This window comes from Lactuca saligna, chromosome 4, assembly GCF_052625555.1.
Source record: "Lactuca saligna cultivar CGN05327 chromosome 4, ASM5262555v1, whole genome shotgun sequence".
Lineage (NCBI taxonomy): Eukaryota > Viridiplantae > Streptophyta > Magnoliopsida > Asterales > Asteraceae > Lactuca > Lactuca saligna.
The window spans coordinates 73,620,018-73,675,141 of record NC_136420.1 but is presented as its reverse complement, the minus strand read 5'-3'; the positions used below and the strand labels follow the sequence as shown (position 1 = coordinate 73,675,141).

Here is a 55,124-nt window from a genome sequence, read left to right as displayed (position 1 = left end):
AAGAGAAATCAAATGACGAGGGACCAAAATACTCGGGGGATAAAAAGAGAAAAACTCTTTAATCAATAGAATGGTGCAAGAAATATGGGAGTTTAGAGGCTCTTATTTATAGTAATTTAATTTTCAAAAACGATTTAATGACCTCATAGTTATTTAAACGACTAAACACTCCATTATAATACTATTTTAAATAGATTTAACGATATTTGTACTAAACTAATGTCGAAAGTACTCAACACTAGTCTTATAACGACCGTATCATCGATACCTTTCTAATGATATATATATATATATATATATATATATATATATATATATATATATATATATATATATATATATATAAAATTTATATTTTATTTTAATACGTAAATATGTTATTATAAATTATAACTCATTTATATAAACTCCGTTTTTGACGTTCTTTATATCCACGGGTAGCTATCGACGTGATCTACAATTTTCGTTTAGACTTTGTTGGCTAATTTTGACTTTATTTTTTGTCTATATTTTATAAAATTAAATGATTTTGCTAAAATTATAACTCTCTCGTACGGACTCTGTTTTTGACATTCGTTTTTTCAAAATTATAATTTTAAAGAGTACTACAATTTTTTTTTTGGTGACTTTAGCTAAAAGTCAACCATTTCTTCGTAGCTTTTTACGTCATACATTCGTTGTACGAAGCTGACTTTTATATATATTATAAAAATTATATCTAATTTATACGGTTTCAGATTTCTACGAAATTTATATTTTTTGGATCGTGAAAGTATGCACTTTCTCTCTCTCTCTCTCTCTCTCTATATATATATATATATATATATATATATATATGTTGGCGCACTTGTTTTTACGATTTAAGGACGATACGGTTGATTTTTCCTATTTTATTATATTTTAATAATCATGAAACACATATTATTCATGTAATCCTTCTTTATTAAGTCAAATATGTTACAACTGTTGACCCTTACTATTAATTTGGTTAAAATTATTTATCCTAGATAATCTTCTATAAAAAAAAAATTACCGTTTGTTATATCTTAATTGACCAGTCTGAATTTGCTGGTGTTACAATGTATTCCCGATCCTAGAAATATAAATTTCATAAAAATCGGACTTCGTATGAATTAATTATGATTTTTATAAAATATAAAAATCTACCGTGCAAAAAAAGTTACAATATCAAAAGTTACGATGAGAACGGTTGATTTTAGGCTAAAGTCATCGAAAGGAGAATCAAAGTACTCCTCGATACAAAACTAATGAAACAAAGAATGCAAAAAACGGACTCCATATGAAAGAGATATGTTTTTCGCAAAATCATTTAAACGTATAAAAATTAGGGATACAAAGAAATTCAAAATTAGCCAATGCAACTTTAGTACTCGTCAATAGCTATGAGTGGGTATAAATAACGTTAAAAACGAAGCTCGTGTGAAGCAGTTACATAATTTATAAAAATCAGTATTTCGGTGCGTACATCCACACGTTAGGCACGACAAGCAGACTTCTAGAAAGTGGGTTTATGTGGACCACTAAATTTCTGCTACCAGTCATGTAACATAAGGAGCCACCCAGCCATGGCATGGCACGCCTCTGACAGGGCGTGACATGCCTCCTGCATTTTGGCCTATGTATAGCCTGTGAATCGCAATCACTTCACACACCAAAAATCTACCTCTTTCTCACATTTTTCCTTCGAAAATTCTTTCAAAAATCTTAACAAATTTTCTTCATTGTATATTTTAGCAATTAGTAAGCTTTACCCTTGATCTTGAGCCCCCGACGCCACCAACCGCAATACTAGAGTACAGTAAAAGCATGCATCAATGTTGAGTTCACAACCCCACTTTTATAATTTTCAAATGTTTTACGAGGGGAATACATGTTATAATACTATGCTATTTTATAATTATAGCTAATTATATAGTATTAGTGAAATATTTATTCCTAGAATGTTAGGATGATATTATGTCCGGTAGATACCCTGGCCAACTTTTAAATATAATATTATGTCTAGTCATCATGCTAGCCAACTATCTAGGAAAACTTTATCCCTAATTGTTTACCTGACCAACTTTTAAACAACAATATTGCACCTAGTCAATACCCTTGCCAACTTTCTAGGAAAGTATTATACCTAGTTGTTATCATGATCAACCTTCAAATACAACATCTTACATAGTCGTCACGCTGACCAAGTTTTAAGGATAACATTGTACCTAGTCATTATGCTAGGAAAACCTTATACCTAGTTATTTCCCTGGCCAACCTTTGGGATAGCATTGTACTTAGTAGTTATTATGCATAAATATCATATTGTAATAAATTATACTAACTATATGTAAACAACTATATATATATATATATATGTATGTATATATATATAGTAAGTACAACTAAAGACAACAAACAATAACTGCCCGGATACGACTACTCGATAACAGCCCCGATACAGCTACACGATAATGGCCTCGACACAACTATACGATAACAACCCCAATATGAATATAACATTATACCTAGTGGTTACCCTGCCGAATATCCAAGTAGAATTATATATATATATATATATATATATATATATATATATATATATATATATATATATATATATATATATAACTTTATACACAAAACGAGAGAAAACAAAGTACATTATAAGGCTAAACTAAACAAGTGTTAAATAAGACGTTTCACTCTTCTTAAAGCTAATTAGGTTTTAGCTATACCCGACCTATAATCGTGGATCTTAATGATGGAGCATAGGATGGGGCACTAATTAGATTTGAAAATCGATTACGAGGAACTCATTGTAACATTGCCCATCAACCTTAAATTGATTAATAGTGCATACATTTATATGTAATAATACTACGAACATTCAAAAAGAGGAATGCCTTAGGTAAATGGTTATAGGATAGGATGGTATCTTGTTAACCGACATTCTGAAGTATAAGAAATAATATAAATTACACCGTAAACATACGATAGAGAATGCCTAACAAGATTAGTACACACCCCATTCGATAAGGGGATGCCCAAAGATTATGGTGATATACAATAAACATCAGATGGAGTAAGAAAGCAGTATTACCTACAAATATTATAATCTTACTCTAAAACCTTAGAGACCAAAATACTTTCATAACTTAGTATAATTATGTATAAAAAGTACTTTCAAACTATAAACCTGTGAACTCATCAACATTATATTGACCCTTTCAAAACCACATGTATTTTTAGGACACTATGAGATAGAAGATTGCACTCCCTGAAAAATAGTTGATCAACGTGCTATTGGAAGCGTAGTATCAATTATTGTTATGCCTAACTATAGAGGTACCTATTGTATTAGAGATTTTAGTAAACCATATTCTAATTTAACATTTTATATGTAATGGAAGTGACATTTATGTTACATATTGTTTTGTATTGTTCAACAAATTTCAATATTTGTGACCCAACATTCTAACGTCGCACAACTCGGTGATTCCGCCATCGGTCGGGGGTGTGACAGATTGGTATCAAAACTATTGGTTATAGTGAACTAGTATTTCCTTAAGAACTACAACTATAGCCTAGGGACCAATATTCTAATTTAAGTTGTCCTCAAACCTACAAATAAAAGTATTATTATTAATTACAATACTGATAGACTACTTACATGAGAGGTATAAATAATATAAATTGCCACATGGGTAACTGGATTTCATTACGGCTATATGCGAAAATGGTCAAGCCCTCCAACTTTTCCTACATGGTTGATCCTTACTTGATAGTCTTCAAGTACAAAACAAGAATTAATAAAACACACTTCATATATAGACTTCTATATATAAACTCAATCCATCGATGAGAAAATACCTGTATCATACAAAGAAATCTATAAAAAACTAAACTCAAGAGTTCAGGTCAAATACGATTTCTAAGATTAGCACAATATGTGGGCCGAAAAACAACTAAGCATAGACTCTACATCTATGTTTAGTTATGGTTAGACTGACACACAACTAATCTTGGATATGGTAGTTGATAGACTAAAGTCGCGAGAATCCCGTAGAACTTAGAACTCGACCATCCAAACCGTTACTATTTAGGAAAGATAGCATGGTGTGTGTGTGTGTGTGTATATATATATATATATATATATATATATATATATATATATTGTAACGCTTGATTTCCAGTATGAATTTATTTCCAAAATGTTTATTCTTTCCCTTTGGGATACGACGTGTTGGAGCCTCAACATGGGGTGTTGAGATGTCCTTGGCTGCAGATTTTAATGAGCCCACACGGTGTGTTGAGGTGCCTCAACATGGTGTGTTGGTAGCTGCGAAGAAATCCCTAATTTTTAGGGTGTTACACTTATTTAAAGTCCTTAAGTCCCTTTGACCGGCCTCCTTACTAGCCTCCTTTGTTATATGTGATGGCTTTTGAGCACTCTAACAACCTTAAGGTGCACATACAACCCTAAATGCTTTGGATCTATGTTTTCTCTAATTATACATGCAATTCTTTTTTCCAAAGCATTGTCCTAATTAGCATACAAAACTATGGGTACTTGTATAACAAAACTAGTTAGTTGACATACCTTTTCTTGTAGCTTGTTTCCTTGGACCTTTAAGAGCCTAGAACCCCAAATGTAATGCCTCAAATGCTTCACACAACACCACCAACAATGGAGGACTTGAGAGAGGATTACTTGCACACAAAATTGGCTATGCTCTTCCAAAGATCACTAGGTCCCGATTTTAGTAGCCTAGGGTTTTATTATATAGTGTGGCCAGGATTAGGGTTAAATCCATGTAAACCCTAATGTGCATGATTTTTCATGCTACTTAGGATCCATGGCTTAAACCTCCATGGACTACCATATTAGTTTAGCCCATCGTAAATAACCATAAGCCCACACCATAAGAATGATTGATTTACCAAATCAACCCCTTATATTTAATTAGTCTCTTTTGATCACTAAATTAATTCCAAATTAATTCTTGATCAATACTAATTAAATAATAATATGATTTCATATTAATATATTAGAACTTATAATATATTAATAAGTCATAAACATCCTCTTCTCAAAAGTCCATCCTTACAAATTGTTCTGGTTAGATGTAACCCAAATGGACCATGCTACTCTCGGGTCAAGTACATACCAAATATAATTATGGGCTTAGACACTAAATCCAACAGTCTCCCACTTGGATAAGTCTAATAACTATAACTTTATGTACGACTTAAAACACCGACTAGCAATCATAGCTCTTAAAAGGCTCTGTCGAACTGTGACACACCATTTTAGATAAATGATCCTATAATCCTCTATTCTCAAGATATCAACCAGACAAATACATGGAACAACGTCATACTTATTGTACAACATTTTGTTTCCTGATTTCCGATTTGTTTGAAATAGAACTTAATTGAACACATCAATTTAGTTATGATTGGGACCGATAGATAAGTCAAAACAAAATCATCGAGGGGCCCAAGATATCGCTTTTAATCCTCCAAGGACTAAAAGGAATAGATAAACTTTAACTCATATTCTTGTACTAACTACTCGTTAAATTGTTCATAACAACACGTTTTATAGCATCAAGTTACTAATGCGGTTTCGTACTATCAATGTGCAACCAACTCATATCTCTTGGTTTGAAGACTTATATGATATTATCGTCTCACGATCACTCGAGATAAATTCCATGAAGTGATACAAGTGAGCATGGGTTTAATCTTATACTCAGACCTTATGAGCACTCATGAATGTTGTAGCAATCCTTTGCTATGTCTAATACACTTCGGACAATCTACAAGCCAAATTCATGCCAGTCTTTCCTCAATACCTACTTCCAAAGTATGATCGATTGTGGATATTTTGAATAATATAATTATTTTGGAAGTCAAACCGTGCAAAGTGAAACAATAGTAAATGAATGACACAAGATAGTAACATTACTTATAAATAAGAAACACCTTCTATTTAATCATCAAATGTCAATTACATTTCAATTATTACAAGTTTCAAAATGATCTAATCATTAAAACTAATATTGTCCTTCAGCCCAATGTGTCTTGCATGCTGTAAGTACTTAACCCCACTCAGTCCCTTCGTGAGGGGATCTGATGGGTTTTCCTCTGACGATACCCTATTTGCTATGGGGAGTCCTTCTTCTAACCGATGTCTTATGAAGTGATATTTTCTAATGATGTGTCGGGATCTACCATGATCCCTTGGTTCATTGGGTAAGGTAACTGCACTCTCGCTGTCACATAAAATCTTCGTAGGCTCCTTTATAGCTGGTACAACTCCAAGGTCTCCGATGAAGTTCTTCAACCATATTGCCTCCCTAGCTGCCTCGTTTTCTACATTGTACTCTAATTCACAAGTTAAATCAGCTACTATCTCATGCTTGGAACTTTTCCAAGTTATTACTCCTTCATTCAGGGTAAATACCCAACCTGAATGAGAGCGGAAATTATATATGTCGGTCTGAAAGTTGACGTCACTATACCCCACCACTCTCAAGTCATCACTCTCACCGAGCGTAAGGACCCAATCCATAGTCCTTAGCAGGTACTTGAGAATGTTCTTTACTTCATTTTAGTGAGACTTTCCAGTATTCCCTTGATATCTGCTGAACATGCTCAAAGCAAAGGCCACATTAGGGCGAGTACAAGTCATAGCATACATGATCGAGCCAATAGCGAAAGCATATGGTATTCGACTCATCTCAGCTATCTCATCCTCTATACTCGGACTCTAAGTCTTACTCAGTTTGGAATTGCTCTGGATCAGTAAGTCACATTTCTTGGAATCCATCATGTTGAATCTTTTCAATACCTTTTCCAAGTAGGTACTTTGACTAAGTCCAATTAGTCTCTTAATCCCGTCTCTCAATATCCTTATCCCAAGAATATAGGCAGCTTATCCGAGGTCCTTCATAGCGAAACACTTCCCAAGCCAGGACTTAATCTCCTGCAAGGTTGGGATGTCATTTCCTATGAGAAGTATGTCATCCACATACAACACCAGAAAGCTAACTATGCTCCCACTAGCCTTGACATATACACAGGATTCATCATCGCTTCTCGAAAATCCAAACTCTATGACTTTCTCATCAAAACAAAGATTCCATCTGCAAGATGTTTGATTCAATCCATAAATGGATTTCTCAAGCTTACACGCTCTATGATCTCTCTCTCTCTCTCTCTCACGTGCGTACGAAAGACTCATCTCCTTGCAAAGAAGATAAAATTGTCACTCAGCCTGTAAAAGAGAAAACCAAAGGATTTCTGTAGGTAGCCGATGAAAATACATTGCTCACTACGAGGTTCAAGCTTGTCGTGAGTCTCGCATCTCACGAAAGCATCGCAATCCCAAACCTTGATGTGTGCTAACGAGGAAACCTTCCCTATCCACATCTCGTGAGGTGTTTTGTAACCTTCTTAGTTGGGACCAGATTAAGGATATGGATGGTAGTCTCAAAGGCATATCCCCAGAATGAGATAGGTAACGAAGCTTGACACATCATGGAACGAACCATGTCCAACAAGGTTCGAATGTGCCTCTCAGCCATACCATTAATATGTGGTGTCCTAGGTGGCATCAATTATGAAACAATTCTACATTCCTTAAGATAGTCAAGGAACTCGATACTAAGATACTCCCCACCTTGATCAGATCGAAGCATCTTTATCTTCCTGCCCAGCTGATTCTCCACTTCTTGTTTAAACTCTTTGAATTTTTCAAAGGTTTCTTACTTATGTTTGATTAACTAGACATATCCATATCTACTGTAATCATCAGTAAAAGTCACATAGAAGCGGTTAGCATCCCTTGTGGCAGTTCTGAAAGGCCCACACACATCGGTGTGTATGAGATCCAATAAACCTTCACCCCATTCACAAGTACCAATGAAGGGTGACTTGGTCATCTTTCTAAGTAAGCAAGATTAGCAAGTGTCATCCGACCTTATGTCGAATGACTCCAAAGCTCCAGCCTTTTGGAGTTGGCCTATACGCTTCTTGCTGACATGTCCAAGACGATAATGCCATAAGCATGTCTTATCTAATTCATTGGAAGAATCAATGTCCAACATATTATTTACTAAGTTGTCTACAACCATCACAGTTTCGAATACACCATTACAAGGTAATGCTTTAAAATAAAAAACATCATTATAAAAAGCATTAATAGCACCAATTTCATTATCAAATGAAAAACTAAAACCTTGATTGTACAAACAATGAAAAGAAATAATATTTCTCGCCATTTCAGACGAGTAGCAATAATTATTTAAATCGAACTCTAACCCACTGCTAAGCAATAAAGAGTAAACTCCAATATTGGTGACAGGTGAAACCTTCCTATTCCCCATGATCAAGTTTATCTTCCCGTGCTCCATTTCCTTACTTCTTTTTAGGCCGTGCACATCAGAACAAATATGAAATCCAAAACCTGTATCAAGGACCCAAAAACAAGAATGTGATGAGTTATTAGATATAATAGTATAAATACATGTGTGGGTGGCCTTAACCTTCCCATCTTTAACTTCCTACAAGTATTTGGGGTAGCTTCGCTTCCAGTGCCCTTTCTCATGACAATAGAAACACTGTGCTTCCTTAGGAATGGTAGAGGGAGCAGTAAAACCAACATTGGTCCCACTTGAAGAGGATCCATCAAGAGACTTTCCCTTGCATCTCTTACAGGGAGCCTTCCTCTTCTTCCCCTTCCATTATCTAATTTCCAGAACAGGGGTGGTGGTAGGAGTACTAACAACCAATTTACCTTTGAGACTACTTTCAGTAGTCCTTAAAATCCCTTGAAGTTTACTAAGTGTGACCTCCTCCTTGTTAATATGATAGGTCATGTGAAACTGATTATAACATGGAGGTAAAGAGTGTAGAATGATATTTATAGCCAACTCCTCATCAAATTTCACATTTAATTTTAGAAAACGGTCCACAAACCTTTTCTTTTTCTGCAAGTGGGCCATGATGGGTTCACCATTCTTCATCTTAGTTGTTATCATGGAAGAGATGATTTCATATCTCTCTTGACGAGCGCTCTGGTGGTATCTTTCCATCAGGTCTTGATGCATCTCAAAAGGGTAGAAGTCCTCATAGGATTTTTGGAGTTTAGCTGTCATGGTGGCCAACATGATACAAGACACCTTGGTGGCATCCTTCTCATGAGTCCTAAACTCAGAGATCCCCTCAGGAGTAGCAGAAGACTCCTCGATATCCTTAAGCTCCTTGTCTAGAACATATTCCTTATCCTCATAGCGAGTGACCATCCTGAAGTTCGTAATCCAATCATTGAATTTAGTGTCATTAAAGATGACTCTCCCACACAAGTTCATGACAGAGAAGGAGCTAGTAGGGTTTGAGCCAGAAGCAGTGTTGGATGACATTTGAAAAGAAATAAAGATAAAGTTTAGATTAGATAAGAGTCCTTAATATAACACCCTAATGAAATATTAAGGCTAGGACCCAAAACAATAATTTACAATTTGGAAGAGGGATTCCGTAATCCAAGTTGCAAAATATTTGAAGGTAGGTAAATGACAATTTACCAATTTCCACCATGAAAAACGAAATAGATTATTGAGTTTAAATTAGATTGAAATTCCTAGATTTCTTTGAGATTGATTGAACTTTTCAATGACATGTTTAAATCTCAATTATGCCCTTCAGGTTTGTGACTGGGATACCGACGATCACAAACAAGGTGTGAATAACCATGCAAATTAACTTGGTACACTCGATGTCATTTATCACCTAATCCATGTGCCGGTTAAACACACACGCTCCATCGAGCTATGATAAACACCAAGCTACCCTTCACCACCCTTTCTAGTACAAGTTAATGTGTCGGTTAACCAAAAACGCTCTATTAACGACTCAGCAAGGTGCAAAGTGCAATTTCATGCATTAGTATCAATTTCACGTTTTCCTAAAGTAACTAAGATTGGAAATTTAATAAAACATTTAGTTACTTTATAATTATCATTATACTTTTAATGAGAATTAATGTCCTATCCTACCCATTCGGTTAACGACCCTCTACCAGTTAAGGAAGCGGTGGGTGAGAGTGGACGCCCATTAAACCACCATTTTATAGGCAGTAACCTTATACCCCCTTATAGACTGGCTTCGTGAATGAGGCCTACTAACGGTAAGACTGACTTGTCTTATACATACATATACACACACACACCCACACACACACACATATATATATATATATATATATAATTATTAATGTTATAATATTATAATAGTATAAGGGTTGAATTTTAAACTTTTAAAGTTCTAGGGTTTGGAATTAAAGTATTCATAAGTGTGACTTTACAAATTCCAAAACTTGAGGAAAAGTTTTGACACTATTCAAAACTTTTCATTTTCTCAACTTATGACTTTAATGACTTTTGAAGAAAAGACTTTTGGTTTTTCATAACTTGAGGACAAGTTATGGAGTCCATTAAAACCATTTAGATCATTAATTTAATCAACACAATAATCAAATAATACATACATGATCTAGTTAAACTTATAAGCATAAGATAATTCATATCATCAATCTTCAAGAAATTAGCCTCATCATATAAACTAATAAAAATCTTGAAATTATGACAATTATCTTTTAATTGGACAAGCATGATCATTACCTTATGAAAAAACAGATTTCATGGTTCAAAAAATAGTTTAGGGTAATGATCCTAATCTAATTTCTGGCCAAAACTCGAAAATTTTGCACACTGGACCACCAACTCGGCGAGTAAATGAATTGGACTCGTCGAGTTGGTCAATTTCTGAGTGGACTTGTCAAGTCACCCAGTGGACTCGTCGAGTTCACTGAACAGAAAGCTGAAATTCAATTTTTTCTAACTTTGAAAAACAATAAACATCAAGTACAACTGAAAACAATCCTAGGCTCTGATACCACTGATGAGTTTTGAGCACTCTAACAACCTGAAATGCTTTGGATCTATGTTTTCTCTAATTATACATGCAATTTGATTTTCCAAAGCAATGTCCTAATTAGCATATAAAACTATGGGCACTTGTATAACAAAACTAGTTAGTTGACATACATTTTCTTGTAACTTGTTTCCTTGGACCTTTAAGAGCCTAGCACCCCAAATGTGATGCCTCAAATGCTTCACACAACACCACCAACAATGGGGGACTTGAGAGAGGATTACTTGCACATAAAATCGACTATGCTCTTCCAAAGATCACTAGGTCCCGATTTAAGTAGCCTAGGGTCTTCTTATATAGTGTGGCTAGGATTAGGGTTACATCCGTGTAAACCATAATGTGCATGACTTTTCATGCTACTTAAGATCCATGGGTTAAACCTCCATGGACTATCCATGGACCACCATATTGGTTTAGCACATCATAAATAACCATATGCCCACACCATAAGAATGATTGATTTACCAAATCAACCCCGTATATTTAATTAGTCTCTTTTGATCATTAAATTAATTCCAAATTAATTATTGATCAATACTAACTAAATAATAATATAATTTCATATTAATTTATTAGAACTTATAATATATTAATAAATCATAAATATCCTCTTCTCAAAAGTCCATCCTTACAAATTGTTCTGGTGACATGCAACCCAAATGGACCATGCTACTCTCGGTTGAAGTACATACCAATTATAGTTATGGGCTTAGACACTAAATCCAACAATATGAAACCCTGAATCGAGTTTTGAGATTTCTTGGTGGTGTTTTTGAAGTTTTGAGTGGATTCTTGTGCTCATTAAAGGAGTTATGGAGTTTGAAGGTGTCCAGCTTGGAAGGAAGATTTTAGATCCAGAATCTCACCACTTGTGGCAGTCTCCTTGAGGTATCAAGTTTGAACCTTGATCTTTAGATGTTTAGATATCTGTAGTCCATGTTTTGGTCCATTTTGGGTGGTTGGAGGAGTTTGGTCGTTTTGAGGACTTGTCATTTCAGATCTGAGTTTGTCTTGGCCATCTTATACTTAAAGTTGCAAGCCTTATTTGAGGAATTGGTCTCATGCATGCAATAAGCTCCCTTTTAAGCTTAAGAGCTTCTTTTAGGCATGCACAAACGTAAAGTTAGAAACTTTACATGATTTTCTAGCTCAATTAGGTCAGATATGTGTTTTGGGGCTTGGACTCATGAGATAAATTCTTATTGGATTAAGCCTAGTGATTTTAGGCTTTAGGGTTGGGTTTTAGACCCTTTTTGGTGATCCCTATGGGTAAAGTTGGAAACTTTACCCTTCTAAGTTTACATTTGAGTCCAGATTTGAGGTTAGGAACACTTGATGTTGAAGGAATGCTTAATATATTAAGTTGTTGGAGCTCGAGGAAACTAAACGTGTTTTTGAGGAAACACGGTGTATTGGATGGGATTTTCTCGCCTGTATCGATAAAGAGGAAACAGACGTGGTCAAAGGGAACCACGACATCTCGGGTCAATATGGGCCGTCGAACTTGACTTTTGACTTTCGTCTCTGGCGAAGTTTGACCTATAAAGGGGTGTTGAGGCATTTGGAGTTGTATCTAAGGAATTGTTTCTATTTAAGGGTTGGGTAGAGCTGATATTTGGAGTCGGGACCTATTCAACTATTGTTTAACATTCGAGGTAAGTTTCCTCACTATTATAGCGGTTCTAAGGCCCCAAGTCTGACCCTCATTTGGTTATGTTATTACACTTGTTGTTTGTGTGGTACTTGTAAGTATTTGTATATGTATGTTTATTGGGCGGTCCCCGTTATGTGAGTGTGGGTGGGGGGCCCACATATCATTATTATCCGAGTGTGTGCAGGGCCCGTATCTCACTATTATTCGAGTGTGGGCGGGGCCCGTATTTTATTTAGGCAGGGCCCATTATATGATATGTTTAGTATATGGTATTTTGGGGAACTCACTAAGCTTTGTGCTTACAGTTTTAGTTTATGTTTTTGGTATTCTGGTTCCAAGGGGAAGAGCTCGGGTTGAATGCATCACACACACCATATGGATTCTACTTGTGGGACATACTTTGAATTTCATGATGTTTGACATATTGTTCTATTGGATTTTATGAACCATGTTTTGGAATACTTTTTTTACTTAAATTAAAAATGAAATTTTTGGGTCAAGATTTTTGGATGTTACAAGTTGGTATCAGAGCCTTGGTTTGAGGGATTTGGGCACGCTCTTGGGTGTGGTTGAACTCAAACTGAGGATTTGTATAATTTTTCAAAAGAAACATATTTTAAAGAAAATGTTTTTCTAAAAAAAGAAAGGGTGTGGTGCATGTAATCAGCCGAGCTCAAGTAAGTTTTCCCAAAATACCCGTACATCTTTATGATATGTTTTGAATTGTGAATCTGTGAATCGCATGCTAGATTAGGGCTAAGGATCTAGGAGAGATGCCTTTGTATGCCTACTATATGAGCTTGTAGACTTGTATCCTAGTACGAATCAGTTAGCAATAGGATGGCCTGATTAAGTTATGCTTGGTTCTGGTTACTTAATGCTCGAATGTTGCTTGCTTTGTGCTTTTAGGAGTTCTAACTAGATTTAGGTAACTGGTAAACGAATATGCTAAGTTACATATTATGGGAACTAAATAATTTTAGAGGGTTAGGTTTTAAACCTATTGTGCAGCTATTGTTTAAGTCCAACTGTTATAGTGTGAGACCTCTCATTCGAAGAATCATCTAGCTTTGTAATATGCAATTGTGTTCGTGGGCTAGTTAGAGGAAGTTAGCAGGAGTTCCTTCTGTGGCTGATGGCAGAGAGTGGTGTGGAGTTTGCCCTAGGAAAACCTAGGATGGGATTTAGTGCTGGGAGCCTTATCCGTGATGGAATTGTTGGATATAAAGTAACTTGGATGAGTAAAGGCACTTCTTGAGGAAAATACGGATATATATGGAATGTAGTATAGGCCTGTACCACTGGAAGTAGAGGATCCATACTTGATTCAAGGAGGATTGTGATAAAGCCAGGGAGCTTGTGGATTTGTGTTTCCCTAATGTTTATATTTTGATGCGTAATCTGATAGTTTGCATTGGTCTATTTTCAGTATGGTGGTATTGTGAGGTAGACCAGTTAGCAGTTCCGGCATTGGTGAGGGCTCGGGCTCGGGTTCTAGAGCCGGGCAGCTTGATGATCAGACGAAGGAGTTCATCTCGTTTGAGATTGTGTTCAACATCTTTGAGCATACTCCTGTGATCTTTGGCACGATCAATGAGGGTATTCTGGAGATTCTTGATGAGCGGGTGAGCGCCTTTCGCGCTGAGTTTGTGGCTTTGGTCGGGACGCGCTCTTTGACCTTTAGGGAGTTTCGGGCATGTGGAGCACCATATTATTATGTGGGGTAAGGGACCCCATTACGAGAAGTAGGTGGTTAGCAAATTTTGCTAATTCCTTCCATACTAGCCATTGTCCTGAGGGGGACAAGTTCAAACTAGCTTCCTGCCTCTTGAAGGATAGGGAGCGTGATTAGTGGAAGAGGTGGGCGTGCTATTGGAAATGCTTCTGCTATTGATTCGATGACCTTGAGTGATTTCTCAACCAGGTTCTGAGCCGAGTTTCCACCGGTAATTGAGGTGCAATAGCTGGCATGAGAGTTCAATGATCTCCGCTAGACTATTGATATGGTGGCTAAGATTGCAGCTATGTTCAAGGAGAGGGAACTTCTGGTTCTATAGTATGTGGCAGACATGGAGATGAAGAAGGCGCAATACCATGAGATGTTGAGGAGTGATATTCAACAGTTTGTTAGCCGATCCAGCTGCATGACGTTGGAAGACATGATAGTGAGGGCTAGAGAGAATGAGATTGATTGGGAGATGGAGAAGAAGAGGAAGCCAAATTCTGAGTCCAGTGTTGAGGGTTCGGGCAAGAGGCCCAAGGTGGTGGATTCAAGAGGGAAGGGCTATCAGGGCCGAGGCTGATGTGGCAAGTACGACAAGTCGCACGAGGAGATGTGCAGGGTGGGTGGTTCTGGCTGCTTCAAGTGTAGCCGGACTAGTCATGTCAGCAGAGATTGTAATGATACCACCACCATCACCCTGGTATCTGATCTGATGTGCTTTCAGTGCAATTAGAGGGGCCACAAGATGCCTACTGTCAGAGTTCGGCTACAACAAGACCGGTGTTAGCACCCGCTCCTACGAATCTTCGGATTACTGACGGCCGCCATGGCCGGGCAAATGCGCCTGTGGCGAAGAGCAGGGTTTTCAGCTGACGGTAGAGGAGACACGTGCAACTCCCGATGTTGTGATGGGTATGTATCTTCTCCTTATCTCTTTATTTATATTGAATTATTTGCTTATGTTTATGTGTTTTATTTTAGGATTGTTCCATGTGAACGATATATTTTCTTTGTATTATTTGATTCGGAGGCTACCCGATCGTTTGTATCTCTTGCACTTAGCAAAAGATTTGCTGGAGATTTGGGGGAGCTGGATTCTCTAGATGTTGAGATTGATGATGATAGGTCCATTCGGGTTGCGAGGGTTCATCAAGGTTGTACTCTCCAGTTATTCAGTGAGCAGTATCCGGTTGATTTGGTTCCCATTCCTCGATGTGGGAGCATTGTTATCGTGGGCATGGATTGGTTGAGCCCTAATGGGGTAGTGATCGACTGTGAGCAACAGTTGGTTCAAGTTCGGACCCCAAGTGGAGGAGAGCTGGTGATTCAGGGTAAGAGACTACAACATGGGCCGATTATGTGTTCTGCAACAAGGGCCATATGCTATCTTCATTAGGGTTGGTCAATTTTTGTCACCTATGTCATGGATATCCGGGATAAGGGTAAAGTGACCGTGGATGATGTGCCAATTATGTGGGATTATCTAGATGTGTTCCTAGAGGATTTTCTAGGGATACCTACAGAGAGGCAGGTGGAGTTCAAGATTGATTTGGTTCCAGGTGCGGCTCTGATAGCCAAAGCACCGTATAAGTTGGCTCCTCCCGAGATAAAGGAGTTGTCTACACAGCTGCAGGAGCGTTTAGACAAGGGATTTATTAGGCTGAGCAGTTCGCCTTGGGGAGCATCAATTTTGTTTGTGTAAAAGAAGGATGGGTCTCATCGTATGTGTATCAACTACTGGGAGTTGAATAAGGTAACGATGAAGAACAGTTATCCCCTCCCAAGGGTTGATGATCTCTTCAACCAATTCAAGATGCATCTTGGTTTTTCAAGATTGATTTGCGATCGAATTATCATCAGACGTGAGTCTAGGATAAGGATGTGTAGAAGACAACTTTGTGGACTCGATATGGTCATTATGAGTTCGTGGTGATGCCATTTGGGATCACCAATGGCCCAACCACGTTCATGGATCTCATGAACCGCGTGTGCAGACTAATGCTAGATCGGGTTGTGATAGTATTTATTGATGATATATTGGTTTATTCCAAGACCCAGGAGCACAACATGATGAGCAATTTAGGGAAGTTCCTAAGCCATTAAAGAAGGAGAGACTTTTTATTAAGTTCTCCAAGTGCGAGTTCTGGTTGCGTGAGGTGCAGTTTCTAGGGGCACCTTGTCAACCAGAAGGATATTCTGGTTGATCCAGCCAAGGTTGAGGCCATGATGCAGCGGGAGGTTCTAAGGCCTCCATATGAGATTTGGAAATTTCTTGGTTTATCTGATTATTATCGTAGATTCATCCATGATTTCTCTAGGATCGATGTTCCATTGACCTGACTGACCAAGAAGTCGGTGACATTTCGTTGGGGGCCTGAGCAGCAGGCAATTTTTGAGACTCTAAGACAGTGGTTGTGTGAGGCACCGATCCTAACCCTGCTAGAGGGTGCTGATGACTTCGTGGTTTACTGTGATGCATCGATTACAAGTTTGGAGGCAGTGTTGATGCAGCAGTGTCGCTTGATCGCTTACGCTTCAAGGCAGCTGAAGCCTCATAAGGCGAATTATCCGATGCAAGATTTGGAGCTAGGGGCTGTGGTTTTTGACCTCAAGATTTGGCAGCATTACCTCTATGGGGTCTGGTGTACCATTTACACGGATCACAAGAGCCTGAGGTACTTGATGGATTAGCCAAATCTAAACATGAGGCAGCGTCGATGGTTAGATGTGGTGAAGGATTATGAATGTGAGATCATGTACCACCCGGGGAAGGCCAATGTAGTGGCCGATGCTCTCAACCTCAAGGCGATTGCGAATTCGATTGTAACACCATAAATATCCAAAACAATTTTTCGCATTTATAAAAGCATAATTCATTTGTAAATCATAAAAAACATCATTGTTTGAAACTCAATTTATAACATATAATAATCCTAAGATCTCATAGCATAAAAATCCCGTGTGTGTACTGATCAAGCCGACGCCTTCCCGCGATCCTCACTAGTACCTGAAACACATAGCACAAAACACTGTAAGCACAAAGCTTAGTGAGTTGCCCAAAATACCACATATAACACATATTAGCCACTCGAGGCTATAACTCTGTGGGTCTGTGCACCCAAACTCTGTGAACCCTCAGGTTCTAACTCTGCAAGCATGCACAACATAAATCACATAGAAGAATGCAATGCAACAACAATATATATAAAACACTGTATCACATAACTCTATTTACCTACTCGAGGTAAAGTATAGTGAGAAGACTCACCTCGCGTATCTCGGTAATATCTATCTCGGAATAAATGTGATCTAGCCTCCGCCTAAACACACAAAGTAATACACTCATAAATACAACTGAACTCAACCCTACAGGTCAACAAGGTCAACGGTCAACTTTGACCGGACTTGGCGAGTGCACTAGGGTGACTCGGAGAGTTTATACGTGTCCACTGACTCCCTTGGATCCTCTCTTGACACGCCAAGTACTTCTCTAACTCGACGAGTTTCACCTGGCATAAATCACGGGCCACAACGACTCAACTCACCGAGTCTCAAGAACAACTCGGCGAGTTCCGGCTTGACTCAGTCCCCCCTGACTCTCCCTGACTCACTGAGTCGACCCTCAACTTGACAAGACCACTCGCTGAGTGGTTACGGGCAAACTTCATGCTACTCGCCGAGTCTATTCTTCAGACTCAGCGAGTCCATGCCATGTATAAACTCAAACTCACTTCTGAGGTCAGATCTGTTCCATACAATCATAGATATGGCCTCCCTAAGCATGATAATCACGTAAAGTCCAAACCTTGGTGCTCAAACAACAACTATTTTCTCCTAAATGATGTTTTAGCCCCATATCTCATAACTCTAGGTCAAAACTCCCATGAATCCTCATAAATCTTAAGGAATAAAGCTTCTCTGGACCTCTATGGATCCCATCTCAAGCCTCATCACAAATAGGGACGAAATGGAAATCAAATCTAACCAAAAAAGGGGTCAAGAAACCCTAAACCCCCATGTTCATCATAACAACAGAAAAGGGAGCCAAAATATACCTCCAAAATGATGCTCTGAGCTCCAAAATCGAAGAATGTCCACCTCCCTTGCATCCTCTTAGCTAGAATCTCCTTTGCCTTGCCAAACCAAGCTTCAAAAGTTAACAATGGCCTCTTCTCTCTGCCAAAACGCTCAAAAGCTCTTTAGGGTTTCTCTCTGGGGTTGGTGGCAGAAAATGACGGCCATAAACCCCTTTAAATAGGCCTCAAACCCTGGAAATTAGGGTTTCATCAAACAGCGTGGACTCGCCGAGTCCAGATGCGAACCCGCGCACAAAACCGCGATCCTACTCGGCGAGTTTACACTCCAACTCGCCGAGTCTCCTCACAATCACCCAAAATAAAAGAATAAAAATAATACCTGGGAATCCGGGGTTTTACATCGATCAAGACCTATGTTTGAGGATGACCGTTATTATCCCGTTTTTGGAGCCGATTCGTGAGGCACAGGTTGAGGCTATGAAAGAAGAGCACTGGAAGAGCGAGCGTGTTATGGGTAAGGTGGCTTCCTTCGTTTATGATAGTCGTGGTTTGTTGACTCTGCATCAGAGAGTCTAGGTTCCGTATTGGGGCGATGTGCACCAGGTTCTGATGGAGGAGGCTCATAAGTCGAGGTTTTCCATTCATCATGGGGTGATGAAGATGTATAAGGATATTTTTACGGATTATTGTTGGCCTTGCATGAAGTAGGATGTAACATGGTACATGGAGAGGTGCTTGACTTGCTGGAATGTCAAGGCCGAGCATTAACGACCTCACATCAAGATGCAACCGTTGGAGATTCCCGTATGGAAATGGGAAGACATTACTATGGATTTTATCACGAAGCTTCTCAGGACTGCACGCAGAGTGGATTTTATTTGGATCATCTTTGATCGAATGACATGGAGCGTGCATTTCATTCTGACCCAAGAGAGCATATATGTGGAGAAGTTAGCCGAGATTTATGTCCGGGAGCTCGTGACATGTCAATGGGTGCCGGTATTGGTGGTTTCTAACAACGATGTTTGTTTTACTTCCAGATTTTAGAAACAGTTTCATGACGAGATGGGTACTTATCTCCATTTTAGTATAATATTTCATCCGCACTGGTCAGAGTGAGCAGACTCTTCAGACTCTCGAGGATATGTTGCGTGCTTGCATGTTGGATTTTGGTGGGAGTTGGGATACGTTTCTTCCGTTAGCGGATTTTTCATATAAAAACAGTTATCATGCCAGTGTTGATCGATCTCCTTTTGATATGTTCTACGGGAGGAAAAGCACGACCCCGATTTGTAGTTGTGAGGTCGGTCATCGAGTCATGGGTAGTACCGAGGTGGTACTCAAGTCTACTAAGCTGATTCAATAGGTTCGGAGTAGGCTCTAGACAACTCAGAGTCAGCAGAAGTGCTATACTGACAGGAACCGGTCAGATTTGGAGTTCCAGGTAGGAGATACGGTTCTCCTAAAGGTGTCGCCTTGGAAAGGTGTCATCCAGGTCAGGAAAGCGGGGCAAGCTGGGCCCCAGGTATATTGGTCCCTTCAGGGTTTTGGCTCAAGTGGGCTGGGTTGCATATCATCTTGATCTTCCGGCCAACCTCATTTAGATCTATAACGAATTTCATCTCTCTCAGTTGCGGAAGTGTTTAGTGGATGATTCTGCAGTTGTACCTTTGGAGGATATTCAGATGGATCACCGTCTGAATTATATTAAGAGACCGGTGGCAAGTTTAGATCGGAAGACATAGACCTTGAGGAACTAGGTTGTAGAGCTATTGAAGGTGTAGTGGTAGCACTGAAAAGGGTCAGAGTAGACTTTGGAGCTGGAGGATGAGATGAGGGAGCACTACCCAGAGTTGTTTGAGTCTACGGACTTCGAGGACGAAGTCTGATTCAATCGGGGGAGAATTATAATGCTTGATTTCCAGTATGAATTTATTTCCAAAATGTTTATTCTTTCCCTTTGGTACACAATGTGTTGGAGCCTCAACACGGCATGTCGAGATGTCCTTGGCCGTGGAATTTAATGAGCCCACACGGCGTGTTGGCAGCTCGGAAGGAAACCCTAATTTTTAGGGTGTTGCACGCTATTTAAAGGACTTAAGTCCCCTTAACCAGCCTCCTTACCTGCCTTCCTTGTTATATTAAACACTAAATCGAGTTTTAACCTTTCTTGGTGGCGTTTTTGAAGTTTTGAGTGGGTTCTTGTAGATTCTTGTACTCATTTGAAGGAGTTTTGGAGTTTGAAGGTGTCTAGCTTGGAAGGAAGGTTTTAGATCCAAAATCTCACAACTTGTGGCAGTCTCCTTGAGGTATCAATTTTGAACCTTGATCTTTAGATGTTTAAATCTCTGTATTCCGTGTTTTGGTCCTTTTTGGGTGGTTGGAGGAGTTTGTTCATTTTAAGGACTTGTGATTTTAGATTTGAGTTTGTCTTGGCCTTCTTATGCTTAAAGTTGCAAGCTTTATGTGAGGAATTGGTCCCATGCATGCAATAAGTACCTTTTTAAGCTTAAGAGCTTCTTTTATGCATGCACAGACGTAAAGTTGGCAACTTTACGTGATTTTCTAGCTCGATTAGGTCAGATCCGTGTTTTGGGGCTTGGACTCAAGAGTTAAGGGCTTATTGGATTAAGCCTTGTGCTTTTAGGCAATATGGTTGGGTTTTGGACCTTTTTTTGGTGATCCCTATGGATAAAGTTAACAACTTTACCCTTCTAAGTTTCCATTTGAGTTTAGATCTGAGGTTGGGAACTCTTGATGTTGAAGGAAACGACATAATATATTAATCTGTTGGAGCTCGAGGAAACACTACGTGTTTTTGAGGAAACACGGCGTGTTGGATGGGATTTTCTCGCGTGTATAGATAAAGAGGAAACACGACGTGGTCAAAGGGAACCACGACGTGTTGGGTCAACATGGGCCATCGACCTTAACTTTTGACTTTTGTCTATGACCAAGTTTAACTTATAAGGGGGTGTTGAGTGATTTGGAGTTGTATCTAAGGAATTGTTTCTGTTTAGGGGTTGGGTAGAACTTATATTAAGATCCAGGACCTCTTCAGATATCGTTCAACATTCGAGGTGAGTTTCCTCACTGGTTTAGCGGGTTTAAGGCACCAAGGCCGACCCTCGTTCGGTTATGTTATTATACTTGTTGTCTGTATGATACTTGTATGTTTTTGTATATGTATGTTTATTGGGTGGGATCTGTTATGTGAGTGTGGGAGGGGGCCCGTGTCTCATTATTATCTAAGTGTGGGCAGGGCCCGTATCTCATTATTATCCGAGTGTAGGCGGGGCCCGTATCTCATTGGGTGGGGCTCGTTATTCGAGTATGGGCGGGGCCCGTTATTCGAGTGTGGGCGGGGCCCGTATCTCACTATAATTTGAGTATGGGCGGGGCTCGTATCTCATTTAGGCGGGGCCCGTTATATGATATGTATGGTATGTGGTATTTTGGGGAACTCACTAAGCTTTGTGCATACGATTTTAGTTTATGTTTCAGGTACTTCCGGTTCCAAGGGGAAGAGCTCGGGTTGACTGCATCGCATACACCATATGGATTCTGCTTATGGGACATACCCTAATTTTCATTATGTTTGACATATTGTTCTATTGGGTTGTACGAATCATGTTTTGGAATACTATTTTTACTTAAATCAAAATGAAAATTTTGGATCATGATTTTTGGATGTTACATATATATAATTAACATTTCAAACTACAAAATAATACTAAATATATTAAATTCTAAAATGCCTTCATCGTCTTCCACTTCGTCAAATTTGTTGGCATTGCGGGAATCGGAGTTTATCAAGAATGTTATGTGAACAACACTTGCATATGCATAAAAAAACAAAACCGCAAGTTCACATTAAAAAAATCAGAAATCCACGTTTCCCGATAAATCATGTGCCTACGTATAACCATTTTGGAAAAGGCTATTTTTATGATGTATATCTTGAAATTTTTAGACATCATTTCCGGATGAGGATAGAATTGTCCTACATATTGGTAGTGACGTGAAGTATAGATTTTCGTATTTTCAACAGTTTTGTGATGCGAGAGGCGTAAAAGGTTTCTTTCTAATTTAAAAATATACAACGAAAATTCATCAACTAGTATTCAACATGAGACCAGACTCATATGATATGATGATTATTTGAGGATGTCAGAGTGAACGACACAATAATGTCTTTACAAGTGTGCTAAAGTTGTGATTATCCTTTATCGTGACTAATATATATATATATATATATATATATATATATATATATATATATATATATAACGACGTCCACCAATTGTATATGACACATGAAAACAAGCATGGGTTACTTGAAATACTTGATAGTATTGATTGTATACATTAGGGTGGTCGATGTACCCTAATGCGTGCATATATGATCAATTCACACGAGCTGATTAAAACAACCGACGACAATTGGCCCGACAATTAGTTCGACGATATTAATGAGTCGGAAATATTTGAAGATTATTCGAACGAGGATTTTGTGAGCAACAGTGAGTACACACGTAATATTTTAATATGTTTTAGTTTTTTTTGAATTTTAATGAAATAGTTTTTTAATACAATTATTTTTATTTATTTTGTTTACTTATTTTCTAATTAAAGAAATAGTTACATTTTTATTAATTTTATATAATTATTGAATTAAATTTTAATATATTAATAGAAAAAATATGAGGTAAAAAGGGATGATAATTTCCTCTCGGTTAAAAGGGGTAAAGGTAAGGATAAAATTATGTGGTAATTGACAAAAAAAAAAATGGAGGTGATGAGAGATACCCATGATAGTAATATATTATAGTATCTATAATGGTGAGTTTAATGAGAGAGTTGAATGAGGTAACAAGTCTATGTATCATTCAATGAATGAAACTTTACCATTGTGAGATGTCACCTTGATTTCAATGAATTTGAAGTTCAATAGTCATTGAAATCTTCAACGAGAAAAAATGAAAGTTTTTATTCTTAAATATTTACTATAAATACATTTTGTAGTAGTTTATTGAACATTTTAGAGTTCAATGCATTATAAGAAAAAAAAATGATATAATTGTATGGATTGTAGAAAGATGATATGACAATCCATTATGAATACCTTAAAGAATCTCCAAACTTCACAATTTTAAGGCTCGAATTATGCAATATAATACGATTGTTTTAACCATTTTCGTGAAGGTTAGTTTAATTGAGTAAAAAGTTAAAACCTTTTAAATCATCCAAACCAAACTTCCCCTGCAGAAGGACTTGGTCGAGTAGTCTTTGAGTTCTGCAGCTAATAATTTAATAATTTATGCACGTGGACCAGTTTTCTACTCCTCTAGCGGGCTGGCTTCTTCCTACCTAAGCCTTGTGGGTCGAATGGGTAAATCGATTTAGTACTTGGGCTTGGTTTTCCGGATCCAGGATCGTATAAGACTTATTCAAACCATTTAATGCTAAACTACCACTTTGAACAACTTGCGCAACACTTTTCCCAAAAGATGACACCTTTCTCCAACTTTCTCATGTAATTCAGAAAAAGACTCTAAATAAGACAGAAACAGCTCCCAATATTAATCAGCTATCCTCTGTGAATTTTTATCCTTGTTATATCACTCGTCAATATTTTGTTTCTTTAGAACCATCAAAGAGACAAAAAACATCTGATGATCACATAAAAGAAAACATGTATCAAGCAAAAAGCATTCTACAGTCATTGTTGATGATCCTTTTTTTCAGACTTAGCATTTCTACCGACTCCATCACACTCACTCAGCCTCTTAAAGATGGTGATGTACTAGTCTCTAATGGAGAAAGATTTGCGCTTGGATTCTTTAGCCCCAGAAATTCCAGCAACCGGTATGTGGGTATCTGGTATAACAAGGTGTCAGAGAAAACGATAGTATGGGTTGCCAATAGAGATCATCCGATCACTAACACAACAGGTATCCTATCACTTGATGAAACAGGAAACCTCGTCTTGCGTGAGAGTACTCAACCTTCTGTGTTCTGGTCGACCAACGTTTCTGGAGTGGAGAATAATGATGTTTCCGCTCAGTTGTTGGATTCCGGGAACTTGGTGTTGTTTCAAGGTCAAAACAGACGGGTTTATTCATGGCAAAGCTTTGATCATCCTTCAAATACCATTCTTCCGGGTTTAAAATTCGGGATAGATAAGAAAACGGGTATGAACAGGATGGCTTCGTCTTGGAAATCCAATGGGAACCCTGGCATCGGGGAGTATTCGTTTAAAATAGAAACTATTGGGTCAACTCAGTTGCTCTTGTACAAAGGTACGACAGCAGTTTGGCGAGGCGGCTCATGGACGGGTCATGGGTGGAGCGGTGTACCGGAGATGACACAGAACTACTTGTTTAACGTCACTTACACAGACAACAACGATGAGGTAGCGCTAGTTTATCTTATACGTAACTCATCGATTTTCTCAAGATTAGTCCTTAACGAGTCTGGGAAAGTTGAGAGGTCAACATGGCATGATGCGGATCGTCGGTGGATTGTGTTTTGGTCGGCTCCAAAAGACGAGTGCGATGGGTACAGCCATTGTGGTCCTTTTGGCCTTTGTGATCCATACAAGTCGGGAACTTTCGAGTGCGATTGTCTTCCAGGGTATGAGCCTCGGTCACCACAGGATTGGTACCTCAGAGATGCGTCCGGAGGATGTAAGAGAAAGGTCGGGACCGAGGTGTGCAAGGAGGGAGAAGGGTTCGTGGAGTTGGCACGTGTGAAGGTACCCGACACGTCGACAGCACGCGTGAACATGAGCTTGGGATTGGAAGCATGTAAAGGGTTGTGTTTGAGGAATTGCACGTGCATGGGGTATGCAGTTGCTGATATTAGCGGCGGGGGACGAGGCTGCGTCACTTGGTATGGAGAGATGATTGATACAAGAACTTATTCCGATGGGGGCCAATCTTTCTTTATCAGGGTGGATGCAGAAGAATTAGGTACGCCATTAATTCATTCTCTAATGCTATTTAATATTTAAGTCCTTTATTTTGAGCTTTTTAGAAAGATGAAAACAAAATATCTATTCCCGTAATTAATATAAGGTAGGCAATAGTAGAATGTGATACTGTTAACGAAGATTGTCATTGTTAATATCTATAATGGTTTACTTTGCAATATGGTGATAGTAAAATTGGATTGAGATTGAAATATATATATATATATATATATATATATATATATCCAACTATATTAACTAATCACCAAATTTGCTAGCAAAGTCTTCTTTGTGTAGAATTTATAATAACATGATCTTGATTAACAGGTTATTTGGCTAAGCTAAAAAATCGAGTTTTTTAATTTATTATCGGTTCTATACCCGTATAAGTTAAAAATAATGTTTGGTAACTTTTTTAAAAACAACTTGCAGTTGTTTGAAACATTTTATAAGTTACATGCTCCTTACTTATCGAAAACTCTTTCTTTCACAATTTAAAGAAATTGACCAATATCCGTTTAACATAGTAAACCTTATGCAACGACATAAATTACGCTTATTGATCTAATGTGTATCCAGTATCCCAACAACAAAAGTCAGAATCCCTCTTCTCGTTCCTTTTTCTTTTATTATGACTTCGATCGACAACCCACGCCAATGATTGCAACTCTTTCTTCCCTTACGCCAGTCGAGAACAACGCAGACCCCCTTCTCTGAAACATCCCCAATATACAAGCCAAAAATTTCGTTTTCAAAATCATTTAATAAACATAAATCTCATTGTCAAGAAGTAAAATCATAAAACAAGTATCTCAAACTCATAAAATCTGATAAACAAATAACAGTCTCATAATAAAATTAGAGTAACTCCCTGGCTGATCAACTGGGGTGTGTGTTATGCCAACAACTCGAGCCCTTCCATTTACCAGCTGAAGTACCTGAAACCAAAACTGAAATTGTAAGCACGAAGCTTAGTGTGTTCCCCCAAACTACCACATACCATACAAAACACATATAACAATTAACATAACTCTGGGACTCTTCCCAACTGCATCGGGATGAATCCCGACATCGGACTCTTACCCGGCATCGGGCTCACCCTGACATCGGGCTTACCCCGACAGATACTCAACATAACATATATTATAAACACATAACATAATCACATAATCTGTATCGGGGTTGCCTTGTATCGGACCGAAGTCCGGAACACATAACATATGGCACATAAACATGCATGAATTACAAAGACATCAAGAATACATAACTACTTCTCGGGACTGCCCCGGCTTCGGACCGTAGTCCAGAAACATATAAACTGCATCGGGCTAACCCCGACAACGGGCTTACCCCGACATACTCTACTACTTAAACGGGCTTGCCTTGGTGCCTTAGACCTGTTCCTATTGGAAGAAAACTCACCTCTCAAATCTACTGAAACTCGTGTGAGGTAATACTGTTTACTGCTCCAGCTACTTTGCAACTATCATGACCAAATAAACATTTGTTAAAAATTAGAGATTCTCTATGGGTAGATGACTATTCTACCTCTGATATGTTGTGGGTCATATCCAAGGCTCAAATCCCTTTAACATTTCCAAGTCCACGAATGGTCCAATTAAAGACCCTCTAATGGCCCAATTTTCTAAATTGGGCCTAACTTCTCAAATGGGCCTAATGCATCCCAACAACATCCATAGTCTATAAACAGACCCCTGATGGCCCATTAAGGCCCAACATATAATAAGTCAAATAGTTGGCCAACCCAAGGCATAAAAAGGTAAAAGCCCAATACTGTTGAGTACGCGGGACGTACTCTTCTATACGTAGCGCGCACCACCTTGTTAAGCTATATATCCATTAAGCACTTATTACTCCACTTAACATGCTATAACTACAGATCCAAGTCCTTTATGATGTCTTAACCCCTAAAGTCGATCACTTGGTGGTTTGCAACCCACCAAGTGAGCCCAAACATAGGATAATAACAGCTAACTTCATAAGAGTGGCTAGATCTCATGCATGGCTTCATAAGAGCCTCAAAGATTGGAACTTTACTGCTAAAAGAATGTTTTGAGCCTCAAGGATGGCAATAACAAGCTCAAAAATGGAATGGTATGATAAAGGTCCATCCTTTGGACCTGAAAAGGTCCAAAACTCCATGTTCTTAGATCTACACTTTTAGGAGGAAAGTTTAAAGCTTTATACCTCCTTTGTGATCCCACAGAGGATATAGTTCTAGATCCTTGAGCTCCTTGCACCTTGGTTCTTCTCTTTCAACTTCTCTTCACTTCTTCCAAGCCTTCCTTTACTCAAAACAAGCTCAAGAGGACAACACATTAATCAATGGAGTAGGAAAGGCGTATTAGGGTTTTCTGAGGGTGGAGGCTGGTAAGGAGACCAGGGGTGTGGCTATCATGAGGTATTTATTTGCCTTAAACCCTAAAAATTAGGGTATGGTTCCTGCTTACGTACGTTGTGCGTAAACGTGGTACGCTGTGCGTATGTGTGCACTCCCCCTAAATCCAATGCGCATCTCTACGCCCCGCGTACGCTAAGGCTACGCTCAGCGTACGTCTTATGGGCGGCCCAAATTCTTGGTCCATCAACTTAGGTCCAAACCAAAAACCCTTTATTTCATTAATTATAAAATAATAAATAAATAAAACTAATACCTCCATTATCAGGTGTTAAAAATCACCCCTACTTGGATTAGACTTCATCCTCGAAGTCTAATGCATCTGAAAACAACTCCGGATAATGTTCTGTCATCTCCTCCTCGAGTTCTCAGGTCCACTTCGAGCCCTTGCGGTGCTGCCACTGCACCTTTACCAACTCCACTTTCTTTTTCCTCAGTTCTTTCGTCTTCCTGTCGAGGATCGCCACTAGTTTTTCGATGTAGTTCAGGCTGCCATCCACATGAATGTCCTCTAACAGTACCACTGATGTCTCATCCACTAAGCACTTCCACAACTGAGAGATGTGGAAAGTGCTGTGAATCTAGTTGAGCTCTGCAGGAAATTCTAATCGATACGCTACCTTACCCACTCGGGCTATAACCCTGAAAGGACCGATGAACCTGAGGCCCAGCTTGCCCCGCTTTCGGAATCTAATATCACCCTTCCATGGTGACACCTTTAGGAGGACCATATCGCCCACCTGAAACTCCAAGTCTGATTGCCTCTTGTCGGCGTAACTCTTCTGCTGAATTTGAGCAGTCTAGAGCCTGCTCCGAACCTGTTGAATCCGCTTTGTTGTCTTGACTGCTACCTACGTACTCCCTATGACCCTCTGTCCAACCTCAAACAAATGTCGCGGATCGGGGCCGCCACCGCCTTGCAGCTCAGGGCATCTGTCACTACATTGGCCTTGCCCGGGTGATAGAGGATTTCACTGTCGTAATACTTCACCACATCTAACCACTGAAGCTGCCTCATGTTCAGATTAGGCTGATCCATGAGGTACCTCAAACTCTTTTGATCAGTGTAAATGGTACATCAGACCCCATAGAGGTAATGCCGCCAAATCTTGAGGGCGAACACCACAGCCCCCAGCTCCAAATCATTATTCGGGTAGTTAGCCTCATGAGGCTTTAGCCGTCTCGAACGGTGAGATATCACATGGCCTCGTTACATCAACATTGCTCCCATGCCTGTGATCGAAGCGTCACAATATACAACAAAATCATCTACTCCCTATAGCAGGGTGAGAATCGGTACCTCACATAATCGTTGTCTGAGCGTCTCAAAAGTTGTCTGCTGCTCAGGGCCCATACTGCCTTCCACATCTATCTGTACTTTCCTCAAGAACTGCCTTGAATCCACCAAGTCCCTTCTACTGCTACTATTTGTGACATCCCCAAAATCACGGCCAGAAAAGACCGATTTTGTTTATGCTTTATAAAAATCAGAGTACTTCATTTTATAAAAAGGTTGCGGAATTTGTTCCCAGAAAAACATGGTAAATACGTTATTAAAACATTTTCGAAGAAACGTATTTATTTCATTTTAAAACGTTTGGGATGTCATCGTTAATACAGGAACATAAGCATAAACAGAACTTACAATTATTCACACTAGTGGTCTACATCTCTTTAAATCTCTCAGTGTAATGTCACTTCATATCAACACCTGTGATATAAATAAACTGAGTGGGTCAGGTTGGGAAACCTGGTGAGCACATAGGGATTTCAATCCCACAATGTTATACCATATATATAGTTTAAAATTCACAAAATATACAATTTCACCATACATATATATAAACAACTCTTATCCCACCCCTTCGAATCCTCGCAACGAGGCTATCCATACTCTCGGACCTAAGATTAGTCGTTTTACCTACTCCATACTCTCGGATCAGAAATGAACGAATTTACCAAATCCATACTCTCGGACTAGGGACGAATGACTAATCCATACTCTCGGATTAAAGATGAATGATTATGCCTAATCCATACTCTCGGACTAGGGACAATAGCTAATCCATACTCTCGGATTAACGACGAATGATTATGCCTAATCCATATTCTCGGACTAGGGACAATGACTATGTCTAATCCATACTCCCGGATAAGTGACATATACTAACTTCTATTCTCTGAGTTTAACTCACTTGTACTCGTAAGAATATACTACCCAATATTCCTCATATTTAATTTAGGTCTACTCTTTATCCTAAATTATCAAATATAATCAGGTATGTTCTTTAACACGAATTTCAAGCAACATCAATTAACTCGCACATAAACATATAATTAATACTTCAATCAATACTTGTATTAAAATCATGTTCATGAAAGGGACTATGCACTCACCTGAGAAGGTGGTGACTCGGTACTCGGACAGCGCTTCGTTTACTTTAAAATAATTTCCTTCGACGAAACCTAGTATTATCACCAATAGATTTTAGTCTATTATTCGCCGAGACTAATTAATAGTCTAGCTATTATTACTATTATATAAGCGTTAAAAAAAATACTTATATAACCCATAATAATAGCCCAAATATTTATTATATGTTCTTAATAACGTTAATATAATTAAATAAAAACTATATTAAAAATAGCGTAGGCGTAGCTCACTTACAGCGGGTTTTATAGAAAACCAGGCTTTGCTTGGAGCAGCGTTTCCGAGCCGAAAAGCTCTTCTTCTCGGAGCCGTCGAGCACTCCGGGGCTTCCGCCTCGTGCTAGGGAGGTTCCCTAGGCTTTTCGGGGGATTTCGGGGCTAGAGAGAGGTTCTAGAGAGAGAGTAAAGAGAAGAAAGAATGGGAAAGGTGTGAAGAAAATGAGGGTGGGAGAGGTTGTATTTATAGGGTGAAAATGGCTGAACTTGGTGCCACATGTCACCATCTAGTGGCAAGACTTGGGGAGAAAGCAATGGCCAAAATTGTGCCACATCACCAATTTTCGCACAACACACTTCCGACTTCTAAAATCCGTAACTTTCACATACGAACTCCGTTTTTGAAATTATTTATATCCACGCATAGGTAAAAATAATATCTACAACTTTCATTTTGACTCCGTCGGCTAGTTTTCGACCGATCTTAAATTTAACAGTACGAGGCGTTTAGACTGTTAAATGACCGCGAAGAATTCGTAACGCCTTCATACGGACTCCGTTTTCGTCTGAATTTTTACCGTTGAGTTCCTATTAATGATATCTTCAACTCTCATTTATTTCACGTAAGCCAAAAACCGCTCGAAATAAAATTCGAGTTTCGGGCTGTACACTGCTAAGTCGAATCTTAGAAAAATCATAACTTCCTCATACGAAGTTAGATTTGGGCGTTCTTTTTATCGACGCTCTTAGTTTAACATATTCTACGACTTTTGTTTAGATTGCTAAGGCTAAAAAGTCTTCTATCATAAATTCACTATTTACGTCTTCCGGTGCTGTGTCGGTTTTGCCGTAAAACTTCGGCGAGCCATAACTTCTTCGTTATAACTCGGATTTCGGCGTTCTTTATATGTACGGAAACCTTGTGACATATTCTAAAACTTGGTTAAGACTATTCATTCTAAATAATCTTTTGTCGAAAAGTCATTTTTGACCCCTATTGCCTCTAAATTGACTAGCCCGGATCTGCGGGCGTTACACTATTCTCTGCTACTTTCATCCTAGGCTTGCCCTAGGGTAGTCACCAACTCACTCTCAGCCATCAGCTGCACATGAAGGCCTTATCTTCTTCCCCTAACTAGCTCCCGAATACTATTACATATTACTCAGACTAGATAATTCTTCGAATGAGAGATTCTACTCTACAACGGTTGGACTCAAACAAGAGTTGCGGAATAGAGCTAGACCTAACTTTCTGAAATTATTTAGTCCTCACAATATATAACTTAACATATTCATTTACTAGTTAGTGAAAGGCAACTAGAACTCCTAAAAGCACAAAGCATGCAGCATTCGGGCATTAAGTACACATAATCAAGCATATACTACTCAGGCTATCACCCTGACTAATCTGTACTAGCATGTAGTTCTCATAAAGCTGAAACACATAACAGGAACATAAGGTATCCTTTCTAGATCCTTAGTCCTAGTCAAGCATGCTGTTCTAATAAAGCTGATAATCATAACATAGCATAACTTGTATGGGTAATTTGGGAGTACTTACTTGAGCTCGACTAATTGCATGCACCACACCTTTTTATTTTCTTTTCAAAATCTTTTCTTTTCAAGAAATTCTTTTTGCTTATTCTAAAACTCTTTTCTTTTGAAAACTTTATACCACTCCCATAGTTTGAGTTCAAACACTCAGGAGTGTGCCTGAATCCCTCAAACCAAGGCTCTGATACCAACTTGAAACATCCCCAAAATACAAGCCAAAAATTTCTTTTTCAAAATCATTTAATAAACATAAATCTCATTGTCAAGAAGTAAAATCATAAAACAAGTATCTCAAACTCATAAAATATGATTAACAAATAACAGTCTCATAATAAAATCAGAGTAACTCACAGGCTGATCAACTGTGGTGTGTGCTATGCCTTCAGCTCGAGCCCTTCCCTTTACCAGCTGAAGTACCTGAAACCAAAACTAAAACTGTAAGCACGAAGCTTAGTGAGCTCACCCAAACTACCACATACCATTTAAAACACATATAACAATTAACATAACTCTAAGACTCTTCCCTACTGCATCGGGACAAATCCCGATATCGGCTTACCCGCAATCGAACTCCTGTCCGGCATCGGGCTCACCCCGATATCCGACCGCATCGGGCATCGGGCTAACCCCGACATCGGACTTACCCCAGCACATACTCAACATAACATATATCATAAACTCATAACATAATCACATAATCTGCATCGGGCTTGCCCGACATCGGACCGGAGTCCGGAACACATAACATATAACACATAAACATGCATGAATCACAAAGACATCATACATACATAACTACTTCTCGGGACCGCCCCGACATCGGACCGAATTCCGGAAACATATAAATTGCATCGGGCTAACCCCGACAACGGGCTTACCCCGACATACTCTACTACTTAAACAGGCGGGCCTTGGTCCCTTAGACCTGTTCCTACTGGAAGGAAACTCACCTCTTAAATTTGCTGAAACTCGTGTGAGGTAATACTATCTGCTACTCCAGCTACTTCGCAACTATCATGACCAAATAAACATTTGTAAAAAACTAGAGATTCTCTATGGGTAGATGACTATTCTACCCCTGCTATCTTGTGGGTCATATCCAAGGCCCAAATCCCTTTAACATTTCCAAGTCTACGAATGGTCCAACTAAAGACCCTCTAATGGCCTAATTTTATAAATTGGGCCCAACTTCTTAAATGGGCCTAATGCATCCCAATGATATCCATAGTCTATAAACAGACCCTTGATGGCCTATTAAGGCCCAACATATAATAAGTCCAATAGTTGGACAACTTGAGGCCCAAAAAGGTAAAAGGCCAATACTGTTGAGTACGCGGGACGTACTCTTCTGTACGTAGCACGTACCCGCTATATGGTCTGTGCGCTGTGCGTACATGCTGGTATGCCGACCACCCTGTTAAGCTATAGCTTCATTAAGCACTTATTACTCCACTTAACAGACTATAACTACAGATCCAAGTCTTTTATGATGTCTTAACCCCTAAAGTCGATCACTTGGTGGTTTGCAACCCATCAAGTGAACCCAAACATAGGATAATAGCAACTAACTTTATAAGAGTGGCTAGATCTAATGCATGGCTTAATAAGAGCCTCAAAGATTGGAACTTCACTGCTAAAAGAATGTTTTGAGCCTCAAGGATAGCAATCCCAAGCTTAAAAATGGAATGGTATGATAAAGGTCCATCCTTTGGACCTAAAAAGGTCCAAAACTCCATGTTCTTACATCTACACTTCTAGGATGAAAGTTTAAAGCTTTATACCTCCTTTGTGATCCCAAAGAGGAAATAGTTCCAGATCCTTGAGCTCCTTGCACCTTGGTTCTTCTCCTTCAACTTCTCTTCACTTCTTCTAAGCCTTCCTTTACTCAAAACAAGCTCAAGAGGTCAACACACTTATCAATGGAGTAGGAAAGGCGTATTAGGGTTTTCTGAAGGTGGAGGCTGGTAAGGAGACCAGGGGTGTGGCTATAATGAGGTATTTATATGCCTTAAACCCTAAAAATTAGGGTTCGGTTCCTGCTTACGTACGTTGCGCGTAAACCTGGTACGCTGCGCGTACGTGTGCGCGCACCCTGAATCCAATGCGCGTCTCTACGCCCTGCATACGCCAAGGCTACACTTAGCGTACGTCTTATGGGCGGCCCAAATTCTTGGTCCATCAACTTAGTTCCAAACCAAAAACCCTTTATCCCATTAGGCCCATGATAAATTATAAAATAAATAAATAAATAAAACTAATACCTCAATTATCGGGTGTTACATTCTCCTTCACTCACTTCGGTCGAATGAGCACCAAAAAAAGGAGCTTCTCATTGCATTCCTTCTTCCTGGTTTTAAGTCGATTAGTTGTCTTCCCTTCTTCTCTAGATGGATAAAAAAATATTATTAGTTTAAAAGATAACGGTTATTTATAATAAGAAAAATAAGTCATAATATAAAAAGTAGTCATTTTTTTTGTAATTTTACATATATAAGTTGTTTTTTTTGCCAAACTCTAAAAATGACATAAGCTTATAACGTTTTGACACTCGATAATATTAACCAACCATTTTTAAAAACTCTGTTTTAATACCGTTATAAAATAATTAGTTATAAAAAAAGTTCAAAACATTTTTCATAAGCATAGCGAAACACCCTCTAAGATGTCAATAATGGAATCATTTAAAGAGTAACCATAATTTGTCTAAATACAAACCGTAATAATTATAATAATTGGATACTATCTTAATTGGAAAAATAAACATTATCATCACGACAATGTACAACTAAAAAACAAGATCTCAATTTTGTGTGTCACAATGTTATAGCTAACTGGAAATGAATAGATGAAGTTATTTTGATAGGATTTTTGCGGCCTGCAAGCTTGATTTTAAGTAAAATGAAAAATAATAAATGTTTGACTTGCAATGGAGAATGTTTTAGGCTATGCATGGAAATTTTGAGAAAAGTTGTTGAATTTATATGATTTAAGAAAAACTAAAGACTTCATAAAATAAAGATTAAAATTAGATGTGGGATATCAAAGGGCTTCAAGTCTTCTCTTCGACATAAGATGTAATTAAGAATATTTTAAAAGTAGATTAAATTTATCATTTAAAAAAATAGGATAAAAATAAAATCTTAAAATCATAGTCGAGATCCTAATATTCCAATACAAAACAAAATCTTAACAATTATGTTAGTAATTTTTTAAGTTGATACCTATACAAAATCGTAACAATCAAGCTATTAATCGAACACAATAGTTATTTTAATTTTTATCGCAAGTAATTACTTAATATTTGTTAATTTTTGCTATTTAAGTTAGTTTACAAGACTTTTGGCCTAGCGATATGGAATGATCCTTTCAAATGAGAAGACATGAGTTCAAGTTTCTTAGAAGATATAGATGATATTTAAGAGTAAATTTAGATAGTTTTTCGTTTAAAAAAAACTAAGTTAGTTTCTTTATGCGTAATAACCAACCAAATCAAACAAAAAATATTTCCTTTTCTAAAACCAGAATGTCAATTGGTTTTCGGTTATTTTCATAACCTATCAAATATTGCTTCAATTAATTTTTCACAACTTATAAAACGCCTCAACTAATTTTAAAATTAAATCTACAAAACAACAACATACTTTTATATAAATTCATACTTTTATATAAATTCTTTAGATAAAACTACAAATTTGGTCCTTGTGGTTTTCAAAAACCTTTGGATGATGTCCAAAAAGTTTTCAGCTTGCATGGAAGGTCCAAAATCAAGGTTTTTCTGGGTTTTTGGTCCAAAAAACCTAAAAAGACAATTATGCCCTTTTATTTTCTTTTTTGTATTTTTTATAATTATTCTAAAGCTGTTTTAATTAAAAAATAAAGAAAAAAGAAAAAAAGTATCCCCACCCCCTCTCTTTCTCTGTCTCTGTCTCTGTCTCTCTCTCTCTCTCTCTCTCTCTCTCTCTCTCTCTCTCTCTTCGTCTTCTTAAAAATCTCATGGAATTCATCTCTGATAACCCCAAATTGATGAACAAAATCTAAAATCAAGTAATAGAAAGAAATTGAAACCCAAACATAAAGACACACACATTCTAACACAAAGCACCTACATCGATTGGAAACAATCTCATCACAGTGAGTCTCTTGTCTCGATCGGACGAAGCAAATAAGAGGGGGATGGCAATCATCTTCAAATTAGAGTGGTGGCTGGATAGAGAGGGTCGACGGAAGTAGCATTCGAAGGTGGCGATGGTTCACAGTAATGGCAGCAACGAGGTGGAGGTCGGTGATGGGTGGCAAGCGATAGCAGCTCCACTGCCTCATTCCCTTTGCATCTGGCAACAACAATAGAGATGGAAGAAGAAGGGGGGAAAACATAACAAACACATCAACAACAAATTTCTTGGAGTCTAATTCTGAAACTCACAATAACATATATACACACAGATTTCTTGATTTCTTCTGAAATTCACTTTTTTTGGACCTCCGATTTTGGATCTGCGTGTTCTTGGACCTCCGATTTTACTTTGTAACTCAACTAAATCAAGACCTTCATCCATGTTTAAAAACCATTACAAAACTGCAACTAAATCAAGACCAAGACCCATAAATTCCATGAAATCAAACCCAATGAACTTAAATTACCACATCCAACCCTTGACCTTCAGCATTGAATCAATAAATCAAAGTTCTCCACCCAGAAATCAAACCATTAGACGTCTACGGTTGCATCGTGGGAAACGGTGAGGCTGTGAACTTCTCAAATTCAGTAGTATCCATGGATTTGCTCTAGAAACTCATTGGAAAGTACATCGTTAAGAGACTAGACAGTGAACTTCTCAGGCGATGGAGAGAGAAAAGGGGCGAGTGAAAGAGTAGGTGATGGAGAGGGTGAGAAAGAAGAAAGAAAGAAAGAGTTCAGGCAGATCATGTAAGGAAGACGTCAAGAAGATGGAGGCATGTGGGATGTAGCCGATGGACAATGAGAGAAAAGGCTGAGAGGGTTAGGATAAAACAGTAATGGGGTTTTTTTGACTTTCTTGAGAGAGAGAGAGAGAGAGAGAGAGAGAGAGAGAGAGAGAGGGGAGGGTTTTGGTGAGATTTTATTTTTTATTCTTAATTAGTTAAATACCAAAATAGATAAAGAAAATATAAAAAAGAAATGAAAAGGGAAAAATCGACTTTTCAAGTGTATCGGGGACCAAAAACCCAGAAAAACTTTGATTTTAGACTTTCCATGCAAGTTGGAAACTTTTTGGATCCTATCCAAAGTTTTTTGAATACCACAGGGACCAAATTTGTAGTTTTGTCAATTCTTTATATATGATGCATTTATTCGTTAGCAAGTAGCAGGTGTACATATAAAATGAAAGTTTGTCCTTTTATTTCTTCATATCATACTAAATATAAACAAAAATCCAAATTATATAAAGACATAAGTGACAATATCAAACCGACATGTGTTACAATAATAATATATACTAACATTTTCTACAAATTTATAGAAAAATCCTATTCAATTTAATAGGTTATGAAAATAACTGAAAACCAATTGACATTATGGTTTTCTAAAAAGGAAATGTTTTTGATTTGATTTGGTTGGTTTTTACGCATAAAGAAACTAACTTAAATTTGACAATGTACTTTTAAAATACATTGTTATTTTATGGTTATATTACGAAATAGAATTGTTTATTTCAAAAATAACAACTTATTTATGTTCCTTGAAAATGAATCATATAAACCCCCCACAATATTAAATATGAAGAAACTCTAACCAATAAATATAAAAACAGTCATGTTTGCTCGATTTAGATATTATGTGTAATTCATTGAAAATGTCAAAAGATAGAACTTGTTATTTAAGACGGACTAAACAATATTAACATATGAGGATGTCTTTTTTATTTTATGATAATGATAAAATAATGAAAAAACGAATGCTTACTTCAAGACATTTGTGAACATTTGAGTAAGATATGTGGTCTTAACAGCTAAATATTCGTATATTTTACATATAGCTATTAAATGGTTATTCAAGATGAAAAAAACAGTGTTTTTTTGTTGCTTCGATGCTAAACAGATAAAAGAACAAAAAAATTTGATTTTCATTATATACCTATTTAGTACAAAATAGCCAACCGTAATTAAAGCTGGGACAAAACCATTAAGGCATAAATTGAGGTTCTAGTTCTTAAAAATGTGATAAGGTTGAGACATACCGGGTCATGCAGTTAAAAGCTCGAATTCCTTCATCACCACATCAATAGGTATGGATAACCTTACACAAATCTGAAAAGTTAAAAATTTCAAATAGAGATTAATATAATGGGGCCGAATTGATGAGAATGTTAAAAAGATGGAGGTGTCAATAACCTACAACTGGATGAATAAGGGATCTATTAAATGATTTAAGATGAAAATCACCTAATGAGAAGATACTTGAATACAAAACCAAATGATCATAAAGAAATGTCAATTGTAAAGACTGGAATTGAAAATTTTAAAAAGGAATGAAATTTGTCAAATGAGTATAGCATGTACCTCCAATTATCAGACATAGACTAATTATAACAAATTTTGCATTATTTGACCAATTTTAGCATTATTAGCATCCAAACTTTCATATAAAAAATTTCTTTTTTGCATCTGACCAGACTAATATTTTTATCATTATTACCCTTTTGTAATTTGCAATCAAATTAAAATAAATCACATAAATTTAGGAGTTTATTGATATCTTCACTAAGTAATTTGAATCTTCATTCTTTATTCTATCCCAAATAAAATTACCTTTCCGCCGTTAAACCTTAAAATCATACTTAATATTTGAAAAAGAAATCCATTCAACAATATCAATACCCTTTAGTTATGATTTAAACTTAAATTTAGAATTGCTGTAATTCAATCATCATATTAGTATATTAATTTGCATTCAAACACTAAAAAATATCTCTTTATTTCTATTATACCATTATCCTCCATTTTTCATTCGGTATTATTATATATTTATCTTAACAGATTATTTAAGTTCTATATAAAGATTGCAATTGTTGTAATTCAGCTAACAATTTAAGATATTATATACAATAAAAAACAGTAACTAGGTTGAGATAATCAAACAAACAAAAATAGAAGCAACTCACGGTTTGATCCATGTTTAAATAAATTTATTGACTTACCTTCTGATGAATATTGTACATACTAAATTAATGATTTATCTTTCAGATAAAAAATAGAAGTATCATGCTAAACAATTACAAAAAAAAAATGATTACCATTAACATGAAAATTGGTAGGGGTGCATTTGTTATTCAATCAAAGTAATTTGCTATAATATGTTTTAACTGGTTTCCATCAAACTACATTATTGTTTTTTTCTGGATTAAAAGTACGTAATATCTTTTCCTGTTTATTTGAAAAGTTTCAAAAGGTAGTTAACCGATTTCATATAATTTGTGACAAAGAAATTAAAATATGTGAATACATATATTTGATAAAGAAACAAAATATAATTGAAAAATATACATATAAAAAAAAGAGGGTACTGACTTTTTAGTGCACAATAGTGAAAGTTTGAAGCACATAATGATGATGAAAGATATAAGCGATAAGAATGATATTGTAGGAGAATGTTTGAAGAAAAACAAGACTGAAAATAAATGTGAACCGTCGATTTAATGATAAATGGTATATGTATGTGATTATTTGAATTTAATTTTCTGATATTAATGGTTTCCTAATAAAATTTGATTTTATATTAATAGTTACTAATATAAACCGATTTATATTATTGGTTGATAATTAATTAATGCCTTAACTGAAATACTTTTTACTAATATGTTTTAAAATTAATCATATTAAAATCTTTATAATCGGAAATTCGAGATTTAAAATATGGAAAATTTTTATTGGAATTAAATACATTACGTTTGGGTAAGATGATGTCAGCAATTTGATCTATGAGTAGAAAACATAAAATTAAAATATAATCAATGGTCCAGATTGTTTAAGATAATGATATAAGGTTTCTGTTTTAATATATATTAAGATGTTATATTATTATTATTATTATTATTATTATTATTATTATTATTATTTAGTGCTTAAATATTGAAGTAAAATATTATAATTCTTGTTGAATCGCGAGTAAGTTTTTAGATTCAAATGAAATAATAATATCAAAATCTCTTGTAAATTCGAGAATATTTCTTTATAAAAATCTTTCTTGTGGTCATACGCTAGCTATTGTGGTCATACGATTAAGAAGGGTTTGTCTTGTGCTATATAAAAATCTTTCTTGTGGTCATACGCTAGCTATTGACTCTTCACTCCCTTTCACGAAATTATGTAAAACTTCTTTTATTTCAATATCATTTGAGTAGTTTCTTGTTTTACAGTTGAACCAGGAATATTATATAAGGTACAAACATTATCAATATATATTATATATAATTATTCAATATTGAACATTAAAAAAACATGTTATAATCTTTTTTAGTTGGGGGTAAAAAATGTTTATAAATAATATTATGTGTGTGCATATATATATATATATATATATATATATATATATATATATATATATATATATATATATATAAAATAATAATAATAATAATAATAATAATAATAATAATTTTTTGAGGTACTGTAGTATCCCCAACGCCCTCATCTAGCCCCGTCACTCACACTTGATAACATGGTACTTATTTCTTGAAGACCAGGAAAGATATTAATTATGAAATAACGAAAGAAGGGTTACTAGAGGTTTCCCTTACAATCATCAATACATGGGATTCGACACCATATATCACATATTAACGTATTTAACCCTCCTAGCGTGATTAGAGAACCAAAACAACATGAAGGACAAAATATCATTAAAAGTAGCGATGTCGTTCCTGACCTTGTGATTGAATGATCTGTGATAGAACTGAGTGTTGTGTTTACCATCGATAACTTATTTCATGACTGCCTTTTGCTTGACACCTAAAAGCTTTTGTTTCTTGAGATCTTGAATTTGAACAATAAAATCCATGTGATCTTTTACTTCTAACGAGCTGAGTTGAAAGGTTTCAACAAGTGTTTCAATGTCAGCCACTCTCATTTTAAGCTCATCTGTATGCCTTGCTTTATTTGCATTAACAAAACATCGCCATTTTTATACCCATTTTCAAGTTTCTGAATTTCCTCAATAACACTTCAATCTTAGAGAATACATTTTTGTATTGACGGCAATACCCCTTCTTCCTCTTTCATAAATTTGCAAAAGAAAACGAAACCGTGTATTAGAATTTGGTTTGTCATATGGTCTTTGAAGTCAGTGACCACTATGGATACTTATATAGCAACATCTTTAATATACTACATTGAAAAATAATAATTTCTACCATAATTATTAATGATAAGTTTATCTTATCAACATCTAAGAACTTATCTATCTCTACTTGATAAAATTATCTTGTTGTATTTCAAATTTTGATATCTTGTATTCTGTAAACTGTATATATAGTGCAATATACAATACTCCAGAATCATTGGAGATTAACAAATCATATATTTATATCGTATTAGCCTGATTTCCGATCCTTCTCTTATCTTCTCTTATCTTCTATCAGCCGACCCTACATCCTCTTCCTCTTAATCATGGTAACTGGATCTTCTTCTTCATCTGATGCCTCCCTCACTCTCAACACTATTCTTCACATGCTGACAATTAAATTGTCCTCCACAAGTTATCTATTGTGGAAAAACCAGATCACCCCCTCCTACGGTATCAAAACCTCTTCAGCTATGTCGATGGGACATCCGTGGCTCCTACTGCATCACTCGTTGTTGCAGATAAGTCTTCCGCAAATCCTCTCTACACTGCTTGGGTTGAAGCTGATCAACGTGCCATGTTTATTATTCAAGCTTCCCTTACTGAGGAAGCCATGGTTGAAATTTTGGGTCTTCTCACTGCACGAGAAGTCTGGGCAACTCTAGAATCAGCATATAGCCATGACTCCATTGAGAGAATGCCAAATCTTCGTGACTCCTTGCATCAAATTCAAAAAGGTTCGTTATCTGTCTCTGAATTTGGAAGAAAATACAAGTCTATTTGTGATCAGTTGGCAGCCATTGGGCAACCATTGGACGAAGCAGATAAAGTTCATTGGTTTTTATGTGGCCTAGGACCTTCCTTTGAGACTTTCTCGGTTGCTCATCGCGCCATCAAGCCACGCCTATTGTTTCGTGATCTTCTTGCAGCTGCTGAAGGGCATGGACTCTTCCTCAAATCTGTACACAGTTCTTCTAGCACTCCTCTTGTGTCGTTCAACGCCAACACTGCTCGCAACTCCACTTCCTCTGGTCGTGGTTCCTACACTCGCGATTCTCGTAGGGGTCGCTCAGGTGGCAGGGGCCGTGGTCGGAGACCACCTCACTGCCAACTCTGTCGCAAAGATGGTCATTACGCCTCTCAATGCCCAGATCTCTCTTCATTTGCATCCCGCGGACCATCTATTGATTCACACTTAGCACATGCCTTTTCTGTCAAGTGTAATACCCAAGATGTTCCTGCCTCAGACTGGTATGTAGACTCTGGGGTATTTGCCCATATGACACCTTCGGCCTCACAATTAACCACATCACCTCCTTATACCGGAAACGATAATGTGGCATTTGGAAACGATAATATTCTAAACATCTCACGAATTGGCAATTCTTCTATTACTAAAGATATCAATCTAGGAGATGTTCTTGTGGTTCCAAATTTGTCTAAAAATTTACTTTTTATAAGCAAGTTAACATCTGATTCTCCTGTTGATGTCTTATTCTCTAATCATCATTTTGCAATTCGAAACCGTCGAACAAAGGAAGTACTAGCAACAGGCAGGGTTGAACATGGTCTATATGTGCTCGAGCATGGTCATAAAGCTTTGGTTTCTCAACTGACTAAGAATCGGCTACGAGCATCATACTAGCTTTGGCATAGTAGACTAGGACATGTTTCCTTTTCAGTTATTTCTTTATTAGACAAACATGGTTATTTATATGTTACTTCTCTTTTACCCAAACCTGGTGTTTTCTCCTCCGGTGAGCTCTCTAAAAGCCATAAGCTTCCATTTGCTATAAATGAAAAACGCTCTTTATATGTTTTGGATATGATACATTGTGACTTATGGGGCCCTGCACCCGTTGCTTCTACTAACGGCTATATGTATTATGCTATTTTTGTTGATGATTTCTTGAGGTTTACTTGGTTTTACCCTATCAAGCTCAAATATGAATTCCCTTCCATTCTTAAACATTTTATGTTATTTGTTCAAACACAATTCTCATGCAAGCTCAAGGTTTTTCAGAGTGATGGTGGGAAAGAGTTTCTTAATAATCAAGTTCAAGCTATGTTTTCTGCCAACGACACTCATCATTGAGTTTCCTGTCCCTACACCACAGAACAAAATGGTAGGGATGAACGAAAGCACCGTCACCTCATTGAAACAGGGCTTGCAATGCTTTTTAACGCAAGTGTACCAGCTTCCTTGTGGGTTGATTCATTTATTTCTGCTGTCTACATCATCAATCGACTTCCGTCTCCGGTCTTAGACAACAAATCACCATTTGAGCTTCTCTTTCACACTCAACCAAACTTTCAAGTCTTCCGTACCTTTGGTTGTCGTGTGTTCCCTTATTTACGAAGCTACTCGGATCACAATTTGGCTCCACGAAGCATCCCGTGTGTCTTTATCAGTTACAGTACACAATATAAAGGCTATCGTTGCCTTGACATGACCACCTCAAAAATTTATACTACTCGTCATGCAAAATTTGATGAGACAATATTTCCTTTTACCGGGAACACTCCACAGCTTGCTGATGCTACCTTGTTACTCTCTACTTTTGATGAACCTGTTGCTGTGTCTCTGCCAACCTCACATCCTGCTCCTCTTGATACTCCATCCACTCCTGTTTCGCTGGGTTCACATTCCAGCTCGTGTCATCTATGTCCAGATCTGGTACAACCCTTTCAACAGCCACAAACCCCTATCTTAGTACCTAATCCGGATCCAGCTTCACCGGTTCATGCCGCTCCAGGTACTCCTCCAGTTACAACCACATCAACCCATCCCATGCCTACTCGCAGCAAGGCTGGTATTACTAAGCGTCGTCTTTTTCTAGGTTTCACATCTCTAAACTCGAGTACTTTGCATGCTACCCTTCTTACTCATAAAGATCCTAAAGGATTCAAGTCAGCTGCTAAGCACTCTAAGTAGCTAGCGACTATGCACGATGAACTTCGGGCACCCAAAAATAATGACACGTGGGATCTTGTACCTCGAACCACTGCCTCGAACATTGTCGGTTCTAAATGGGTCTTTTGCACAAAGTATCGCTCAGATGGTTCTATTGATCGATATAAAGCTCACTTAGTGGCTCAAGGCTTTAATCAAATTCCGGGTATCGATTTTTCACACACCTTTAGTCCTGTTGTTAAAGCTTCCACCGTTCGTATTATTCTATCTATTGCTGTACATCAAAACTGGCCTCTACACCAACTAGACGTTAACAATGCCTTTCTTAATGGTCATCTAAGCGAAACAGTTTTCATGGAGCAGACTCCCGGGTTCATTGATTCCACCTATCCAACTCATGTATGTCGTCTCAAAAAGGCTTTGTATGGTTTGAAGCAAGCCCCAAGAGCTTGGTTTCAACGTCTTAGCTCCTTTCTTCTTCAAGTTGGGTTCATGTTTAGTCGTGATGATCCGTCCCTCTTCATGCTTAAGCAAGGTTCTTATCTTCTTTTTCTTCTGGTTTATGTCGACGATATCATTCTCACCGATAATAATAGCGATACTATTAGTACATTTATTACTCGTCTTCATAAAGAATTTGCTATTAAAGATTTGGGTCGGTTAAGCTATTTCTTGGGTATTGAAGTGCTTTATACTTCCGATGGATTATTTCTTACTCAAACAAAGTATGCACTAGATATACTAGCTCGTGCCGGTTTGTTGGATGGGAAACCGGTTTACACTCCTCTTGCCACTTCTGAACCACTTATTGCTTCTGGAGAATCATTTAATAATCCAACTCTCTATCGTTCTTTGGTTGGTGCCTTGCAGTACTTAACGATTACTCACCCTGACCTTTCTTATGCTATCAACCTGGCCTCTACACCAACTAGACGTTAACAATGCCTTTCTTAATGGTCATTTAAGCGAAACAGTTTTCATGGAGCAGCCTCCCGGGTTCATTGATTCCACCTATCCAACTCATGTATGTCGTCTCAAAAAGGCTTTGTATGGTTTGAAGCAAGCCCCAAGAGCTTGGTTTCAACGTCTTAGCTCCTTTCTTCTTCAAGTTGGGTTCACGTTTAGTCGTGCTGATCCGTCCCTCTTCATGCTTAAGCAAGGTTCTTATCTTCTTTTTCTTCTGGTTTATGTCGACGATATCATTCTCACCGATAATAATAGCGAGACTATTAGTACATTTATTACTCGTCTTCATAAAGAATTTGCTATTAAAGATTTGGGTCGGTTAAGCTATTTCTTGGGTATTGAAGTGCTTTATACTTCCGATGGATTATTTCTTACTCAAACAAAGTATGCACTGGATATACTAGCTCGTGCCGGTTTGTTGGATGGGAAACCGATTTACACTCCTCTTGCCACTTCTGAACCACTTATTGCTTCTGGAGAATCATTTCATAATCCAACTCTCTATCGTTCTTTGGTTGGTGCCTTGCAGTACTTAACGATTACTCACCCTGACCTTTCTTATGCTATCAACCTGGCCTCTACACCAACTAGACGTTAACAATGCCTTTCTTAATGGTCATCTAAGCGAAACAGTTTTCATGGAGCAGCCTCCCGGGTTCATTGATTCCACCTATCCAACTCATGTATGTCGTCTCAAAAAGGCTTTGTATGGTTTGAAGCAAGCCCCAAGACCTTGGTTTCAACGTCCTAGCTCCTTTCTTCTTCAAGTTGGGTTCACGTTTAGTCGTGCTGATCCGTCCCTCTTCATGCTTAAGCAAGGTTCTTATCTTCTTTTTCTTTTGGTTTATGTCGACGATATCATTCTCACCGATAATAATAGCGAGACTATTAGTACATTTATTACTCGTCTTCATAAAGAATTTGCTATTAAAGATTTGGGTCGGTTAAGCTATTTCTTGGGTATTGAAGTGCTTTATACTTCCGATGGATTATTTCTTACTCAAACAAAGTATGCACTGGATATACTAGCTCGTGCCGGTTTGTTGGATGGGAAACCGGTTTACACTCCTCTTGCCACTTCTGAACCACTTATTGCTTCTGGAGAATCATTTCATAATCCAACTCTTTATCGTTCTTTGGTTGGTGCCTTGCAGTACTTAACGATTACTCACCCTGACCTTTCTTATGCTATCAACCTGGCCTCTACACCAACTAGACGTTAACAATGCCTTTCTTAATGGTCATCTAAGCGAAACAGTTTTCATGAAGCAGCCTCCTGGGTTCATTGATTCCACCTATCCAACTCATGTATGTCGTCTCAAAAAGGCTTTGTATGGTTTGAAGCTAGCCCCAAGAGCTTGGTTTCAACGTCCTAGCTCCTTTCTTCTTCAAGTTGGGTTCACGTTTAGTCGTGCTGATCCGTCCCTCTTCATGCTTAAGCAAGGTTCTTATCTTCTTTTTCTTCTGGTTTATGTCGACGATATCATTCTCACCGATAATAATAGCGAGACTATTAGTACATTTATTACTCGTCTTCATAAAGAATTTGCTATTAAAGATTTGGGTCGGTTAAGCTATTTCTTGGGTATTGAAGTGCTTTATACTTCCGATGGATTATTTCTTACTCAAACAAAGTATGCACTGGATATACTAGCTCGTGCCGGTTTGTTGGATGGGAAACCGGTTTACACTCCTCTTGCCACTTCTGAACCACTTATTGCTTCTGGAGAATCATTTCATAATCCAACTCTTTATCGTTCTTTGGTTGGTGCCTTGCAGTACTTAACGATTACTCACCCTGACCTTTCTTATGCTATGAACCTGGCCTCTACACCAACTAGACGTTAACAATGCCTTTCTTAATGGTCATCTAAGCGAAACAGTTTTCATGAAGCAGCCTCCTGGGTTCATTGATTCCACCTATCAAACTCATGTATGTCGTCTCAAAAAGGCTTTGTATGGTTTGAAGCTAGCCCCAAGAGCTTGGTTTCAACGTCCTAGCTCCTTTCTTCTTCAAGTTGGGTTCACGTTTAGTCGTGCTGATCCGTCCCTCTTCATGCTTAAGCAAGGTTCTTATCTTCTTTTTCTTCTGGTTTATGTCGACGATATCATTCTCACCGGTAATAATAGCGAGACTATTAGTACATTTATTACTCGTCTTCATAAAGAATTTGCTATTAAAGATTTGGGTCGGTTAAGCTATTTCTTGGGTATTGATGTGCTTTATACTTCCGATGGATTATTTCTTACTCAAACGAAGTATGCACTGGATATACTAGCTCGTGCCGGTTTGTTGGATGGGAAACCGGTTTACACTCCTCTTGCCACTTTTGAACCACTTATTGCTTCTGGAGAATCATTTCATAATCCAACTCTCTATCGTTCTTTGGTTGGTGCCTTGCAGTACTTAACGATTACTCACCCTGACCTTTCTTATGCTATCAACCAGGTCAGTCAATTTCTGCATGCACCAACCATGGCTCACTTCCAAGCTGTAAAACACATTCTACGGTATGTCAGGGGCACTGTGGCATATGGTCTTACTTACAAGAGGTCACCCACTATTCCTCTTGTTGCTTACTCTGATGCAGACTGGGCTCGATGTACTGACACTCGACGTTCCACGTATGGCTATTCGATCTTTCTTGGTGGTAATCTTGTCTCTTGGAGTGCTAAAAAGCAACCTACTGTGTCTCGTTTGAGTCGTGAGTCTGAATATCGAGCTATAGCAAACACGGCATCTGAAGTTATTTGGATTACTCATCTCTTGCGTGAGCTTCATATCCCTATTTCTTCACTGCCTTTATTATATTCGGACAACAAGAGTGCCATTTTTCTGAGTCAAAACCCAGTTGCTCATAAACGTGCTAAACACATTGATCTTGACTATCATTTCGTGAGAGAGTTGGTTACTTCTGGCAAATTGCACACTCGGTTTATTCCTACTACACAGATGGTGGCAGATCTTTTTACCAAAAGCCTTCCTCGTCCTCTCTTTGAATATTTTCGCTCCAAGCTGTGTGTTGGACCACCACCTTCCAGCTTGACGGGGGGTATTAACGATAAGTTTATCTTATCAACATCTAAGAACTTATATCTCTACTTGATAAAATTATCTTGTTGTATTTCAAATTTTGATATCTTGTACTCTGTAAACTGTATATATAGTGCAATATACAATACTTGAGAATCATTGGAGATTAACAAATCATATATTTATAATAATAATCAAACTTTTCTATATTTAACCCGTTGTTTTATATTTCAGCCAAATACTCAACAAATAAACCTAAGAGCTCCCATCAAAACCCATTTGTGATCATTGGGTTGCCAGTGATTGCAGCAGGGCTTATCATTTCTGTGTTCATCTGTTGCTACATAAGGAAAAAGAAAGGTATGTCTTTGTTTGTTACACTCGTAGAAGAACAATAAACTTAAAGGAAATGCATCAATACACTAGTTTTTGCTAACACTTAACTGTTTGTTCTTATTAAAAGCCAATCAAAGTAAACACGAAATCCTATTAGGTTTTAGTGATAGCTTGAAATCTGTGGAGGGTTCTTTCATGAAGAAGGATTTTGGAGAAAACGTTGATTTACATGTGTTCGATCTGAGCACAATAGTTGCAGCAACCGATAATTTTTCTTTTTCAAACAAACTAGGAGAGGGTGGCTTTGGCTCAGTTTATAAGGTAATATCTTCCTTAGGATCATTAATATCTTCATGTAGCTTATGTAAATTTTTATGAGTTTTTCAGGGTAAGCTACTTAATGGACAAGAAATAGCTGTCAAAAGATTATCGCAAGGTTCAGGTCAGGGGATGCATGAATTCACGAACGAAGTGACATTGATAGCAAAACTTCAACATAGGAATCTTGTAAGGCTTTTGGGATATTGTTTTCATAAAGAAGAAAAGATGTTAATCTACGAATACTTACCAAACAAAGGCTTGGACTCTTTCATCTTCGGTTTGTTTTATGACCTACAACTTTTCCAAATCCTCGTAGGTTTCTTAAGATTTGTACTTTCTAAATTTCTCAACCTAATGGTGTTCCAGATCAAGAAAAAGGGTGTCTTTTGGATTGGAAAAAACGGTTTTTGATCATTCGGGGAATCGTTCGTGGATTGCTATATCTTCATCAGGATTCTAGGCTCAGGATCATCCACAGAGATCTGAAAGCAAGCAATGTTTTGCTAGATGCAGATTTAAACCCTAAAATTTCAGATTTTGGAATGGCAAAAATATTTGGAAGTGATCAAGACCAAGCTATAACACGTAGAGTTGTTGGAACATAGTAAGTTTCCATTATATAATTAGCACAAATCAGCTGTTTTGTTCAACTTTCCTATCCAGTATCCATCTAACATGGATACAATATAATTTGCAGTGGCTATATGTCTCCGGAGTATGCAATGGAAGGTCTTTTCTCAGTGAAATCCGATGTCTATAGCTTTGGAATTCTAGTTTTGGAGATTATCAGTGGAAGGAAGAACAACAGCTACTATCTAGAGAACTCAGTTAATTTGGTCGGACATGTAAGGAACTGATTCTATATTTTTTGTTACTTGCTTTTTGACAATTCCCAAATTAAAAGAAAGCTCATCATCATTCACATGGTTTTTAGGTTTGGGATTTATGGAAACAAGATAAAGCATTAACGGTGGTCGATTCATCATTAGGAGATGCATATGATGCTCGTGAAATTCTATTATGTATACATGTTGGGATCCTGTGCGTTCAAGAATCATCAACTGATCGGCCAACAATGACAGATGTAGCATTTATGTTAAGTAATCGTGAGACAAAACTCCCTACTCCTAATCAACCAGCATATATCTTTAGACAATTGAATTATGGTACAGATTCAACAACAGCTTCGGCTAGCTGTGGAGATGGGTCAGTCTATGATAGGAGCATCACTACCGTTCATGCTCGGTGATCCTATAATCCATTGAATCAATTACTTTGAACATGAACTCATGTCCATTCCTATAAAGTGTCAAGAATCTAGTTGTGCATTTTGTAAGTAGCATTTGGAGATACTTTCAACATTATATATATGTAATGGGTTTCAACTTATTATGGAGCGATGCAACACTGTAGCTAAAGTTGTTGCATTATTAACTTGTAGGATACATGTAAATAAGCAACTAGCTACTATTACAATCATGTGGTATGTTTGATGAAACACTACTAGAATATTTCTTTTAGCTAAGAAAAAGTACCAACGAAAATATTTTGTAGGTAGTTTTCATCCGATTTCCAACAAACTTGCAACAAAAGAGGAAAACAACAAAATTCCAACAACACAACGACAAATATGGAAACAACAAAAAGTTCGTTGGAAAATCGTCGGAAATTTCCGACAGAAAACCAACAAAATATTAATTACCATTTTGTAGGAAATATAATCACCGGGAAATGAAAATATTTCCCTTCTTTTCTTTTTGTTTTACCCCCATTTTCTTTTAAATATTGTTATTATTAGGGAAAATGACATATATGCCCTATTATGATTCTAGGGTTTAACCATATAGCCACTTAACTTATTTTGTTGCTTTATAAGGGAATGAATTATCTTTTACCTACCAATATAATCCCTTTCACATATTGTAGCCGATTTACATTTCCACATAAGCCTAGCCTAACACGTAAGCAATGACATGACAAGAATTCAAAGCGTTCAACAACCGAAACGACGTCGTATTAAATGTGAATCGTAGGGAGCACGCTTCAACTGTTCAGGCGCCTCCATGTAAAATAAACACTTAGTTGCCCTAAAATGGCACATATGCAAACTTCATTACCTCAATCCCATCTTTAAGTTCACTCCAAAATTGGAAAATGCCTTCGATCGGACATGCAGAACATAGCTGGTCTCCAAACTACCGCCGTCGCATGGAGGAGAGTCATTCCAATGGTGTAACCAACGAAGATATGGCTATCTATCTACTACAAACCTAACTCGAATTGTCTCTCATATGGGAGGACTTCCAAGACCAGTTGCGTGAGTTCCAACAGGGTGTTAATAGAGACTTGGATGCCATGAACCGTGAGGTCGATGACGTTCGCGATGTTCAGCTGGATATCTCTAATCTCATTGCTGATCTTAAGAGTCATTTCGTTTCTCTGCAAGGATCATATGTGAAGATGGTCTTCGAGCACAACAAATGTAAGAAAGTGAAGTATTGTCTTAGGATTTGTCACAACTGGAAATTTTGTGTCATGTAGTCTATACATTCAAGCTAATGTGAATCAAAAACTTCAATCAAATACATTATACAAGTACTACAAGTAGTCATCAAACAATTGGAAAACCCTAGAAGTTCTTGTTAAGTCTATTTTGGACTAGAACTTCCTTATTGGATTCAAATGGACCAATAAGCTTCCAATTGGACTATCATGGGCTTAGAACCCTAATTGGGCTCTAATTGGACCCACATTTGTTTGTTTCAATATTTTGGGCTAGGTTGGACCTAGAATGAAATAAATTAATGACTATGAACCATAATTAACCTAATATGACCCTAACAAGTCATAAAAATCACATTTAAATTTATTTGGACCAAAAATCACTCAACTTAACCATGAAAATTGGGCTTAAGTATTTAAGGCCCAAACACCCTCATTTCCTCCATTATTCTCGGCCCAAAAGCTCAAGCCCAAGAAGAGAGTTGACCATAGTGTGCCACCTCCTTATTGTCTTGTGGATCTCCATGCAAATCCATTCCATGTATCCATGCACATCACTTCATGTCTATATCTCCCTCTCTCTTCTTGAACTCGGCCGAGAGCAACACCACACACACACAAAACACTCACAAACTCTCTCTAAAATTCACTCAAGGCTTCTTCTTCTTCTCCATCCAAAATCTCGAAATTTAGGAAGCATTCAAGGAAGTTCTTCCACAAAATCATCATCTAAGGTAAGGTTTTGTTTGGATCTATGACTTGTATTCCTTATTTATCAAAAATCTCTTCCTAATCCATGCAAAAATCATGATCTTGCACTCTAGAAACCCCATAAACTCGAAAATTTCATCAAGGAGTGCAAAGGCCAAAAATCACTTCATTTCTTCCATTCTTTCTTCAAAAACCGAATCAACATCCAAGGTGAGGTTCATATCCCCTTATTTTCGGTTTTTATGAGTTTTGTGGGGGAGAATACAAGAAAAAGTGTAGATCCATCATTATGTGTATGTTGTGGTTGATTTCTATGCTTATGTGTATGCTTTGTATGATTTTGATGATAGATTTAGTATGAAATGCTAAAAAAACCGAGATTTATATCTTATTATGGCATAAAATATACTACTTCATTGCAAGTATACTAAGAAAATGGCTAAATAGCTTGACAACACTTAACTTGGGCTAAAAACTCATTTTTTTGACATAAAATGTTGAAAATACAAAGTTAAAGGGCCTAAAGTGAAATATTTCGAAATCTGATGGGTAAGATGAGTCAAAACAGTTTACACAATGTATTTTCTGAAAATATACTATTTAGAGGGTTAAAAACATAAATTCCAAGCTTATTGGGCTAAATATGACATTTTCGGCCCAATAAGGCCCAATATGCGAAATTTTCTAAATTGGAGGACTAAAACTGCATTTTTCTGTAAAACAGTGGACTATAAGTGTTCCATGTGCTTTTCAAAGGCTTAAAATGCTTTTCAAATTTAAAAGGGACCAAAGTTGTAAAAATTTTCCAAATTGGGTCAAAAATGTAAAAGTTGCGAAAAGGAGGGGCCATAACCGAGAAAACTGAAATTTCAAGGGTTTAAACTGTTTTCTATGATAAATATGCTGGAAAATACTTATTTCAATAATTTTTGGTATAAAAATGTCAAGAAAATTGATTTAAGGACCAAACCGGAAAGTTTTTAAATAAAGGGGTGAAAAGGGTAAATTCTACAATTAAGTAGGGGCTGAAAACAGAAAATCTTCAAGGCTAGTTAATACATGCAATTTGACCAATTGATGGTACCACGCTTGTCGACGAAATACAATATACTACAATACCAAAAGTCGTTGTTAAATGAATTGGTTCGGTCTCGAACCAATAAAAATCCAAAACCACTAACACGACGACGTTACGACATTTCGATTCATAACTAATAACGATGGAGAATTCACTATACATATGAGTGTGCGCAGACGTCTATGCACCATCTTTGGGCCCCAAAAGTGTAAAATCTTGTTCGTTGAGCCTAGCTAGCCCAATGACCTGATCTTAAGGCCCGAAGATCTCTCTCTCTCTTACGAAGTGTTGGGTTTTACCGATCCGACATAACGTAACAGGACTTTCAATGGCAAACGTGCTGCTGGTCCCCAAGGGTCCTTCAGTGCTGCTAGTAAAGTCGGTAACTCACGATTGCGGGATGGGCTTCGGGCCCTTCGCAATTGCATTTGTCCTGGACGACGCGGGGAAATACCGAGGGTTTCGCACCTTCTCTCCTTCCCTCCGGTCGTGGGATTACACAAGTCCGGGAGGATCGAGTTGTGTGAAGAATTACGAGTGGCACCTAAGGGGATCGCTTGTAAGGTTGTCGATTGAACATTTTCATTAACGTACGTCACAACACTTCACCACCCATTGTATTCTCAATGCCTCCGGAGCTCAATGATTTCCCTCTAACGAAACGAAACAACGGTATACAAACTAAGTAATACAAAGTGATAGGAAAACGTCGGGTTTTCCTAGGGTTTTCAACAATTACAACTTATGAATTACCGGTCGAATTTTTCACAACTCTTACGCTTACATTTATAGAATTCAAACATGCATACTCATGGATCAACATATATTTTTACACTATTCTATTATTAGAAAATATCGGATTTTCTGATGGGTTTCAAACATTACATTGGATTTCAAACACTACTTATGAACTCACCAACATTTCGTATGTTGACGTTTTTCAAAATACTTGTATTCTCAGGTAACAGATAAGGTGACGGATGATTTATACTCTATGATGTTTATTGTGGTTTAAGTGATGTTGAATAGTTATTTTGAGAATGTAACGAATGTAAACACTATCGGTTGTATTATTCCAAATGTTGGTGATGTTTTATGTTATGTTTCATGTATATGCATTGTAATGGTATTCAATGAGTCACGAAAGCCCTCGGACGTTTCCGCCGTCTGGTTCGGGGGTGTGACAGGATTGTTGGTGGTGTTACTGTGGGTGTGTTCACGTACATGTTCTTCAACTAAAAAAAACTTGTGTAGGTTAAAGCATTGTTGTCCTGGTTTTGTGTTTTGCTGTGTTATTTAAGTTGTTTAATGTTGATATTAGTAATAGATTTTGTGTCTGGTGGTGGCAGTTTTGTAAAACTCGCTGAGTTGGCCGATTACTCCTACGAGTACTCGCTACTCGGCCCCTTACCGAGACGAGTTAAAGAATCATGAGTACTCCCTGATTGGCCCTTACTGAACTGAGCAGTGTTGTAAAACCCGTTCAACTCGGTGATTAATATATATAATATACTTAATGATTTATTATTTAACACACACATGTGATTTATTCACGAAGTGAGATCATTATGTGTTTTTCAGTTTTTGTGTATCTATTTTTGTTATATATTTCAATCAACTTAAGATTTTAACTTATGATTTTGACATATATAAGTTCCCTAAAAATATATCTACATGAATAACTGAATCCGAGTACTCCCTGAGTAATCTCAAGTACTCTTGAGTACTCGCTACTCGATAGTCGGTCGAACAGGTACCGAGTAACGAGTTCTACAACCTTGGGTGCTGGTGCATAGATTTGGTGGTGGTGTTGCCTGGGCTGCTGATGGTCATCGTTAATTTTTTATCAATGATATTTGTATAGGTTACGGAATAGGAAAAATGATGTAAACAAACCCACGGCTGAAATGTTGGTTAATATATTATTATTAAAAAA

The 55,124-nt window shown here is 37.5% G+C and overlaps 1 protein-coding gene across 1 annotated transcript; it reads left to right on the top strand.

Annotated features, from left to right (window-relative positions):
• Positions 1-23,918: 23,918 nt before the first annotated feature.
• Positions 23,919-50,395, top strand: LOC145042137 (G-type lectin S-receptor-like serine/threonine-protein kinase At1g11410). Its single transcript, XM_078990517.1, has 7 exons — positions 23,919-25,389; positions 48,475-48,600; positions 48,704-48,897; positions 48,964-49,174; positions 49,264-49,501; positions 49,595-49,742; positions 49,832-50,395. The coding sequence occupies exons 1-7, from the start codon at positions 24,111-24,113 to the stop codon at positions 50,144-50,146; spliced, it is 2,511 nt and encodes an 836-aa protein (XP_078846643.1). The 5' UTR covers positions 23,919-24,110; the 3' UTR covers positions 50,147-50,395.
• The last annotated feature ends 4,729 nt before the right edge of the window (positions 50,396-55,124 follow it).

Bases quoted from the DNA above. Each gene is read 5' to 3' on its own strand.
- LOC145042137 (XM_078990517.1), top strand. From the start codon at position 24,111: ATGTATCAAGCAAAAAGCATTCTACAGTCATTGTTGATGATCCTTTTT. The intron at 48,601-48,703 runs GTATGTCTTTGT...TCTTATTAAAAG, and splicing joins CTACATAAGGAAAAAGAAAG to CCAATCAAAGTAAACACGAA. The intron at 48,898-48,963 runs GTAATATCTTCC...TGAGTTTTTCAG, and splicing joins GCTTTGGCTCAGTTTATAAG to GGTAAGCTACTTAATGGACA.